The 72,089-nt window shown below is 34.8% G+C and overlaps 5 protein-coding genes across 5 annotated transcripts; 1 reads left to right on the top strand and 4 right to left on the bottom strand.

Annotated features, from left to right (window-relative positions):
- Nucleotides 1-17,981: 17,981 nt before the first annotated feature.
- Nucleotides 17,982-21,242, top strand: LOC122297708 (wall-associated receptor kinase 2-like). The gene is made up of 3 exons (XM_043107852.1): nucleotides 17,982-18,994; nucleotides 19,177-19,353; nucleotides 19,936-21,242. The coding sequence occupies exons 1-3, from the start codon at nucleotides 18,088-18,090 to the stop codon at nucleotides 21,150-21,152; spliced, it is 2,301 nt and encodes a 766-aa protein (XP_042963786.1). The 5' UTR covers nucleotides 17,982-18,087; the 3' UTR covers nucleotides 21,153-21,242.
- A 17,020-nt stretch (nucleotides 21,243-38,262) lies between these two features.
- On the bottom strand, nucleotides 38,263-40,020 carry LOC122296572. Its single transcript, XM_043106378.1, has one exon. The coding sequence runs from the start codon at nucleotides 40,018-40,020 to the stop codon at nucleotides 38,263-38,265; it is 1,758 nt and encodes a 585-aa protein (XP_042962312.1).
- Nucleotides 40,021-40,320: 300 nt separating this feature from the next.
- On the bottom strand, nucleotides 40,321-41,501 carry LOC122296571. The gene is made up of 2 exons (XM_043106377.1): nucleotides 41,054-41,501; nucleotides 40,321-40,841 (listed from the first exon to the last, which is right to left on the bottom strand). The coding sequence occupies exons 1-2, from the start codon at nucleotides 41,499-41,501 to the stop codon at nucleotides 40,321-40,323; spliced, it is 969 nt and encodes a 322-aa protein (XP_042962311.1).
- Nucleotides 41,502-59,869: 18,368 nt separating this feature from the next.
- On the bottom strand, nucleotides 59,870-71,736 carry LOC122297717. The gene is made up of 10 exons (XM_043107863.1): nucleotides 71,191-71,736; nucleotides 62,651-62,751; nucleotides 62,290-62,565; nucleotides 62,091-62,165; nucleotides 61,895-61,969; nucleotides 61,500-61,768; nucleotides 61,204-61,413; nucleotides 60,989-61,081; nucleotides 60,708-60,803; nucleotides 59,870-60,577 (listed from the first exon to the last, which is right to left on the bottom strand). Exons 2-10 carry the CDS (start codon nucleotides 62,679-62,681, stop codon nucleotides 60,212-60,214), a joined length of 1,491 nt encoding a protein of 496 aa, XP_042963797.1. The 5' UTR covers nucleotides 62,682-62,751; nucleotides 71,191-71,736; the 3' UTR covers nucleotides 59,870-60,211.
- LOC122296570 lies at nucleotides 63,066-66,714 on the bottom strand. The gene is made up of 4 exons (XM_043106376.1): nucleotides 64,805-66,714; nucleotides 64,206-64,712; nucleotides 63,965-64,052; nucleotides 63,066-63,863 (listed from the first exon to the last, which is right to left on the bottom strand). The coding sequence occupies exons 1-4, from the start codon at nucleotides 66,712-66,714 to the stop codon at nucleotides 63,066-63,068; spliced, it is 3,303 nt and encodes a 1,100-aa protein (XP_042962310.1).
- Nucleotides 71,737-72,089: the final 353 nt, after the last annotated feature.

Below are 72,089 nucleotides of genomic sequence, written 5' to 3'. Positions count from 1 at the left end.
ACAACTCCAGGGTGTTCCTCGCGTTGAGACAAATCCGTTGCCGCAAATGGAATCATAAACGGAGGTCGGAGGAGTCCACACGCGCCCCTAGAAGATCGAAGCTTGCATCCACGCGCTAGACGCGCATCTGGAGGTTGAAGACGACTGAAACTCACGCTCCACGCGCCCTACGCACCCGGAGGTTTACGACGCTTGACGTACACGCACCTCACACACCTCACGCGCCCTAAACGGAGAAAGACGCATGAACTACATGTCCTTACGTGCCCCCACGCGCCCTAGAAGGAATCCGTGCGTGTACTACACGCTCCCACTCGCACTGCTGCCGCGCATGCATCTCACGCGCCAGACGATCAGGACTGTCGTTTTTCAGATCCATTTTCGGCTTGATCTAAGCCATTTGGAGTCCGATTTCAACGATCAAATAGTGCTTTTCAACTATTTGGATCATTCCAGACTCATCCGTACGGTTAGAATTTTGAAATTTTGTGTCTAAATTTTTTAAATTCAAATGAAAAGATCTGGAAGAGATAGGAGGTCAGAAAATGCCAGTAGCTCTGGGCGTGGTCCACAGTGTCAAATGTCAAGTTTGAAGTTGAGAAATTCGATGGAACAAACAACTTCGGCATGTGGCAGTGTGAAGTGATGGACGTTTTGATCCAACAAGAGTTGGATATTGCGTTGGACGATAGACCAAATGATATGACTGATAAGGATTGGAGGAAACTTAATACCTAAGCTTGTAGTACAATCCAATTATGCCTTACCAAAGAGTAGAAGTATTTTTTCATGAGAGAGACAAATGATAAGAAACTTTGGCAGAAATTGGAGGATAAATTCATGAAGAAGAGCATTGAGAGCCCTTTGCACTTGAAGAAAAAGCTCTTCAGATTCCAATTTCGTGAAGGTATTTTTATGTCTGAATATCTGAATAGTTATAACCAAATTCTTGCTGATTTGTTAAACTTGGATGTTGAAATCCAAGATGGAGATAAAGCTTTACTTTTGTTAAATTCCTTGCCTGATACATATGAGCATTTAATTACTACTCTATTGTATGGGAAGGAAAAGATTAGTTTTGAAGATGTATCTAGTTCTTTAATTAGCAATGAGTACCGCAAAAAGGATAAGCAGGTACAACAAGCTACATCAAGTGAAGCGCTAACAGCAAGAGGGAGACCACAGTCAAGATATCCCGGAAAGAAGAAAGGTTTTCAATCGAAAACCCGGGCCACATCACGTGGTTCATCAGTTAGAAGAAAGCTCGCCAGAGACGAGTGTTCCTTTTGTCGCAACAAAGGACACTGGAAGAAGGATTGTCCCAAGATGAAGGGACAACAGCAGAATCAACCCACCACAGCCAATGTCGTGGACTTAGATGATGATTCAGATTTTGCCTTGACAAGTTTATCATCCATTTGTCATTCCGATGAATGGATTATGGATTCCGGATGTACCTATCACATGTGTCACAATTGGGACTGGTTTACTGACTTCACAAAGATTGAGGGTGCAGCAGTACTTATGGGCAATGACAGTGCCTATAAGACTCAGGGAATAGGTAGCATTCGGTTAAAGCTCCATGATGGTAGCGTCAAGACTCTGACAGAAGTTCGGTACATTCCGGACTTGCAGAAGAATCTCATCTTACTGGGATCTCTGGATTCAAAGGGATTCAGAATCACCATTGAAGACGGAACTCTCAAAGTACTAATGGGAGTTCAGGTGGCAATGAAGGCTTTAAGGCGAGGAAACTTGTACTTCTTGTAAGGAAGTACTGTTGATGGAAGAGCTTCCACATGCTGTGAGAAGCTAGAAGAGACTGATGCCGACACCACCAGTCTTTGGTATATGTGTATGGGACACGCTGGAAAAAAAGTTTTGCAAACACTGGTGAAGCAAGGCTTACTCAAAGGTGCCAAGACTGGTAAACTGTCTTTCTGTGAGCACTATGTATTGGGGAAGCAGAGGCGGATCAAGTTTGGAACTGCTGTACACAATACACAGGGAATATTTGACTATGTACACTCCGATGTTTGGGGACCTACCCAAAATGCATCTTTGGGAGGTAAGCATTGGTCTGTAACTTTTGTTGATGATTATTCTCGTCGTGTGTGGGTGTATACGATGAAGAATAAAGATGAACTGCTGAAAATCTTCCTTGATTGGAAGAAAATGGTTGAGAATCAGACCAACAAAAAGATCAAGCAGCTCAGATATGATAATGGAGGTGAGTACACTTCAGATCCCTTCATGGAAGTATGCCGGAGAGAGGGAATTGTCAGACACTTCACAGTACGAGGTACACCGCAGCAGAACGATGTTGCAGAATGGATGAATCATACTTTATTAGAGAAAGTGTGATGTATGTTACTGGATGCTGGATTCAGTAAACAATTTTGGGCTGAAGCTGTGACATATGCCTACCACCTCATCAACCAACTACCCGCAGCTGCCAATGACGGGAAGACACCCACTGAAATGTGGAGAGGTAAACATGCTACTGATTATGACTCTTTACACATTTTCGGATGTCCTACTTACTATCATGCTAAAAAAAGTAAGCTTTATCCTAGAGCCAAGAAAGTAAAATTCTTGGGTTTTAGTACTGGTGTAAAAGGGTATAGACTCTGATGCGTAGAGTCCAAAAAGGTGGTCATCAGTAGAGATGTAACATTCAATGAGTCTGAGATGCTTAAGTTACATAAGCATAAAGATTCCAATGAAGGCAGCAGTGATGGCGAAACATCAGATGATTCACAGAATGTGAGTTTATTAGTTCAAAGAAGTTAGGAAAGCATGGACAAGATGAAGTTGATAGTCCAATCACAGTACCTCCATGTCAACCCGAATCAATAGCAACCAACAGACCGAGACGAGAGAAACGTGTACTGATACGTTTTGCAGACTATGTGACATATGCATTGCCAGCCAAAGGATGTGAGATCTCAACCACTTATAGAGAAGCCATACAGTCTAATGAACAAGTTGAGTAGACAAAGGCGATGAATGAAGAGATGCAGTCTCTTCACCAGAACCAGACTTGGGAGCTTGTGCCGCTTCCAAAAGGAAATAAGACAATTGGCTGTAAGTGGATCTTCAATCAGAAAGATGATCAAGCTGCTAAAAATGGAGTGCAATACAAAGTTAGGTTGGTAGCCAAGGGCTACGCTCAGACAGAGGGAATTGACTACAGTGAAGTATTCTCTCCTATTGTGAAGCATTCATCCATTCGGATATTGCTAGCTTTGGTTGCACAATATGATCTTGAGTTAGCACAGTTTGATGTAAAGACAGCTTTCTTACATGGTGATCTGGAAGAGGAGATTTATCTGTCTCAACCAGAAGGTTTTAAAGAAGCTGGAAAAGAAAATTGGGTATGCAGTATGAAGAAGTCTCTCTATGGCTTGAAGCAGTCACCTCGGCAATGGTATAAACGGTTTGACCGCTTTATGATGGATCTGAAATATACTCGTTGCCAATACGATCACTGTGTGTATTTCAAAAAACTTGCAAATAGATCTTTCATTTATTTGCTTTTATATGTAGATGATATGTTAATTGCATGTAAAAGCAAGGGGGAGATAGATCGCTTAAAAACTCAGTTAAGTCATGAGTTTGAAATGAAAGATCTGGGAGAAGCACGAAGAATACTAGGATGGAGATCAGCAGAGATAGGGTGAAAGGTATAGTTCACTTTACTCAAATGCAGTAACTGAAGAAAATACTGCAACGCTTCAACATCGACTCGAAGACGAAACCGGTGAGTACTCCTATGCCCCCATATTTCAAGCTCAGTGCATTGCAGTCTCCTAAAACTGATGAAGAGCAGGACTATATGAGGAATGTCCCATATGCAAGTATTGTTGGAAGCTTAATGTATGCCATGGTTTGTACACGACCTGATATCTCCCAGGCCGTTAGCTTAGTTAGTCGCTATATGCATAATCCTGGAAAGGTTCATTGGCATGCGGCTAAGTGCATTCTACGGTATATTTCGGGGACCGTAGATGTTGGTTTGAAGTTCGAGAAGAGTGAAGATAGTCTAGTAACTGGATATGTTGACTCAGACTATGCAGGTGATCTTGACAAATGCCGATCAATAACTGGATATGTGTTCACTATGGCTGGACGACCAGTTAGTTGGCGATCAACTTTGCAGTCAACAATTGCACTATCATCAACTGAGGCTGAATACATGGCTGTAACAGAAGCCGTGAAAGAAGCCATTTGGTTACAGAGATTGGTAACAAATTTGGGCTTTAAGCAGCAAGAGGTTACCGTTTACTGTAACAGTCAAAGCGCAATTCATTTGGCTAAGAATCAAGTATATCACTCTCGAACAAAACACATAAATGTCCGATTTCACTTTGTACGTGAAATATTATAAGAAAATGACATCAAATTTCAGAAGATTGGCACTGAAGATAATCCAACAGATATGTTGATGAAAGTCGTCACAGGGATCAAGTTCCAACACTATTTGGACTTGATCAATATTGTGACGCCCCCAAATTCCGTTTGGGATCGGACGGACATTTGAAGCGTCGAGACATGCAACACAAGGTTACCTGCCCCCGTTCATGACATATAAGATGCAATATTCCTAACATGCATCTAACATTATGCAATATTCGCAGCCGATAATTTTTTTTTCTTTAGCAATACTATGCACCAAATTGAAAATATCCCAAATACTTAAAACATACTTCATATATAAAGATCCATTGAATAACTAAGATTACAGCACTAGTCCAAAATGGTTATGATCCAAAAGTACTGGAGATGCAACTCCATCGTACAAGTAGTAATTGAACTACTATGTTAACATTTAACGACGCACCGTCGTTCAGTCGACTGTGTCTAATTGGTCAGCTCATGATCCTCCTTCAGGTCCTGTAACAAGACCTACCATTCGGGGGGAATGGTAGTTGGGACTACCACAGTGAGATTTGATTACAAATCTCACCAAGTTAACAAAAACTTTCACACAGGCTAATGATGCATGGATGACAGTAAAAGCATGAATGCATAATCAAATTCATAAGTAATTAAAGCATAACTTGGCGTACAACATAGCATAATTGACATAACTTAAATTGAAACATGAACTGAACTTGACTTGACATGAACTTGATCTGAAACTTGACTTAGCATGAACTTGCTCTGAAACTTGAATTAACATGAAAAATACATACTGCACAGTTGTTGTGGCTCCATGTATTCTACACATTACAATGCAGTTAAATACATACTCCACAATTGTTGTGGCCCCATGTATTCTACATAAACTTGACTTAACATGAAAAATACATACTCCATAATTGTTGTGGCCCCATGTATTCTATGTGTAAATACATACTCCACAGTTGTTGTGGCCCCATGTATTTTACACATCACAATGCAGTTAAATACATACTCCACAGTTGTTGTGGCCCCATGTATTCTACATAAACTTGACTTAACATGAAAAATACATACTCCACAGTTGTTGTGGCCCCATGTATTCTACGTGTAAATACATACTCCACAGTTGTTGTGGCCCCATGTATTTTACACAAACTTGACTTAACATGAAAAATACATACTCCACAGTTGTTGTGGTCCCATGTATTTTACACAAACTTGACTTGAACATAATTTGAAATACATGACCAACTTGAGATAGAAACATTTCGTAACATGGCATAACATATAACAGACAACATATTTAACATGACATACTCGTAATGTACAGTAATACATGACATAATATATTATGTAACAGATAAAAATTGATGACAGAATAAATTTTGTATAATAGACAATTACGTGATAACTTGGTATGGCATGACATATTTGATAACATACATACATACACTGTAGTTCCTTTACTTAGCACACATACACAGTAGACTGCTAGTAAGTTAAAAGCTAACTTACCTCGATCTCCGCGTTTCTTATAAAACCTCAAGCACGATCACGAGGAACTGTAATTAGTGATTCTAAAAGTTAGCACTAAATCACTAATAACTTGAAATATAGAAAATACTAACTTAAAGAGTAAAATTTCCATTTTACTCTCTACATGTAGGAAAATGACCGTTTTACCCATAACTTAAGGATTTTGCATACTAACTCCAAAAGTCACCAAAATTTACATGCCTCATGTAAATTTTATCCTCAACTCAAATATCAATTTAGAGAAATTTAAAACTAATCACAACTATTAAAACTCCATAGGGCCGAAATTACCATATGCTATTTCCATTGATTTTTATTTCTAACTTGTTTTGATTAACCTTTTGATCTATGACTTATAAAGATGTGATCTTCAAACTAAACCATCACATGGTTTAAAAAGATGTCCTAAAAGAGATATAAGCTTCTAATTCAAGATCACATGGTTAAAAATTAACCAAAACATAAATTTAGCCAAGAACATCCACACTTTGGCTTATTTGAATATCTCTTTACATAAAATTTCATATTTTTGAAACTAACATCAAATATATTCAAAATAATAATATAACATGTATATAAGATGCTTAGGATCCTCCAATAAAATTATCAAAGTCATTGGAATAGGTTTAGACCACCAAAGAGTTAAACTTTCTCAAAACAGAAATTGTTTTTCCTTTTCCAGTTTCTAAGTTTCAAAATCTAAGAAAATCTTTCATCAAAACCTTTAATCTTGAAAAAATCTTCAACCAATAGTCATATATACATGTTAACAATACTCCATAAAAATTTCGGACCAATATCTATCCATTAGCTTGGTCAAAAACTCCAAACTATAATATATTCTCCAGTTTATCTCTCAGAATGACCTTTCTATAGTTTACATAATATTTGACTGACCAAATGATCTTCAAATGGGGCAAATAAGATATCCACGTAAACTAGACTCAAAAAACAACAACTTATATGAAGGAGACTTTATGATAAAACACTTATAAAAGCTTCGAAATGGGCGTACAAAAGAACTCCTAAAAGCTGTCCGAGAGAAAGTGTTTGATATTCTTTTAAAGGAACGTGTAAATGAAGATAAGTTCGTGGGTGATGGCTGGAGATGCTTATGGACGAGATAAGGGAGATGATAAGGCTGGAGTTGAGAGTTGAGTGTGGTTTTCTCCTACCCAAAATATCTATAAAAGATTATCTCAAAATATTATATCCAATAATATCTATAAAAATCAGCTTAATATATTTTCCAAATGTGGAGTAGACTTGGAAGAGTAAGGTGGCTAAAATATTTCCATGTGTATTTTAAATCTCTATTCTTAAGATATTTTCCAAATGTGTATTTTGCTTAGGTGTTATGATCTCACACCTTGATTTCCTTCACAATTCCATCTAATGGTTTCTCTTTGTGCCAAGTATCTAATACTATTCATTATGTGTGGTTAAGATCTTGCCAAGTGTCCAAATAAAATATCGCTAACCTAATTTGGACATTTCACATTGTGATTTTGAAAACACTGCGCTTAGTACATTTACCAAGGTTACTATTCACTCCAAAAATAAACGTAATAAACTTAGTACTGAAAAATCCTAAATATTCAATTAAGCCTTGTGCTGTAGACTATAATGTATTCTGACACTTTTAACTATCTCAAATAATTAAAATCGCATTTCTGGCACCATAGTGAGTGATAACACTAACTATGTTGACAGGCTAAAATTTATGTGATTAGTCGATTCGTGTAAACTTACAGAGTTTTCACGAGGTTCCTAAAGTCAATAGAAATTCCTTAATTGAATTTCTAGCGGGCTGTTACAATCTCCCCTCCTAAAAAAAAAGATTTCGTCCTCGAAATCGAATTAAATAAGAAATAGCAATTTAATGAGGAGGTGTTGCTTACCAACCTACTGTCTATCCCGTATATATTTGCCTTTGAGATTATGTCATTCTTTAACTCTCTTACTTTAATCAACAATTAGATTATACTTCTTTGCACAAGGTTGGCTAAGTTGTAACGACATACTCTCCAAACCTATAACTTCAAGTAAAAAAAAAAAAAAAATCTTCCGAAACTCTTCTTTAAAAAAATATAGGTGATATACTTTAAGTATTCTTGCAAAATACCAAAGTTAGTAGAGAATTCATCATAATTAAACCGTTAACCTCTCTCTCTCTCTCTCTCTCTCTCTCTCTCTCTTTTAAACAAAATCGGTGGCCCTCTGTTTTAGACCAGACAACTCTGATTCGTATGATTTTTATAGGTTTTCTGTATCTGTCAGGCGCCGCATAGCTATGACACTACTTTGCTCTTCTGTAGTTGTCAGGCGCTGCAGCTATGATCCTACATTGCTCATCTGTAATTTGTCAGGCGCCGCATAGCTATGACACTACTTTGTTCTTCTGTAGTTGTCAGGCACCGCAACTATGATACTACATTGCTCTTGTCTCTTGTAGAGAAATGCTTCACGAGAGATGATTCGTCATAATTTTCTCTATAAAAGAATTATTCAGTTCATCTTCTTTCGCATCTCATCTTCTTCACTTTTCTGAAATTAGTCTGCATTCTTACTCTGCAATCTCTTTCTACTTACTCACTCTGCAAAACATGAGGTATTCTGCACCTCGTTCACCAGTTGTTTATGCTTCTTCCGTAGGTGCTATTATGCAATCCAATAATGATCTGACTAATAAGTCAGATAATGAACTTATCTATGAGCTTGTGAGTCTCGGTACCCGATACTCATCAGCCATTGTCGCATATTCTCAGCGACTACAATCCAGGACTGGTGGGGTTGACAAACTCCACGAGAGTATATCTATCCTTCAGAGGCTTCTTATGGAATCCAACATGAAAATAGAAGCACTAAAGCGAGAGAACAGAGATTTAAAATCTTTGCTTAACTCTTCTTTTCGAGTGGCTACTTCTTTAGATAGGAAAGGCATGCAGATTTTTGAAGAGCAAGAGCGTTTAAAGATTGAGGCAAAGAGCCTTAAATTTCTGTAATTTTGCTTTATGATAATAAAATAATACTTCACAAATATTCATATTTGTGTTTCTATCTTCTGGTAAATGTTTTAAGTGCTCCATTTTATTTCTTTCAGGGATTTTCATATATATGACATGATCCAATAACTCATATAAATATGCATTTAATCATGCATATCCAAACTCTCAGTAATCTTCAAGTTAATAAAAACCTCAAGGAGTTCTACTGGTCTAGGACTAACTTACTTCTTTATAATCGCAACAATCAGTCCTCTTCCTAGGTGGTACTTCGATAACTGACCAGTTAATAACTTAAACTTGAGACTTTCTCTCTTATGATTGTCATAACTCTTCTATCCATCATGAGTTATCAATTATTCTAACTATAAATGATTTGTTCCTAATGTTCACATAAATCCTCAAGACCAAGATTTTACTCCCCATATAATAGTCTTCAAAAGAAGATCGATCTATGTATCCATAAAGGTAGTGCTTTGCCAAAAATCATTTACTGGCGGCGTGGTAATACTATTATCATAAATGAATCCTACCAAGGTTAAAGCTTCTCCTAATCAAATTACTCTACCAAACACAATTTCCATCGCATTTTCAGAATCAAAACAATTCTCCAAATATATGGAATACCATTCATCAATCTTAAATATTTTTTCTTATATTACTAAAAGGTATTCTATATCTACATTGGTATGAACAATAATACTTCTAATGAAAATTGTTACTCTTACCACTAGGGTAAAAATTCAGCTTCCAAGCTGAATTCTCAAGCACTACTACAATTAATAGAAACAATGACTCGTTTGAATCAAACAATGTACAATTTACCAATCCCAATAACTTGACCTACTCCAAAATACAATAATGCAATACTACCATCAATTGTAATCAGATCAACCTTAACTATATTTAACCACACATGGTCCTAGTAAAATACCAGTGATAATGCCAGCTCCTGCAGTTCCTGAGGCACCAGCATCTACGTCTCTCTGAGTGATAGCATATACTCTAATGAGTATGTGCACTTGCCGTAGTTGTGGATGTCTAAACACGTTAGTCAACAAACTTACCACCTCAGCTAATCCTCCATCCATCAGGGGATTCTCATTCTCTTAATTGTTATCTCCCTTAGGATTCCGAGGTATTCAACCACGAGTTATGTGTCCCTCCTTGAAACACACGAGTACACATATTAAAACCACATACTACCTTTCATACCTTTAAGAAATTCAAGCCTAATGACGACTAAAATTTCAAACCTAATATTTGGTGCATTTCCTAAGGACATGTGGATTTACTGCCCATAGACGTATTGCTCTGATACCACCCTGTGACGCCCCCAAATTCCGTTTGGGATTGGACGTACATTTGAAGCGTCGAGACATGCAACACAAGGTTACCTGCACACGTTCATGACATATAAGATGCAATATTCCTAACATGCATCTAACATTATGCAATATTCGCAGCCGATAATTTTTTTTTCTTTAGCAATACTATGCACCAAATTGAAAATATCCCAAATACTTAAAACATACTTCATATATAAAGATCCATTGAATAACTAAGATTACAGCACTAGTCCAAAATGGTTATGATCCAAAAGTACTGGAGATGCAACTCCATCGTACAAGTAGTAATTGAACTACTATGTTAACATTTAACGACGCACCGTCGTTCAGTCGACTGTGTCTAATTGGTCAGCTCCTGATCCTCCTTCAGGTCCTGTAACAAGACCTACCATTCGGGGGGAATGGTAGTTGGGACTACCACAGTGAGATTTGATTACAAATCTCACCAAGTTAACAAAAACTTTCACACAGGCTAATGATGCATGGATGACAGTAAAAGCATGAATGCATAATCAAATTCATAAGTAATTAAAGCATAACTTGGCGTACAACATAGCATAATTGACATAACTTAAATTGAAACATGAACTGAACTTGACTTGACATGAACTTGATCTGAAACTTGACTTAGCATGAACTTGCTCTGAAACTTGAATTAACATGAAAAATACATACTGCACAGTTGTTGTGGCTCCATGTATTCTACACATTACAATGCAGTTAAATACATACTCCACAGTTGTTGTGGCCCCATGTATTCTACATAAACTTGACTTAACATGAAAAATACATACTCCACAGTTGTTGTGGCCCCATGTATTCTATGTGTAAATACATACTCCACAGTTGTTGTGGCTCCATGTATTTTACACATCACAATGCAGTTAAATACATACTCCACAGTTGTTGTGGCCCCATGTATTTTACATAAACTTGACTTAACATGAAAAATACATACTCCACAGTTGTTGTGGCCCCATGTATTCTACGTGTAAATACATACTCCACAGTTGTTGTGGCCCCATGTATTTTACACAAACTTGACTTAACATGAAAAATACATACTCCACAGTTGTTGTGGCCCCATGTATTTTACATAAACTTGACTTGAACATAATTTGAAATACATGACCAACTTGAGATAGAAACATTTCGTAACATGGCATAACATATAACAGACAACATATTTAACATGACATACTCGTAATGTACAGTAATACATGACAGAATATATTATGTAACAGATAAAAATTGATGACAGAATAAATTTTGTATAATAGACAATTACGTGATAACTTGGCATGGCATGACATATTTGATAACATACATACATACACTGTAGTTCCTTTACTTAGCACACATACACAGTAGACTGCTAGTAAGTTAAAAGCTAACTTACCTCGATCTCCGCGTTTCTTATAAAACCTCAAGCACGATCACGAGGAACTGTAATTAGTGATTCTAAAAGTTAGCACTAAATCACTAATAACTTGAAATATAGAAAATACTAACTTAAAGAGTAAAATTTCCATTTTACTCTCTACATGTAGGAAAATGACCGTTTTACCCATAACTTAAGGATTTTGCATACTAACTCCAAAAGTCACCAAAATTTACATGCCTCATGTAAATTTTATCCTCAACTCAAATATCAATTTAGAGAAATTTAAAACTAATCACAACTATTAAAACTCCATAGGGCCGAAATTCCCATATGCTATTTCCATTGATTTTTGTTTCTAACTTGTTTTGATTAACTTTTTGATCTATGACTTATAAAGATGTGATCTTCAAACTAAACAATCACATGGTTTAAAAAGATGTCCTAAAACATATATAAGCTTCTAATTCAAGATCACATGGTTAAAAATTAACCAAAACATAAATTTAGCCAAGAACATCCACACTTTGGCTTATTTGAATATCTCTTTACATAAAATTTCATATTTTTGAAACTAACATCAAATATATTCAAAATAATAATATAACATGTATATAAGATGATTAGGATCCTCCAATAAAATTATCAAAGTCATTAGAATAGGTTTAGACCACCAAAGAGTTAAACTTTCTCAAAACAGAAACTGTTTTTCCTCTTCCAGTTTCTAAGTTTCTAAATCTAAGAAAATCTTTCATCAAAACCTTTAATCATGCAAAAATCCTCAACCAATAGTCATATATACATGTTAACAATACTCCATAAAAATTTCGGACCAATATCTATCCATTAGCTTGGTCAAAAATTCCAAACTATAACATATTCTCCAATTTATCTCCCAGAATGACCTTTCTATAGTTTACATAATATTTGACTGACCAAATGATCTTCAAATGGGACAAATAAGATATCCACGTAAACTAGACTCAAAAAGGAACAACTTATATGAAGGATACTTTATGATACAACACTTAAAAAAGCTTCGAAATGGGCGTGCAAAAGAACTCCTAAAAGCTGTCCGAGAGAAAGTGTTTGATATTCTTTTAAAGGAACGTGTAAATGAAGATAAGTTCGTGGGTGATGGCTGGACATGCTTATGGACGAGATAAGGGAGATGATAAGGCTGGAGTTGAGAGTTGAGTGTGGTTTTCTCCTACCCAAAATATCTATAAAAGATTATCTCAAAATATTCTATCCAATAATATCTATAAAACTCAGCTTAATATATTTTCCAAATGTGGAGTAGACTTGGAAGAGTAAGGTGGCTAAAATCTTTCCATGTGTATTTTAAATCTCTATTCTTAAGATATTTTCCAAATGTGAATTTTGCTTACGTGTTATGATCTCACACCTTGATTTCCTTCACAATTCCATCTAATGGTTTCTCTTTGTGCCAAGTATCTAATACTATTCATTATGTGTGGTTAAGATCTTGCCAAGTGTCCAAATAAAATATCGCTAACCTAATTTGGACATTTCACATTGTGATTTTGAAAACACTGCGCTTAGTACATTTACCAAGGTTACTATTCACTCCAAAAATAAACGTAATAAACTTAGTACTGAAAAATCCTAAATATTCAATTAAGCCTAGTGCTGTAGACTATAATGTATTCTGACACTTTTAACTATCTCAAATAATTAAAATCGCATTTCTGGCACTATAGTGAGTGATAACACTAACTATGTTGACAGGCTAAAATTTATATGATTAGTCGATTCGTGTAAACTTACAGAGTTTTCACGAGGTTCCTAAAGTCAATAGAAATTCCTTAATTGAATTTCTAGCGGGCTGTTACAAATATTGTACACTGCTGAGCACCCTCGGGTGCATTGGAGCGTATTCGATAGCAGAAATCTCTCATGTCAAAGAATGAGGTGCGTTCATTTGGAGAATGAATCAGTTTACAAGCAGCTTGGTATGACACACTTGGGTGGAGGGGTTGATTGTTGAACCACCCTAAGTGTGAAACCAAACTCATTCACCAAACCCCTTAAGCTCAGCACCGTTTTGTTCCTCGTTTGTATTAGGCGCACACCATCGTTCTCTCTTTTGTTGTATTAGGCACCAACACAAATCTCTGCAGCAAGGTCACAAATTGTTGCACCTAACGCAGAGATTGTAGGCTGCTCTCTCCTATAAATAGGAGAGCTCAGGTGGGCAAATAGGGGTGTGGGAAAAATTAGAGAGAAAGAGAGTACGTGAGAGAGAGAATTTGTAGAGTTTTCTAAATCTCGTACAAATTCAGTAAAAGAGGTTCCAGTGGACGTAAGTAATTTGCTGAACCACTTAAATATCGTCTTGTGTGATTTTGGACAGGCCAGAGGGCACAACAATAACGATCATATTTTTTGCAAGATTAGTTCATTACTGTGGACGTTTAGCTTTCACCATAATTCTTTGTGTTTGAAAGATTAGTCGACATTGATTTGGATGCATTGTTAAGGAGTCATGCATGATCTAGATCACCTGGACAATGGGAAATTAATTAATTCCACCCTCTGTAATCAAATACGTGGATTAGTGTATGGATTGATGCCTCCTAAACTTTCGAAACAGCAAATGGGAACTCACCTGGACAATGCAAATTACTTTGATCCGACAAAAAAGCAAGCAAAACAATATATAAACAAGAAAGCAAATGATCATCATCGATACACTACTTTAGCAGAAATGCAAATTTAAAGGCAGCACTACTAGGAATGATCAAATTCATATAACTTTAAATAATTAAGCAAAAGATTTCCCATCATATATAATGGACTATGATCATGACTTCCTTCATAGTTTATAGGTCTATGGACTTTGATCCGTACCTAATTTCACCCTTGAGCAAAGTCTTAGGAATATTAATTAGCCACTTCCTTCAACTTCTTGAATGATCTCTGGTTTATATTCTAAAGAATCAATCAATGTTGTGGTTTAAATTGCTTAAAATCATTATAAGACCCAAGAATTTCGTTCATTCGCCACCCTAGAATTCCTATAATAATAATCTATAATTGGTATTTTCTTAGATGCTGTCTGATATATGGAAGAGAGTTTATAATCATTGATAAAGATTTTTTCATTTTTTCCAATTGGATCATTGGCTTACTGATTACATCTATACAATCTCCTTATACTCTAATACTTAAATTTTGGATAAAAATGTGAGAAATCTTAAAGACCATACAAAGGACAGTCAACTGTAGACTTTGATGGATTGTTGAGGAGTCATGCATGATTTGTACGTATCTGGAAGTTAATTAATTCCACCCTCTGTAATAAAATACGAGGATTAGTGTTGGGATCGATGCCTTCTGAACTTTTGAAATAGCAAATGGGAACTCAAGTAGAAAATGCAAATTACTTTGATCCGACAAAAAGTATAGAAAACTCTATACATCCGAAGATTTAGATGTTGTTTATAAAGAAAAACATGGTAAAACTTAAATCTCAAATATTTTATATTTACATATATATCAAGTATTAAAACTAAAACCATTTATCCTTTAATTATAAAAATCTGACAAATTACGCTCATTTAATTGCAACCGCTAAGATTGATAAAAAAAAGGTTAGTTGTACAAAATTATTGACAATCAAATCAAAATATTTCGAATACGTTGTATCAGTTTTAGAGTACAAATTAAGTACAAAATCACTGGATCAAGCGCCAGCTAGCCGCTAATTGTTGGAGGCGACGGGAGCACAAAAACGATGTTTAAAAAAGTTAGAAGGATTTGGATACATCAGAAAGATAGAAAGAATTTGGTAAGAGAGAGATTTTTGGACGTCGGTGTTTTAATTATTATTGTACGTTTAATTATGATTTTTGGAGGCCACGTCGAGATCGAGCAATACAAAAAAAGACGATCTAGAAAAGCTGGAAGGATTTGGTAAGAGAAAGATTTGAAAGAAATAGAGATTTGAAAGAAGATGCTAGCTGCTAGCAGATGATTGGTGGTGAGAGCAACAAGACAGATGGTGGGGAGTGAGGAGCAGAAATAATGGGAGGAACTAGGAAGCATGGTCGATGCGATGAGTAGTATATAGCAATATCACAAAGAGCACAGCTACACAGCAGCCCCACACCCAACATATCAGTGTAAAATAGTAGAGGATAAAATAGTAAATTTACATTTTTTAATAGTATGAAAAAATGTGAGGCTGCTGTGTAGATTTTCTGTATCACAAAACTTTAAAGAAAAAGTCTACTTGCAAACAGTACGTGTCACAATATTTTTCGCATATATTTTCTTTCACGCATTGATTAACGGTACGTCGATTCCAGATAAACATCTGTTTTTTTATGGTCACTAAAAAGGGGGAAACAAAGAAGCAGACAAAAGGATAATTCTAGACAGAAGAAAATGGAATATATATAATTATTTTGAGTTCTCGAGAAACTTATGGCAAATAAAGGAAAAGTAGTGGGCAGCTTAATGTGGCTAATATTTTAAACTTGCAAAATAAATTAAAAAAGATAAAGCAAAGGGTCCAGCAAGATATGACATCATATCTTATTCAAAAGAAAAGTAGGAATGAATAAAACAATGTTTTGAACTTTAACAAATGAAATATATCCATTTAGCAAATAATAAAAAGATGGAACAAATTTAAGCAATTAATTTGTACTAAATTAGTAAACTTCATGAGATTTGCATCTGTTGTATATGATCCTCAGTACATCTCAAGTTTCTTGCACTTATTCAATTAGAAGAGTAATGTTAGAAGGTGTGTAAGTCTTGCATAATCAATTAATTTGAAAAGAAAAAAGTGTTTTCTGTTAAAAAATAATTATTTATTTTTTTTAAAAGAAATGTACAGAATTTACACATTCTAAAACTGTAAATATTATTCATAGTTTAGTTATATAGTTTAAATGAGATGAGATGAGATGTTTTGTTAAAAGTTAAATAAAATATTATTATAATATAATTTTTTAATATTAATTTTGTTTTGAAATTTGAACAACTAAATTGTTTATTATATTTTATATGAAATTTTAGCATAATTGTAATGATTATATGATATAAGATGACATAGTTTAGTTTTATGTAACCAAACCATCCTAAGTCATGTGTACTTATCCCTAAAAATTATTATTTCTTACTAGTATACTAACAATATTGCAAAGGTGGGAATTAATTTTTAAATAGGACAACACAACAATTTGTCCAAATCGAGTAGTTTCCAACAAGGAAAAATCCTCACCAATTTATTATTTTTATTAGAGGATATTGTGAAATTATTATTTATATTAAAAGTTTAAGCTGTTAAAAAAAATAGATTAATTACTTATATTAATATATTATTAACTTGTATAACATGTCAATTTGGATATCACAACTTGAAAATTTGAGGTTGTTAAGAAAGTGTGTTTTTCTATAGAAAGAAAATATTATATTGATAGCTTTGGAATGGTTGGCCCCTACGGCCAGTAAGGGGGAAAAATAAGAGTAAAGCCTTTTTTGGACAGTAAAAATATTTAATCTCATCTCATCTCATTCATAATTATCAATTTTTTAAATTTCAATACAATATATAATAAATAATATAATTTTTTTAAATTTTAAAATAATAATAATATTAAAAAAAATATTATAATAATATTTTTTTTAATTTTTAATTTTTTTTCCAACTCTCTCTAAACTAAATTAGCTGGAGGACACAAGACTAGCTAGTATGTATCTTCGTTCTTATTTAATGGATACTAGGTTGTTTAAATTTTCGAAAACACACGTAGAGCTAAAGAACAAGAGAAAGCAAGGAAGCTGAAGGAAGTGGCTAATATTTCATAGAGTTGCTCAAGAACGAGAGGTGAGGATCATCGACGAACCTGCCATGGAGAAAGCTATAGTCTGGTTCTCCTGCAATTAATTACTTTTTCCTTTCAGTGCTCAGAAAAAGAATCCGTTTTGCTTTCCTGAAAATGAGGAGTCAAATAATCTAAAGTTTTGTCAGGTCCTGTTCTCTGTGTTTAATGTGTCATAAGTTAGAACTGCTTGTACAAAAATTGGCATCCTTTTTGTTGTTCTTTTGCATGCCTTCCTAAATAAGATACTTTTTTGGAACCTGTACTAACTACTCACTAGTGTAAATATGATGATCATGAAAAGATGTATAGTTTATAATTTTTTTAATATTCTTTAAATTGGATGCAAACATCAAAACGAAATAAATTTTTTGATTTATGTATTTTTAATGCTTCTTATTATATATCTACCTTATTAAGTCCTTTCTAACCGTTCATCAGGCCAACTTGAAGTCTCTCTATGTTAGCTTGTTTTATAAGAGGGAACTGCAAAGAAAGACAAGTTATTTCGGAAGCACTGAAGCACAGATCAGACAAACAGAAGGTCAGCCATGGCTTTGCCTGGAAAGCTTTTGGAACAACTAGTAGTGCTGCTACATCTGATTACTGGGGTCCAGCTAGTTTTATCAGCACCTCAACCCAATGATCCGAGCTGCAACCGCACATGCGGAAATGTTAGCATCCCCTACCCATTTGGTACAAGCAAGGGCTGCTACCTTGATTCATCTTTTCTCATCATATGTAACTACTCTTTCCAGCCCCCAAAACCATTTCTGGGCGTTGATCATAATATAGATGTCCTCAACATCTCTCCTGATGGTGAACTTCGAGTCTCAAACTTGGTATTCCGTCGTTGCCAATGGTGGCCAGAGTTTGATAATCAGCCTAGTCTCAGCCGCATCTCTGCCTTGCTCAACTTGTCGAAATTTAGCATCTCACTTGAGAAGAACAGTATCTTTGCCGTCGGTTGTAACTTTTACGCCTATATTAGTGGCTCGCATGAACAAGATTATACGTTCATGTCTGGGTGCATATCATTCTGTGGCAACAGTTCCGGTTTGGTTAACGGCTCTTGCTCTGGCCTTGGCTGTTGCCATTCTGCAATCCCAGAAAACACAACGAATTATAATTTGAACGTTCAGAGCATGTACACTAATGGATCCGGCAGAACCTCGGGGCAATCATGTGGTTTAGGTTTTATAGGGGAAACACAGGCATACAACTTTTCCACCTTAGATTTTACAAATTTAACGAAAAGGGAGACTGTACCCCTGGTGCTTGATTGGGCAGTTGGAAATAAGACGTGCAAAGATGCTCAGAAAAGTATGACAAGCTATTTATGCAAAGCAGCAAATAGTAGTTGTTCGGAACCCCATGGTCGTGGGTATATTTGCAAGTGTCCCCCAGGTTATCAAGGGAACCCATACCTTCCTGATGAACACAAGGATAGTTGCCAAGGTAATTAATTATTAATGGTGTTCATTTGTTTTACTTTATAAGCCTTTTCTTTTCTTTTTTTTTAATGTCAGCTCATTTTTTATTAGCTAATTAATCATTTCATGTTGTACTTGTTAAATGAGCAAACTGTTATGGCTGTATTTCGATGACGACGGACTAACTGTAGTACTCACGTGTTTCAGATATTGATGAGTGCAAAGATCTTGATCGGAATCCCTGCAATGCTACTGCAACATGTACCAACACTATCGGGAACTACACATGTATATGTCCCAATGGATATGAAGGCGATGGGAGGAAGCCGCCTGGAACAGGTTGTAGTCGAAAAGGCCAATCCAAGATCATGATTATTGCCCTGGGTATGTATAACATATATAGGAATAGTGGTATTGCAGTACTACTCGTCTCTTTTATTTTCATTTTCTTGTTAATTTACTAACTACATTTATAATACATGCATGATGGATTTGGTTTCCCATGCAATTTCCTCACTCACTTCCCATGCAGTAATTATAATTTGGTCTAAAATGAACCATGCATTTTGATTAATGTAAAAGTCTTTTTAAGTTGAGAAAATTAATGTTTTGAGATGGGTAAGTTAATTCAAAGCTTAGTTCACTCTTTCTATTCCATATAATTAATTTGTAACCTTACCTTTCGTACGCATGGAACGTAGTTGAAATCTGCTAATGATAGATCTTTGCTTCTCCAAAGTCACTAGCTATAGCTAGCTAGGCTTTAAATCCTTCTTTTTAATGATGATCACTAGCCAAGTTAAAACTCGAAACTCAACTCCTTGTACGTCATTTTTATATATTACGTATATTACACATTGAAATCTCAGCTTTGTTGAAGTCATTGCATGTGCTATAATGTTAGTGACTGAAGAAGATATTGAAATACATTCTATATGGTCAAAATGCATGCTTGAACAATTACAGGTGTCTGCATAAGCCTTTTAATCCTGCTCGTGGGAAGTTCGTTGGTATATTGGGTAATGCAAAGAAGAAAGCTCAAAAAATTGAAACAGAAGTTCTTCAAACAAAATGGTGGCTTAATCTTAGAACGACAACTTCTGAATCACAAAGAGTCTGTTGAGCCAGCTAAAATCTTTAGTGCAGAAGAGCTTGAAAAGGCCACTAACAACTATCATAAAAGTAGAGTCATTGGCCAAGGAGGCTTTGGAACTGTTTATAAAGGAGTTTTACCAAATGATAGAGTGGTCGCCATTAAGAAGTCCAATGTTGTTGATCAGAGCCAAATTGAGCAGTTTATAAATGAGATGGTTGTGCTTACTAAAATTAAGCACAAGAATGTGGTGAAGTTATTAGGTTGTTGTCTTGAGACCGAAGTACCCTTACTAGTATATGAATTCATCACAAACGGGACACTTTTTGAGCATATTCATGATAAAAACCTGTCATCCTCGCTCTCATGGGAGAAACGTCTAAAGGTAGCATTAGAAACTGCAGAAGCGTTATCATACATCCATTTCGAGACTTCTATGTCTATTATACATAGAGATGTGAAAACTACAAATATACTTCTGGATGAAAACCATACAGCAAAAATGTCTGACTTTGGAGCTTCAAGATTAGTGCCTCTTGACCACACAAGATTAACAACCGTGGTGCAGGGAACTTTGGGATACTTGGACCCAGAATACTTCCATACTAGCCAACTAACTGGAAAAAGTGATGTGTATAGCTTTGGTGTTGTTATTGCAGAGCTACTAACAGGTGAAAAAGCACTTTCCATGGATAGGCCTGAAAGTGAAAGAAATCTAGCAATGTATTTTGTTACTGCAATAAAAGAGGATCGCCTCCTTCAGATTATTGATGATCGCATTCTCAAAGAAGGTAATACTGAGGAAATAAAGGAAGTTGCTAATATAGCAAAAAAGTGTTTAAATGTAAGAGGGGAGGATAGACCTAGTATGAAGCAAGTAACAAAGGAGTTGGAGGGATTAAGACTTTCAGAAAAACACTCGTTGAAAAAGGTTGATCCCAACACACAACAGACTAAACACTTGCCTAATGCACCTACACATTCTTTGGGAATTGATGTTGACATCGGCAGCTCTTCCATCAATACTGTTGTTGCGGATGACAGCATGAGAAATCAAGTAGTTAAACCAACAGATGATGATGCTAGATAATTTGTTCATCCTCATCGAAGGCTAGCATAGCCCATCTCTCGTAGTCGTCGACATTCATCATCACCACCCATTTTATTATTTGCCCCTCCCGCGCCCCCACCCCCCCCCCCCCCCCCCCCCCCCCAAAAAAAAAAAAATCTCTCCAATGAAAGGAAATTTGGTCTCCTTGTATGCAAGCTTTAATATTGAAAGAATGTGATTATAGCTTTATATACCATGTTCATGTACGTGGTAATTGAGAGCTGTGACATGTATATAAGTGATATTATCTTGAGTGATTGTAATGTAACGTGTTCTATGTGAGATGTGCAATATCATTGAAAGCTTTTGTGAGAATTTAGTGAAATGAATTGTTAGCCTATTTCCATGCACTACTTACTTCAGAATGAAAAGCTTTTAGCTAAATCCAGTATCGGTTATCCGAGGAGATAAGAGTTTTAAACACAGTAAAAGAAAAAGTCTAAATCAATCTACAGTATTAATTAGCTCAATTAGTAGGAAAATATAATAAACTTTTTGGTGATAAACAGCTAGGTACGTGAGTTGGCATCTAATAGCTAATTATGGTCATTAAAAACAAATTTATTCAGCTGTTTCAAGCGCAATGTGGCTAAGTCGACAAACCAGTCCCAATATAATGATATTCATGTGGAAAATAACATACCAGAATGGACGTACATAAAAAAGGAGACAATATCCATCATCAATATATATCACAAACTATTTACATTACAAGTGGAATACCTTCTAATCATGCGAAAAGCATCCAGCTTGCTTGCGGAAGACTTCTTTTGTATAGTCCTTCCCTTGCTTTAATAATTTCTTGCTCAAACAGGGGTCAAAAAAGAATGCTTCAATTATTGCTCGTGGAATCATTCTTACCAACTTTTGTCTTCGGATAAGAAATGTCTTTGTAGGTAATTAATTAGCTTTCTCTTGCTTTTTGCATCGAAGTGTTGCTTTAATGTCTTATCTATTCCGATCAGTTTATACTTTAGACTTCTTTAATGAAATTTTTATTTTGGTTTTGCATAGAAGTAGAATCTAATTAGGTAAGTAACTGCCTTTTTAAGGGTTCATTATTCATTAATATTGCTTAATTAATTTAGAGTGGGCCCCTAGTACTTGGTAATTAGGCACGATAAAAGTTACGTTTTATATTCCATGCATGCGACCATTGCAATTTGGTTTCAAATTAATACATTAAGGTCCGTCGGTAAAAGAATACATGAAGTTGCAATTTGGTTTCAAATTAATACATTAAGTTAGGAGTGCTACCCGCCCCCCCCCCCCCCCCCCCCAGGGGCGGGGCCACCCCGCCCCCGCATGGACGAGGGATGGGTAACCCGTCCGGTAATGGGGGTGCGGGGGTGGACCTGCCCCCGTCCGCCCCCCAGCTTTGTAATTGGGTCATTGGCCCATTGAGATTATTTGGGCCATTTTGAGCCCAAATAAGTTTTTTGGGCTCAGAATGATCTAGAAATACAATCCACACATATTTTTAGACTAAAAATTTAACTACAACTATATTTATATATTAAAAAAAATTGAAAAAAATTAGGAATACAAATACTAATTATTAAATTCCAAGTTCAAAAACTTCAACGGTCAACCTAATACTATTAGCCTATTAATTACTAAGTAACTAAGGCATGCACTAAGCTATTACAAAATTACAATGATAGAAATTACAAAATCGTGTCAACTAATAAACAATTACAAAATTATAAAGACATAAAAATAATAAATACTACAAATTGTACCATTAATGATTAACATTACAACTAATTATAAATTAACAAAATCATAACATTAGGAAGTTTGATCAATTTTGGGTGGTGTTGAGTTCACTGAGACGTTCCATTATGTTGAGATATGGGCAGACAAATTCAAGATCATAAATCCTGCAATAATAATAAGTTCAAAATAAAACGAATTAGAATTATCAATATAAAGTTTTAACTTATAAATTAAGGGATTAATTGTGCAAACCATGAGCAATAGTGGGTCTAGAGTCTAATATAAAAGAAGTCATACTGCAGCGGAGGTAGCTGTAGACGTCGTCCCAGGTATCACTACAACAATTAAATTTGAAATTAACACCAATTAATTTTAAATAAAAAATAAAAATAAGATAATTGAATTCAGGTGACATTACCAGATCCAGGTGCATCATCACCCTCCTCCTCGGCGTTGACATGATCATAATCAATAACATCCGGAACATAAATTGGACTCCCTGTGATTCAATTTGAGGTGCAAATCAAAGACTCAACAGTGGCAGGATCTAATGAGCTCCGGAATGGATCCAATACGCGCCCTCTGGTGCTAAAGGCCGACTTCGAGGCTATTGTGCTAATAGGGATGGCCAAAATACTGCGGGCTATTTGTGCAAGGACAGGATACTTGGGGGCATGTACCTTCCACCAAACTAAGATATCAAAGTCTCGTACATATGGTTCAAGATCTAGACCAAAGTATCTGTCTATCTCTGACTTAGCCTCTGTAGTACTCCTTTTTAATGGGTTCCCTTTCATCCTGTCACCCCAGTCCATTCTACGTTTTTTCTTAGTCCTGGCATCTAGAACTGGTGGGGGGATAGTACATATTACCACCCTGCAAGATGGTTAACTCATCAAATAATCTATCAAGGGTTTCCCTAACCCTGGATGCAATATGCTCCGCCCATGCTTGCCCGTAGGCAATACCCAATCCATATACCATGCCATCCACCTTAAACCGAGGGTCAATGGCAACAGCTATATATAACAACATATTAGCCCTATCGAAATCTCCACCTCAATATTTGTAGTACTTCGCCCTTATCAACAATGTCATCTCCCGCAATCTAGTGTGACTGCTCGCAATAATCTCATCTAATTCTTCTTTTACCTTACATATTTATTGACAAAAATGATGGGATGTAGGATACAAAGAACCAGATAAAATCGTGGTAATCTCATAGAAAAGCTTTAGAAAATCTACGAAAGTAGATACAACATCCCAGTCCTCAGTCATAGGCTTCCCCAATCTCGCTTCGTGTTCAAAATATTTTACATATTGGATGTCTTCCTCACCCATCTCACAGTAGTCCTGACCCGAGCAAATCAGTACAAAACCCCTTCTTTGATGTTATGCCCGCAGACCGCGCAACAACCTTAAATTTCTCCAATCTAGCAGGAGAAGATCTCACCCATCTCACAGTAGTCCTGACCCGAGCAATAGAGTCATGAAGATTTTTCATACCATCACTGACAATAAGATTAAGAATATGTGCTGCACACCTCACATGCAAATATTCACCACCCAAGATTGTCTTATTTGCCTCTCTAAGAAAGGTCTTAAGATATCCCAATGTGGTATCATTAGACGATGCATTATCAACTATGCATGTCACAACGCGTATCAACTCCCACTCCTTTATAGCGGCCTCTAAGGCCCTCCCAATCGTCTCACCCTTGTGATCGATAATTTGACAAAATTTGAGAATTTTCTTATGCAATGTCCAATTGTCATCAACAAAATGACAAGTCAAATACATATAATTAAAATTTTGGACCGAGGTCCAACAATCAGTAGTGAGGCAAACAAACTGACCCGCCAAGAAACCCCTCAACTTCTCTTTTTCAGATCGATAATATTTTTTTACATTATTTGCCACCGTGTGACGAGAAGGAAGTTGAAACCTTGGTTCTATGTAGTGACAAAATACTTGGAACCCTTCCACATCCACAATTTGAAAAGGTAGCTCACCCATGATGACCATACGGGCTAGGTGTATCCTATACTCCTCAGGATCCCACTTCGTGTACCCCTTCAACTCAATACCCTCACTACTCTCCCATCCTCTATTTTTTTAAGTCCAATTTCTAGCCTAGATTGACTCTTCTCTTGCAAAGATTTTAGAATTGGAATTTTTTTACATTGCTCTTCTAAGTGCACCTTTAATTGCGAGGTGCCATGTCTCATATAGTGGCATCCATAAATTTTACCGCAATGGTTACATTTGGCTTGAGGGCCCTCTAGTTTGGTGAAGTGAGACCAAACTATGGAAGCAGGTTTTTTGTTAGGCTTGGGGCGGAGCAAGGGGTGGAGTTAGGGGTAAGGGTAGGGGTAGAGGTAAGGGTACCCTCAATTGGGATAGGGGTAGAGGCAGAGGTACCCTCAATAGGGGAGCTCGCACTAGAATCTGTCAGCATTTCCATTAACTCAAGCAAACAATAAATCTGAAATTATAACAAACATGAAAAGTATTAGCATCCAACCAAAGAACCAATATTGTTTGATATATTGTTCAAATGCTTAAATTTTTCCCCCATAATAGCCAGCAAAAAGTAGAGCCCTTTTGTCAAAAGTAAAATTTTTAATTTTAACCAAACAACTCATATATTCGGCTCGGATGGGAATGTTCTAATATAAAAATAGAAATAAAATATAAATGATTGAATAAACGCAATAAGCTTTAAAATCTTTAGATTATAAAACTCATAAAACTAAACTAAATAGTAAAAATATTATAAAAAAAAAAGTAAAAGGAAAAGCTGTAAATAAACATAAAAAAATATAAAAACATAAAAAAACAAATAAGACTTCAAATAACACTTGAGAATCTGTTCTTGCAACCTCACCCACTCTATGACTATATTCGAGCCTAGCGAATCGGTGTTAGAGTTGCCGAGCTCGAGTGGTGTATTTTTAATTTTATGATTAATGTAACTAATAAATAAAACATTAGAGAAGTTACCAAAAAAAAAAAAAAAACGTAAGATAACAAACCTGAAGATTATCTCAAATAAACAAAACACATGTAAAGAGACTCTAAACTACACAATTCATAATATGAAATAATCCTGAATACATAGATTAAAAGAATTTTTTAGAATTAAGTAGTACGAATTAACTATTGTACAAATTATAAAATAGCTACTATATAATTTAATGATTTAAGTACTTAACTAAATAACATATAACTTTTTTTTTTTTTTGATAGGTAACTAAATAACATATAACTATATAGTATATGAGATATATAAGCATAGGTGACTAGGCATAAGTATTTAGATTACATACTATATATCTTCCTCACTCCCACCTCTCCACTAATTTTTATATGTAATAAACAAATAATACCAAGAATTAATTAATTTAAATATACAAACAACCGGCGTGAGGAATATATATATATAAATAATTATATATATAAATTCATAATCACTTGTGTTTGAAGTTTGTAAAATAACTTTCGCAACTTCATAGTTCATACATGCAAACACCAATATACCTTTTACAATAATTTTTGCCCTAAAAATGCAATTAATAGGGCAAAAAAAATTAGACAACCATCAAATAACAAAATGAACTCAATAATAAAATTTAATTTACAATAAAATCCAACCATAAAAATCAAACCAAAAGGATTTTATAAAAACAAATTTACACAAAATCAAAACATATTCAATCGGAAGTGATATCCATCACTGAATACTGATCACTCATCACACATGCACATTCAATCCTCCACAACACACAATTCACAATCCCATCCTCTAATTAATTCCATAAAAAATTAAATTTAAAAAAAAAAGGAAAGAGACAGACTTACTGGCCGGCGAGACTCAAGGAGGTAGCTGCGATGGCGACGGGGGGAACGGCGACGCGATGACGCACTGGGTGGCGCCGTAAAGATCTGATTGCCGGGGGGTGTTTTAGTTTTAGGTTAAAAGTAAACCCAAAACGGTGCCGTTTTGGGTTTACTTTCCTAAAAATAAAAAAATAAAAAAAATAAAAAACTCAAGTGCTAAAACGACGCCGTTTTGGTCACCTAAGGGTTTTTTTTAATATATATTATATTATATATATATATGGGGCGGGGCGGGGTATTTCTGGGGTGGGGGATCACCCCATACCGCCCCCGCCGCCGCCCACGACCCCATATATGGGCGCGGTAAACCCTGCCCCCGTGTGGCCGGACGGGGTAATCCGCCCCGGCACACGGGGGCAGGGCGGGGTAGCAGTTGGGGCGGGGCCCCGCTACCCACCCCTACATTAAGTCATGATCTTCCTCTCTGTAATTTCCTCTATTCATGATGGGGGAATCTTTTGCTTTTCCAAAGTTATAAACATGATTTGACGGATCATTTTTTTTTCTCATTTTTTGTTGTTAGCTCACTAGTTATGTTTATCTTTTAATAATTCATGTTACTAGTGATTTAGAAAGTGATGTGTTTAATCTATTTAAGTGGCTCCACCACCCCTGAATAATGAATACTTTATAAAGTATGAGCAAACCAAGTTCATTGTTCAACTTTTATATATGTTTGAAGAGTATCGACGATTGGAAATTCTTGACAACCACATTCACAATGGGAGTAATGCGGAGGAAATAAAAAAACTTACTAATGTTGCAATAAGAAGCCTTAGTGTTAAACGAGACGATAGGCCTACTATGAAGGAAGTGGCACTCGAACTGGATGGATTGAGAGTTAAGGAAAAGCATTTAAGGAAAAAAGATAATCACAACACAGAAGAGGGTGAGCACTTGGTTAGCATGTTCGTGCAATCTTTAATTATTGATGTTAGCAATAGCAATTGTTCGACAGGTACCATTGGTAGCATGGGAAATGAAACACTAAAACCAATGGATGATGGTAGATAATCCTTAATCCTTAGTGTTAAGACAGGCTCAATCTTTGGCTGTCAACATGATCCAATATTATTGCTACTAGCCATCACATTCACTTCCTCCCAATATTACTTTACCGCTCACTCCCCACCATATGTCTTTTTGCTCTCACCACCAATCAGCTGCTAGCTAGCATCTTCCTTCAAATCTCTGTTTCTTGCAATCTTTCTCTTTCCAAATCCTTACAGCATTTCTAAATGGCCTTTTTTGTGCTCTCGTCGCCTAGTCCAACAATTAGCAAGTGCTTCTATATATCTGGAGGGTATTGCCCACTTTCCATAAGCCTCTACTACTTGGCTTGGATTTGAAAAGAATTGAGTGCCGCCTAAATGGTTGGTCTCCTTGCATTCAACGTTCAAGTACTTAAAAGAGTGTGAAGAGATCTTTGTGTATGCTATAATGTTAGCTCGTGTGTGCTTTGTAATATTGAAAGCTTTAATTTTGTATAGGTAAGCAAGTTATGTATCTAATTAGGTGTTTGCTTTATGAGTATTTTCATGTACATGTATTTCTTAATTCTTAAATTGTTTTTATTCTTGAGTTATTTTTGGTAAAGTATTTTTATTTTAATGTTTGAATTTGAGATGTTTTCTACTTTCTAAAAGAAAAAATTATTTTTTGAGAAATTCTTTAGCCAAAAAGAAATTACACAAAAGTAAACCGACAAGCTGACATGACATGATATAGTCTATTAAATTATAAAGCTAGTTTTATAGTTACATATCATGTGACGCCCTGACTCCCACTTACTGAAACGCGAGAATCGTGATGTTAGAATGGTGACAACACGGGTCATGCATTTTAACGATAAGTGCCAAGTGTGTGTATATGCAGAAAGTGTACGACAAAAACGCAGCAGATAAATTAAATAAGTCAACTAAGTACTAAAATTTTAAATACAAGACTACCAAAATGAAAGTATTACAAAAACTTATACAGTTATCCATGAAAATGAAGTAAAAAGCCACATACATAGATAAAAGGGAAACAAATCCCATAATCCAAAAAGTGATCACATGTCACTCTTTCGATGGAGCCGATTTCTCAAACTCAACGTTTTTATCTGCATCAAAATCTACAGTTCCATAAATGAAATCACAGGGTATCGGATACCGTGTAATTGTGAATCGCAGTAAGTAATCACACAAATAAACCAAGAGATAAAAATACATTAATGCATCCAACATACATGTGTGCACATGATGAAACACGAATGTGATCCAAAACCCTCATTTTTCCCGAAAATGATTCTTTCCAACACATGCCAAAAATCTCATTTGACCGAAAACATGCCATGAATAATATTCAACATTTTTCCAGAAAATAGCCCAAACATAAATCCACCGTTCTCCTAGAAAATGGTCCTCATATCCATTAAACCACAAACCGCCATTTTTTCAGAAAATGACCTAACATATTTATTTATCAATCACTGTAGGCGGGAATCACAGGTGGGACTACCACCATCCCTGTTTACTATCATACCTACCTTGTGTACCGTAGGTGGGAATCACAGGCGAGACTAACACTATCCCTACTTATCATCATCTCTACCGCATGCACTATAGGCAAGAATCACATGCGGGACTACTATTATCTCTGCTTACTACAATCCCTACTACTAACACTATAGGCGGGAATCACAGATGAGACTCTACCACTATGCCTACTTACCACCATCCCTACCGCCATGCATCGTAGGCGAGAATCACAGGCGAGACTATCACCATCCTTACAACTTGCACTATAGGCAGGAATCACAGGAGGGACTCTACCACCATCCCTGCTTACCATCATCCCTACCGCGTGCACCGTAAGCAGAAATCACAGCTGGGACTCTACCACCGTGCCTGCTTACCACCATCCCTACAGTTCTTTTTCCTTTCTTTCATTCATTTCAAACATACCCAAAAATCATCTTTAACATGAAACCCAATTTTCATTCACAACAAATGAGCATGCATGAAATGATGCAATAAATGCCATGATCCCAAACACAATATAAATGAACGCAAGCATAATTCAATTAAATAAACAACTCATCCTCACATCCAACCGACCCCTATATTCCTTGGACTCAATGTCTGGCACAACTAACTAGACTGCAGAAAATTTGTTAGTGTAAAAATATATTTAAATGTCAAGAAATTTTTTGAAAAATTACTTACAGTGTTAAAAAGGAAACTAATCTGAAAGATCAACCACCCAAGCACCCGGTTAAAGCCAAAAGCTAGCCCAAAATGAAATTACAAAAAATCACAATTTTTAATTTTTTTGGACTGAAAATGGGTTTTGAAAACAAGGAAATTTAAAGGAGAATTTCTTGAAAAAATCAAGCAAAAACCCAAAGTGAAGCTCACGGGTTGGGCTAAAAAAGGACACGAGTTGGCTAAAAACAAGGCACCAAAATGGGAAGAAATACTATAAATGTTAGGGTTTAATCACAAGTTTGAATCATGGAAATACTAAGGGAAAATAAGGTGAATCATATATTCACCTGCAAAAAGGAGAAAAACAGATGAAAATAAATGCAAGAGAAATGAAAGGAAGGCACGGTTTTACAGCAAGTTAGAAACTGAAAATTAAAGAGATTGAAATGAGGAATAATACCGGATGAAAATGGAGGAAGAAGCTTTAGCACACAGCTTGAAGATGAGCAGAAATTTCCCAAGGAATAAGAAGAATAGTCGGTGCAGCAAGAGAAGAAGAAAAAAAGAGAAAACAAAAGAAATGAAGAGAAGTAGAAGCAAGGGGAAGCAACAGTGGCAGCCAAAATAGAGGGGAAAAGGAATGAAAATGATGAAGAAAGGTGGGAGGGCGTGCGGTAGAGGAAGAAGAAAAAAAGAAGAAGAAAAGCCCTTAGGGCTGGGCGCAAAACGATGCTATTTTGGGGGTAATAAAGGGCTAGGTTGATGAGCAACTGGCTGGGCCCAAAATCTGAGGGGTTTGGCTCAAAAGTAAAGGAAAACTCATTAAAAAAAGCTCAATCAGAAAATAGAAGTACAATAAGATAAAAAATGCATAATAAAAATAAATAAAAGTTAAATAAAAACACTACAATTAAATATTAATTAAATAAATTAATCAAAACCCAACAATAAAATAATTTAAACTATAGTTTAATTTAAATAAAAATAATAATTAATATCGAGAAAGAACATTAAATAAATTTCACAACTTAATGATTACAAAACAATACCACAAAAATTATGTTAAATTTTAAAATAAGAGAGCTACTAATTGTATTAAATAAAATAGTCTTTTAATAAAAAGACACGTAAATACAGAATATGACATATCATATAAACTCATGAGATCAGTTTATAGTTTTACTTTTATAAAATCTTTTTGTGATTATAACACTATTGATTTTTTTATTCAAACATGTTTAAGGACAAAAGATTAAAATAATAATTAAACGTACAATAATAATTAAAATTGCTAATAAACAAGAACATTAGTTAACTAATTAATATTAACAAATAATACTCGCCGCTAATATTCATATAATATATATTTATATGATTTTCCAGTTCGTAATCTAGCCTGCATCAGCTGAATGCAGATCAGGTCAAGGAATTACTTGAAAAAAGCAACGGAATGACGTGGATTGGTTTATATATATTGAATCTATATATTTCTGAATTATTAATAAGTAAAAACTCTCTGCTTCAAATTAGTTGTGCTCTAAGAGATCATGTAAGTAGATATATAAATATATATATATATATATATCTATTTGGATAAAGAATTTAGAGAGATTACGATCCATTTCATATATTTCTACTTTTTGTTATTATTTCCAAACAAATTAAGCGTCACTCCCATAATTGATCAGTGTTTAATTAATCATATATTCATGTTAGCGAATATTTTGCTTTGCCAGCATGCATGATCATAAACGTCATGATGACATTATTCTTTACTGTACTTTTAAATTGGGATAAGATAAAATATATTGTGGGATTAATTGCTTGAATTTTCGTCTGTGGTTTTGCCCAACACTTTTGCAGACGGCCTTTACGTGCGATCAATATTATATGCGTTTCCTGGGTACCCGTGATCCCTTTTTGTTGTTTTTGTATTTTTTTTTTCGTTTTAATTTTCCACAACGATTTCAGTACTCATCAGTTCGCTATGATATTAATTGTAAGTTACATTTGGCCGGGCTTATACTCTAAAATGATTTATTAATTATACAAATTAAATATTGATCAAGCCCCATTGCAAGTATTATAAAGAACAAAAACTTATTAATTTCAAGTAATGTAAGATCTCATACACTAATCGGATATTTCGCTCAATACTCCTTCTAAATCATGAAAGCAATGTGTAACGACCCAATGGAATGACTAGTTAGTGATACTATTAGAGCCGGATTATTGGAACATTCTAAAGAGCAACAACTTCTCCATTTCAAGTGATGTGGGATTTCATACACCACTTACGTATCCTTATTACTTATTAGAATGGAGTATCATAATCTACTCCCTTATATTCCCAACATCCTTGTCGGCCCAATTTGTTATAGGTAACAGGACTTAAGTCCTATACTTCTAGTTGTAATAGGCTCTGATAAACGTTCTAGATACAATTAAAGCCTCATTAGAATGTTATAAGGAATGAGAACTTCTCATTTCCAAGCAATGCATGTGGGGTCTCATATACTGCCTATCCTGATTACTTATCATAATGTAGTATCACAATCTACCCCCTTAGCTTTTCTACGTCCTCGTTGGACTAGTCTATCGTAAGTAGCATGACTCAAGTCTCACATTTTTTTACTGAAATAGACTTTAATATCATTTGTAACACTCCAATAAAAGGTCCAAGCTACATGATCTATACTCTAAAAAGATTAATCAATAATATAATTTGAGTCCCATTAAAATATTATAAAGAGTTAAAACATGTCCTTCTTTAGGAGAATGGGATCCCATACATGACCATTTACCCTTATTACTTATCATAGCAAGGCAGCCAGAAATCTTAGTTCAATGCCTGGTGGAGAAAAAATGTCAAATCATCATATATATTAATTGCATGCTAGAAGGTTTTTAGACGGCAAAAGTGTCCCCTAATCCAATTAAACAAAATTAGCCAAAATATTTAGAGCATTGGCAATAGATTCTTTATCTTTATATGTAAAATTACATGTTTTGAAGATTAATTTTGAATATGAAGAAAAATTCTTACATTGGATTATGTATTTTTTGATCAAATAATAATAAAATAATAAATAGAGAGAAGAGAAAAAAGAAAAGAGAGAAAAAGAGAGAAAAGAGAGAGTTGGGACGAGAGAGAAAAAACAATAAAATAATATTTGAAGAAGGAAAATGACATCTTCAAAGATGAATAATCACTGTTCATAGTTATTTAAAATTATAAAGATAGATAAGCCAATGTAGGTGATTTTAAGCCAAGTTTATTCAAATTTAAGAATAAAAATGAAGATGAATAAACCATTACTAGTGCTCTTAGGCCTTAGCTAGTTAGGTAGACACGGCCTGCATGCTAGTACACATGATGAACTCAATTAACAAAGTAGTTAATATATAGGGAAGATTTTGTTTTGTATCTTTTAAATACTAGTGAGTTAATTTACATGATGACTTTGTACTCTAATTAATTATAAAAAGTGATGCATGCATGCATTGTATTCAATTTATAAAAAAACTTACAATGTAAACATTTCGTTAAGATCTAACTGTCAATATTGTACGACTCACCTTTTGTTATCAATCTTGATGGTTGAAATTGAATGAGCGCTATTTGTCAAGTTTTTATAATATTTAAAGGGTAATTAAATGGTTTTAGTTTTAATACCTTATATGTAAATATAAACATTTGAGATTTCACCTGAAACAAATCATGCATATGGCATGATGAAAATGACCTGTCTCTTACATACATGCATGAGTGAGTGACTAGCAGGAAAACAAAAACAGATTGATCATATGTACTTCTATATTTATTTCTTCTAATTTAAATGGAAACGGATTAATATGTTTGAAATTCTTTAGAAACGCAGAGGGAATTAATTAATGGCGATGTAGCATAGAATGGCTTGGATAGTGAATTGAGATTATGAGTTGACTTGAGATAAAAATTGAAAGTTAAATAAAATATTGTTAGAATATTATTTTTTTGAGTTTTGAAAAAGTTAAATTATTTATTATATTTTGTGTGAAAATTTATAAAAATTGTAATAATTAGATAAAATTAGTTAAGATGAGTTTTGGGAGATTTCTTATTCCAAACCCGAAGTTGTTGCACAAAGATATTCATAATTTCATAATAGGAAGGAAGTCATGATAATTTCTTCTCATGAGTTTACCATTTTTGCATGCTTCTATGTTACTATTAGACTTAGAGCTTGTTTGGCAAGTGAAATGAGATGAAAAATTTGTGAATAGTAGCAAAATGATTTTAATTAACTTATAGGAAATGAGACAGAAAAATTTGAATAAAAATATTATAAATTTAAAATATTATTAGAATATAATTTTTTTTAAACTAGAAAAATTTCTATTGTTTTTTATGTTTTGTTTGGAAGTTTAAAAAAGTTGTAATACTAATATGAAAAAGTTAAATTTTTTTAACTAAAAAAGTTGAAGACTTGAAATTGAAAAATGATTGTGTTTTAATGATGTTTAGGATGCAAATGATGCGAAGTTTTGATATGAGATGAAATCTTCTCTTTCCAAACAAGTCCTTAATGACTCTAAGTTGCGTTCGGCTAGAGGTGGGATACATGTTGTGCAACACACCTACTTACATGTGTTGCACGACATTTCCAAATAACATAATTAACTCATTTTCTATATGTAATTTTGAATATGAGTAATACTAGGTATAAGGCTTAAATAGACAAGAGTCATACAAATTTTTTATTAAAAAAAAAAATGAATCTTATTAATAAAGAATATGTTTTTTACACTTTTTTTAGTTGGGGTCCAATTTTTAACAAAGATTTGTATGTAGCTTGTTTATTTGAGATTTGTACAAATCAATTTTCTTTGAATATATACTCATATTTATTTGTTTTTCGCGTGAATAATTAGTTATTTTTAATAAACACCATTCCTTAATAAATATTGTTAGTCCCACTTGAAGGACGTATAGTTATATATATATACTAGGTGAAAACAACGTGCAATGCATGTTTTCTTAGTTTATATGTAATTATTTTGGTTAAGAATTAATTTTTTATTAATAAAGATGTAATATTTTTGGTTAATTAAATAACTAATGATGTAATGTTTATATAATTGATAAATAATGAAACATTGTGATATATTAAAAAAAAAGAGCATTAATAGAATCTATAACATGATCCTATAAATAAACATCACTCATAGTTCTATGAAAGCTGTTTGAGGTCATTTTGATTTTAACATGACGATCCAGCATTTTCTTCATCTTCCACCGCTTCAATAGAGAGGACATTAAATTGCCTATATTTTTTGTCCTTAAGTTTCTCTGGATCTGCATAGACTTGAATCTTCCAAATTTTTTTTGATAATTTATCCGCAATGCATTTAACATACAGTCGATTTTCCTACAAAATAAATTTTGAATAGCTTTACATAATTAATAAAAAAAACCAAATTTTTTTTGTAATTAATTCATTATAACAAAACTCAACTTTTGAAGAAAAATTAAAAAGATACCTCTCCAGCATGTTCCATCAATTCAACTGATGAACAACGAAGTGTCTGTTCTGCTACTTCACCAAACATAGTAGCAGCTAGCTTTCCAGTATTATCGTCCAGTTCAACATATGCCCTAGCACTTTAAATGCGTTGAATATATTTATTTCAATTTGAATGGTGTTAAATTATAAATTAAATAAGACATAAATTTTAAATTAAAATTGTAAGATACATACCGTGGTTTGCAGACCCCTTAGCTTCTGCAATACATACAAACGAAGCTTTCATTGTATTTATATCCAGTTCCTTTATTACAGCCAACGCATGACATGTAATAAAATACTTAGGTAAAGTCAATAACATTTATCTTCGCCTTTATCCAGAATTTTGCTTTCTACATTAAATTATAATCAATTTTTAGAATGAATGTTTGTGTAAATATTTTAATTTATTACTAATAAAATAATATTTACTAATAAAATAATATTTACCGCCATGGGTTTTAAACCCTTAATCAACTCTGCAATATCACAATTCTTTACAATTTTCCGAATACCAACAGATGACAGTGGTGCAGATGGGTATGTTAAGGATCTTGCAATAATACTTTTAATTATCAAATCGTTATTCTCCGCCTTAAAATTCAGAAAAGAATAATAAAGTAAGGAAATGAAATATACATGTAAATTACATAAATCACATAAATAACTCTAATATAAATGCATTAATATGTAATTGTTAATTTCCAAGAATTACCATTGCTTCATTGCAGTTACCTTAGGAAGAAGATGATTGATTATAAAGGTACTTGATGGACGTGATGATAGAGACAATCTTTTGTTGAAATTGAGATAAATATTAGTGCTAGTATATACGATATGGGAAAATATCTAAGCTGTTTTATTATTATAAATACCGTTATATGATCCAACAGATATTTTTGTTCCAAGTATTATTGGCTTATCTTCAATAATATCTGATATTTTCTGACATTCGTCTTGGACAAATCGACTCCACATAGTCAAACATATGGGATTCAAGCTACAAAATTGAAATAATTAAAAGAATTAATAAAATATTCCTAAATTAATATTGGAATTCAATTTTAAAAGAAATGAGAAGTTATAAGAATTTTTTACCTTTCATCAATAATATATATCTCCTGGATCGTTGTTGGTCCAGATGCTGTCGTTACCTCTTTAGTTGGCTTAATTTTAATTGCGACAGCTAAAATATCTAAATATTTAAATATGAAGTGTTAATTTATTGATAATTAATTTATAATAAAATTTAAATTAAATTACCTATTTCTCCAATCGACCCTCTATAAGCCCCCAAGTCCTTGAATGGGACGATCTCATATTTCGGTGCATCTATTTGCTCTTCATTATGTGGAACATCTTCTATTATTGTTTTTGAGTTCAGGATCCATTGATATTGATATTCTCCAATTTTGTACTTTGGATCTACTGGTTTGACATATGCATCGATGATATAATAGGATTGCAAAATTTTTAAAGTGTTCTCCCAGGAGTCAATATCAGTTCCAAACATTGTTGCCTGCACTCGATTTCCCTGAACCAATAATAAAAATAATTGTGATTAGTAGTGTATTATATAAAATTATGAGGATTATTTTACTATACTAATTATTTTAAATAATTTATGTATTGTTTTAAACAAAATATGTCGTAAAAAGATAAATAAATAAATTTAATATAATTTATATTTTTTTATATAATAATATAGAATATAAGAACCTCTAATTTCAAAGGATATTGAAAATTGGAAACATAATATATGCTAACAAATATCATACCTCTTTATCAATTAATATCAAATTTTGGTATTTCACTGTTGTGCGTTGGCTTATTCGCTTAGGTGACTTTTTCGCAACGATCATCTTAATCTTCCAGTTTTTTTGTTTTCGGAGTAATATCCTTTATTGATGTATACACCGTCCACATTTTTTCCCTTTTCATATACAAAAATATCAGATGTATAAGTATAACAGATCTTAATTTAAATTCGTAAATTACTAAAATAAATGACGAAGACATTTAAATAAATGACTGAATATTAGACATATAGAGAAAAATATTATAATACACAATAAATCGAAACTATACAATTAAATCTAGTTACCTCTATAACATTAATTCAAACATGATAATGTAAGTAATTCTATAAACACAATATTTTTTGTACAGTTCTTTTCACGTTGTTCAGTAGATATTGGTCGTATTAGAATCCTCACTGCAGATGATGTCTTTGGCCTTGATAAAGCCACATATAATTGACCATGTGAAAAAACTGGCTGAGGTAAATAAATCCCAACACAAACCAATGTCTGCCCTTGTGACTTATTTATAGTCATTGCGAAACATAATCTTATAGGAAACTGAGTTCGTTTAAATGGAAAACTACTATTTTCATCAACATTTGATAAGAATGGTATCCTTGGAATGAACACTCTTTTTCCGATATGGTGTCCAACTGCAATTTCTACATCTATGACATTTCGATCAAAAGCCCGACAAATCAAACGGGTTCCATTGCATAGCCCTTCTGAAGGATTAATATTTCTAAGCAGCATGATGAGACAGTTTTTCTTGAGTAATAATTCATGAGGCGGAAGTCCGTTTGGGGTTAGAGTATTCAAGAAATCTTCCATAACTAATTGTTCAGATGCATCTATTGTCTCATCAAAGCTGTAATATCGCTGAATTTCACCTGGGAGCCTATGAATCAACAATGCGTTTATTTCGTCAACCTAATTGTTCTTCGGTGTTAATATTGCCCAATTCATCATAGTTGAAATATTTATTGAATATTCATGAATATTGTGGAAAACATCTTCTATCAAATGATCTAAAGAACTGCTGTCATCATAATAGGGAATAAGCATCCTATTCGGAATCTTTATGGTTTCATCAACTGTGTTTGGCGGCATTCCGTTTCCAACTTCTAACACATAATCTGAAAAAACTGGATCAAGTCTTGCTCGCATATTTTCAGTTAATCGGAACTTGGTCAATGTAGGCCACAAATAGGAATTAACCAAACTGGAATTAACCTGTTCTTGTCTTGTTCCTTTACGAACCACGGGTAAAACCTGTCGAAAATCTTCACCAAAAACAACAACCTTCGCACCGAATGTTACATCTGAACCATTGATGTCTCGTAGCATTTTATCCAATGCTTCTATGTGTTGTTTTCTCGTCATTGGAGTCTCATCCCAAATTATTAATTTTGCTGCACGTAGTAGGTTTGCCAATGCACTTTGTTTGCTGACACAGCACGTGTTTCTTTCGTCAGTATCAAGTGGAAGCTTAAAACGTGAGTGTGCTGTTCGCCCTCCTGGAAGAATAGATGCAGCAAAGCCTGATGAAGCAGTTGCAAGTGCTACTAATTTTCTTGATCGTACTGTTGCGAGAAGTGCTCTGTACAGGAATGTTTTCCCTGTCCCACCTGGGCCATCTACAAAGAATGCAGCATTTTGGTTTGCAAATACTTTTTCCAGTACTGCGTTATAGACATGTTGTTGTTCACTATTAAGAGATTGTGATGCCGCAATATCTTCTTCTAGAATTTCAACAGCCAATTTATCATCGATTTCTTTTGATTGAAATTCTTCTTCATCGAAGCAAATGTCGTCATCAAGAAGATGGTAGGAATTAATGTCTTTCCCCATTGATTCAATTGTAAAAGAGATTGACCTCAATACTTGGGTTCTTACATTTGATATAGAATCTTCTGTTGATTTGAAATCAACTGACATATCTTGCTCAAAACGTTCCCAAAGCTCCCTCGGATTGGTTGGATTACAATAAACCAATATTGTTGCAAATAACCGTCTCAAACTGGATGGCACTTGATATAAAGATGCTTCTTGTAAACAATCTTCTAAGCTACTGTCTCTCTGTAGCAACCCATGCATTGTTGCTGCCTCGCGAAAAGTTGGGGCCACAACACCATCAACTGTCCTGAGATCATCAAACGACAAAGGTCCTCTTACATGGTTTAGCAATATCCGCAGATAATACCTTTCACCTTCAAATGGATTTGCTGTAACAATACGACCTATAACAGTTTTCTTTTTCCGAGGAGTCCAATCTTTGTTTTGTTGACTCCAAACATAATATTCTGGAAATTCTTTATACAGTAATCTCTTTGCATTCTCGTCTACTCGATTTAATGCAAAAAATTCTGTTAACATCGATTTTCTAGAACGATCTAAGTTGACAACATTGATTAGATCATCATTTGCTCGGAAAGTCACTGGGTGTTGATCCTCCAGATGTAAATGTAAACTATATACTGCTGGGTACATCTCATTAATAATAAAGCCATATATCCTCCACATAGCTTCGGGGGGAGCAATCCATCGGGCTGATTGGAATTGTTGGATTTCATCAACTTGTTGATTGTTTTGTTCAGAAATCAAGTTGAAAGCAACACGATCATGTCCTTTATAAATGTATTTATAAAGATATTTGATTGCTTTTATCGTAAGAACAAATCTCGACATTAATGTGACAGTCAAATGTTGCAAGCAGATATGGATTATATATGGAACAACCCAACGATTATCTAAATTTTGGCCTCTGACTTTGACAGTTATTCCATTGTTTGAACACCTATATATTGGGAATCAATCATTTCCAACGGTTGTAGTAGATGCATAATTTTTTGGATAATTACTTTTGCAACAACCATTTTTCTTCATGCAAACATTTGATGGGTTCAACACTCCACATGGCCCATGCATCATATGCTTTACAACAGCGTTATGCAAGTGCAAGTTTGTATTTTTATCAGGTATCTCTGCTCATACGATCTCGTCAAAAGCTTCAGGCGCATAGACCTTCCAATCCTTCTGTAAGATAATTAAAAAATGTGCATGTGGAAGACCTCTCTTTTGATGCTCAATAACGTAGACATATGCTGAGACTTTACCAAATATTTTCCTCTTGAATAATTGATCCTTTAATTCTTCTAATTTTGCACGAAAGACTCGAGCAACCAAATCAGGTCGATTCTGACTCTCCTCATGCAGATTTAGTTCATTTGTAATTTCTTTCCAATTTGGATTGCACGTCATTGTTAAGAAAATGTCTGGTTTGCCATAACGCTGAACTAAAGCCATTGCTTCCATATATTTTTTTCTCATGTCTCTTGGACCTCCAATAAATGATGAAGGCAGTATAATCCGTTTTCCAACATTAGAAGCGTTTGTTTCTCCAAGCGTAATTGTATCAACAATACCTTGATATAACTCTGATCGAATATGTTGTTGCTTCTTCCTAAAATAATCTAATCTTGACGTCTCGATCTTAACATACATATCTACTACAAATTGTTGCAATAGTCGACCAGAAAGTAGTAAAATTGATCTGACATTTTCTCTGATTTGTAATTTGTAGCAATAATATTCACGACATGAAACAACTGGATCCTTCATTTTTTTGTTTGATGTTACAAAAGTTGAATGTGAATGAAAGGTTACTAAGTTGGACGTACATACTAAATGAAATTTTTGAATATTAATACTACAATCTAACCTCGTTGTTCTCTTGCAAGTAATTCTTCTGCAGTCACTGATTGTTGAGGATTTATTGATCCGTTTGTTTCGTTATATGTAGATCTCCTTCCTCTACTAACCCTTTCAATCCCTTGATACCAACCAACATCGCCAAATGGAAATAACAACGGATATTTTAATGGATCATAACACTCAAAATAGTACTGAACTATATGACTTCCACCAGAATAGTTAAAGACAAAAATGTCACGTCCTCTTAGTTGATCTTCATCATCATTTTCTACCCATATTGCTGCAACTTGTGAAGATGTGGGTGCATTGAATACACGTTGATCTAGTCCAGCATCTGATCTTATATGAATTATTTGATTTTCCAAATTTGGCAAATCACCAAGAGACCGGAAAAAAATAGAATACGGATTGATACGGAGAATATCAATGAGTTGAGTGACAATTGATGGATCCATTCTATTTGAATTAGAAACGCGATTTTCTAATTCATGTTTTGTATCATAGAAATACAACTGGAGATAAGAAGGACGACGATTTGAAGGAAGCAAATCGTTGATATAGTGATAGATCTGTCCTTGAGTTCTGAAAGTATAGATTCCTCTATTTCTCCTACAAAGATCTTTATCAAACTTCACTCCAAAGGATGTAAAAGCGAACTTGTTATTATAAGTTCAAATGTATGTCCTAAAATGTGTAGATTCATCTGTGTTGGAGGTAAACAACCTATAAAGCTGATCAGGAACATCATTTGTGGCTAAAGAAATTGTTCCATTAGCACAGCAAAAGCCAGTCGTTTCATGGTGGAATCTCTTTGCTTTACAATGTATGAACCTTCTTGACAGGTGTTTTGCTATTCTTGTGCCCTACAAACTTGCCTTCTGAAATCTCCAGTTACATTCTTAATTCTCCAATAACTCTCTTCGAAAATTTTAAATCTTCCCCCTAAACCTCCAATCCTTCCCGACCACCCGCCTCTGAATTCTAGCCGTATCTCACCTAGGGTTTAGATCCCTTTTTCCCTCCTAAATCTAGAGTTCTGTTGTTTACTTCCCCCATTTTTCCCTGTTTTCTGATGTAATCTGGTTTTTTTTTTTTTTTAAATATCGTTCTTACTACCATCAGTTATATGGTCTATTGTTGATTTATAGATATTAGTTCAATCTATGGTTTCGAATATTGATCCTGAAAGTTGTAATTTTGGCTTCGACGAGTTTTGGGGGAGGACTTCATTAACTGGAGTTATGAGTTTTGTCCCCAAAATCGTTGTTTTTGTAGAAAACTTGGCTTTGAAGGCTTTAGGGATAGGGTCATCGAAAACACTTTTGCCCAGTTCGGTCCTAGAAATAGAGAATAAAGTGCTTTTTCGCCAAAGTGGTGCTTAGATCTAAAGCTCATCCAGTGGTAATGGAAAATTTCTTGTATATCCAGTGTAATGTCCATCTATGAAGCCAAATTTGGATTTCCCGAGGGTAATATTCAAGGATTAATGGTGTTTCAGTCTTCTCCATTAAAGACTTGGTTAACCAATCCTCTTTATACTTGTTGTACATGCAATATGCAAGCTTTATTGGTTGAGCAGAGCTATGTGCCGTTGATGAACCGACGAGAAATTCAGTATCATTAGCAGTCACACCGGGAAAAGTTTTCAATGTCACGTTCGGAACCAAACAATGAGAATTTCAAAGATGCAGGTAGGATTTAGAATCATGATAATGTTCGTTACATTTATTTTGAATTGGTTTATCATTGCCAATGCCTATTGGTTCTTAAAGTCCTATGCAAGTTTTGTCCCTTATTTAGTATTTGGGTTGACGTGTTATTATTATTATCTTTATTACCATTTTAATTTTGGTTTGGATTTCTTAATTCTATTTTCCTTTTCTAAATGGAAAAGGTCAACGTACTGTTGGTGGAGGAGGGTGTGGTTTGAGCCTGCATTTGTTGTTATAAATGGGTGAATGCTCGTTGTGATGTAATGAGGAAAGGTTAGATTGCTGGGATGGTTTGTTGTATTCAGAAATGGGAATAGATGCAAGATGTTTGATAAAATGCTCAAATGAGTTGATTTGGTTAGATTGCTGCGTAAAAAACCACTTGACACCTGACCGGCTCTAAGTGCTCCTCTTGATGAAAAGAAGGGTGGGGATTTGTTTAATATTTATCGATGCTTACCAGCTGGAAACTAACTTTATTAACATCTTGCCAGCTAAGGAAACTGACACTTGCATTCTTCTATTAGTGTATTTGATATTTGAAAATCAAAAAGATTTCTTGTGTTTTTCGTTCGTCTGACTGTGGGTTGTGTGTTTTGTCTTTTATATCCTTCTGTTTTCAATTTTGTGTCCGTTTATGTGCAGATATTTTAGTCTTTACATCATGTGATTTGACCGTTGTATCAGTGATATTTTTCCCAAATAATTTTAGACCACACAATCTCTGATTCTCGCCTTCCTCTCCCTCTCAACTCAGACCCCTTCTTTTCTCTCTCCCTCTACCTTGTGACCCTAGATTTCTCCAGAAGCTGTGAGACCCAGCCCTAACGCCTCTCTCTCCCTCTGTTTCCATCATCTTGAACTTAACCTCTGCAATTTCCAACTAGATCTACTGCTTCTCATCTCGATCTCCTCCACTTCGCTTTAGAAATAGTAGTTTCGGTATATATATATATATATCTCTCTCTCTCCATGGCTAGAGAAGCCTAGCTCTGACTTAGTTTCTTTTTTCCCTTTTTTATGTGTTAATTTGTTCGAGTCAATCTTTGTTTGGTGCAAAGTTACATGCAGTTTCCCACTAAGAGCAGTTTAATAAATGGGTTTAGATTTTTTTCCCCTTGCATGTCATGGTTTTCTGCATCCTTGGTTTTATCTGTACACAAATATTTCTCTCTAAAACCCTCATTTTCTTAGTTTCTTATAATTTTATTTTTCAAGTTGTATACGAGAGGGACACGAAGAAAACACTCAGTCGATCTCGATTGCAGTAGATCTTCGTCACTGGTTGCTATGTAAGTATTACGAATATTATTGCTCCATCATTGATTGCTCTATAAATTTTACAATGCCCTAACCTCGATATTTCTTTCATATATTTTTTTTTTTTTGCATAGAGGGGCTAATGTTGCAAATCTGGTTGTGAATATATATGGTGTTGAATCTATTTTTTACTGCACTTATCTCATGATTTCTTGTTTCTTTTTATCTCTTGTTTTTTATGGATTATGTTTTTAAGAATTTCTTGCTTTTTCTTGCGTAGAACATTAATTTGAAGTTGAAATAATAATATTTTTCATCAGAAAATGAAAGCTTCCTAATGATAAATTAATTATCAAGTGGTACCACCTACATACTAATCATCTCCAGATCCAGTACGACTTAATATTTCTCAAACTATCTAGACTTAATTTGTTATAAATACATGCTTCCCTAGTTGTTGTTTTGTACTCTGTTTTTTGTTATAGGTTTTTTGACATAAATATGTTAAGATGTTTCATATCATAATTTTTGTATGAAATGAAGCATCTATACAACTTTTTATGCTCAAGTCAGATTGCAGTTTGTGTTTATTAAAAATTTATGGGTCTTATTTTTTTGGTTTGCATGTCATTATTTTTATTTCTTTTTTCATTGGTAGGCAAAGTTTTCTTACTGAAACTATTCAGTTGATATTTATTTTGATGTAGCTAAGTTCTTGATCAGTCCTAGACCTTGAGTATACTAAACCAAACCAACCTATTTGCAAGACTTAAAAAAAGAGACTATCTAAAAAACTTTTGACGGTTTTTTCTCCAGTTGAATGCATTTGTATTTGCATTGTTTGAATCTATGCCTAATTATAATATACCAATTAGAATGTAAAAGCAAAAAAATAGGTGGATTTGGTAAATAATATTGTTGATAATAGTACTGTGTTTGTTTTATATTGATTTCAATTCTAATTACCCATGAGTTGCTTTATGCCTCAATTCTGAAAAACAACATCAATGCTGTTGTTTTGTACTCTGTTTTTTGTTATAGGTTTTTCTAATAAGTTTTATGAATTTCTACATAAATATGTTTAGATGTTTCATATCATAATTTTTGTATGAACTGAAGGATCTATACAACTTTTTACTGCCCATTGGAATTGATGTTTTAGTGGTCTGCCCATTGGAATTGATGTTGGAATTGATGTTTTAGTGGTTAGTTTCATTACATCATAAAACTTAGAGATTATTAAAAGGCAGTAATCTAGTAGCATAAAACTTAGAGATTGATGTAATGCATAGATAGATTATATATAATATAAAAACAGAAAAGGCAGTAAAACTGACCTTTTTAATGTACCTTCAAACCTTTGCACCACTGCACTGCTTCACCACACCTGATTTGATAGAGAGAGAGCATGGATAAGTTTTCTGAATTCAGTTTTGTGATAGGTTTTTTAATAAGTTTTATGAATTCCATGATTTCATGGTATCAGTTAGTTCATTTCTTAGAAATATGAAAAAATATATGTAATGCATGGATAAACTTATACTATAAACACACAAAAGAAAGTTACTCACTTTTCAATCTTCTTTCAAACCAAGGAAACCGTAGCACCAATGCACTGAAAGTAATAGAAGGTATCAGTTACTTTTCAAATGTTAGCACCATTGCACTGAAAGTAATAGAAGGGTTTTCTTAAACCCCTTTCAATGGCTGTTGGGTTCCTACGTAATGTCTCTTGGTATTCAAACTTTGAATTTGACTGCTGCACTGCTTGGCCATTCGGCTACCTCATCAAGTGATTGAAAATTACTAATTTCTCCCTGCCTACACACATGGACATAAAAGATAACTTATTACAAATTATAAGTTATACTGTATATTATAAAAACTTATTATAAATTTCTATTACATTTGATTAAAATCTGCCTCCAAAGATTTTTAACTTATATTTTCTCTCTGGTTGCAGCTTCCATTCCAATGCAATAGCTGGCACACATACAGAAGGGGAAAAATAAGAAGAAATGGGACTGTAGTCTTTCAAAATTGTAACTTATTATAATGTTTTGTCATTATAATTTATAGGAAAAGACAATAGTATCCCTGCCTAATTAATTTGGCACTATTTTTCTTCAAAAATTTGAGTTATTATATTAATGGAATTCAAACAGACAACATATTTGGCCACTAACAAGATATAATTATAATTTGCACTGTTTTCCTTCAAGATTCTAAATTATTATATAATGTATTTGAAATGGACACAACATAAATGGCCATAAAAATGGTGGCTTAACTGCTATTTAACGGGAACAACAAAACTAACGGGAAAACACGATTTTCCGTCTAAAACAACAAATTCCGTTTTATACACACTTTTTATATATAGAAGATATATATGTATATCTGATCTTCCTACTTAACATGGGCCATGCACGAAGAGAGATTTTTAGTCATTGATAAAAGATTTTATCATTTTAATTTCTAGTCGGATCATTGGCTCATGACTAATTACATCTACATTTTTGAACTCTTAAATTTTCGATAAATATTTTAGAAATCTTAAAAACCATACTAGCTCTAGTGGGAGACTAATTATATGCAGATGAAAAAAGAGAAGAAAAGAAAGAGTACGAGTGGTCATTCCATGATTGAGCTATTAATTTACTTAAATTACTGTTGCAAGAGTCTTAATTTTACTTTGTCAGTCATAAATTATATTCTAATGTAAATATTGTGACGCCCCGACTTCCATGTACGGAAATGCAGGAATCGTGAAATCGGGATGATAACAACACGGGTTCTCAATGATAAGTGCCAAGTGTGTACATGCAGAAATTGTACAACAAAAATGCAGCGGATAAATTAAATAAATCAACTAAGTACCAGAATTTTAAATACAAGTTTATCAAAATAAAAATAGTATAGAAAAGAGTTATACAGTTATCCCAAAAATTATAATACAAAGGGCAAAATACATAAACGAGCGGGAAAATAAATCTCAACACACAGAGCAACCCCAGGTCACTCCTATGGTGGAGCCAAAGTCTCAGGCTCAACGTCCTTATCTGCATCGAATACCGTAAGACTGTAAATCTCAATAAGTAATCACCCAAACAAACTAAGAGATTAAAACACATTAATGCATCTAACAATCATGCGTGCACATGAGGAAACATATATGTAATCCAAAATCCTCATTTTTTTCCAAAAATAATTATTTTCCAACGTACGTCAAAATCTCTTTTAACCCAAAACAAGCCATGAATAATATCTGTCATTTTTCTAGAAATGGCCTAAACATAAACCAACCATTTTTCCAGAAAATGGTGCTAGTATCTATTAAATCACAAACCGTCATTTTCTCAGAAAATAATCTAACATAATCATTTATTGAAGACTATAGGTGAAAATTACAGGCGAGACTCTACCACCATACCTATGTTGTAATACCTCGTATTTACTTTTATTTTTAATAAAAGATTATATTATAATTAATGGCTCTCTTGTATTAAATTTAATGTGTTAATCGTTGGATTTATTTTATATTTTTAAAATGTGAAATTTATTTTATATGCTTACTTGCTATTAATTATTGTTTTGCATTTAAATTACTCTCTAACTTAAATTATTTCATTGTTAGGCTTTAAATATTTTATTTTATTAATATAGAGTTGTAGTGGTTTTTAATTGCCTTATTATTTATTTTTATTGTGTCTTTTTATTCCTTAGATCGGATAGATCCTTATATCTCGGTTTGGGCTTATTGCTGTTGGATTTCCTTCATTTTTGGGCCCAAGCCCACTCGGATTCCAGCCCAACCCGTTGCCCATGAACCCAGCCCTCTCTTCCCCTCTAAACGGCGTCCTTTTGGGCGGCTTAGAGCTTCATCTTTTTTCTTTCCCTTCCGCCGACTACCCTTTTCCTCCTTGCTTTTCGTTCTCCTCTCTGCTTCATCTCCATTCTCCTTCTTCAATCTGTCGAATTTTGCTTCTTTTCTTCTTCTCCACTGTGATGGGGAAGGAGGGGCTGCAGTGGCTGGTGATAGTTGGCCGCGCTGTAAACCCTAAGAGAGAGAGAGAGAGAGAGAGAGAGAGAGAGAGATCTAGTTTCGATTATAGGGTGAGATCTAAGAGGGGGAGAGGCTGAGTGGTAGCGGAGCCCGCCGCGGGGGGGGGGGGGGGGGGGGTGGTCAGACAACCTGTTGACCTGAGGGCGGCGAGCCACGACGGTATGCGGCGGGACCCTAGGTGAAAATTTTCTAAATTGCACTGGAAGGAAACAGAGAGAGGGAATGTGAGATCTGGGGAGGTAGAGAACGAGATTGAGATGGAGAGGAGGGCTTGGGATGGGTTTCAAACGGGTAGAGGCTCGACCTATTTATAGGTCGTGGAACTCCTCCACAACAGCACAACCCACGGCTTTCTTGGTGGAGTTGGACGGTGGGCAGGACGGAAAAGATGGGCAAGCTTCACAATGCATGGTGCGCGACGGCTGGTTTGCGTCAGCTGAAAAGCTCACGGGGAGGCAGAGAGAGAAAGGCACGGATTGGGGGAGAAGGGGGCGGTGGCCAGACAGGGACAGTGGACTGTGCATTTCAGACGTGTGGTGCCTGCGCGGTGGCAGCATGGGCTGCGAAAAGGTCATGGTTGGGGTGGTACGGTGCTCGGGGAGAGAAGGGAGGGGAAAGAAAAAGAGGAGAGACAAAAGTAGGGTTTTCTCACCCTCCAAACCAAAATGGCGCCGTTCAAAAGATGAGAGGCTGGGCTCCTCACCTTGAGCTGGGCTTTCGCACGGGCTGAGACCACTGCCTTCACACAAACTCACACTAAATTTGAAAGAAAACCCACTTCCAAATCAATCTTGGGCTTCACAATATTTTAGAAAAACACAAAAAAAATTTCAGACTTGGGCTCCACGGAGATTTAACTCCATTAATTTTATTTTGCAAAGCTAGGTTTGAGTACTCATTTTTTTCCAGCCATAATCAAGCATTAACTGGAAATTAACAATCAAACTAAAAACCCCTAGTTTTTTTTGTTTTTCGTTCCTAAAGCTAACTCATGTTAGACTTTTGTGAATAGTGGTAAATAATTTGTAAATTGTGGTGAGATAGTTTGAGTTGAGTATTTTTTGAGTTTTGAGAAATGAGAGAGGAAAAGTTGAATAAAAAATATTATAAAATTAAAATATTGTTAAAATATGATTTTTTTAATATTATTTTTGTTTGGAGATTTGAAAATGATGATTTTTTTTTTCAAAGTTTGAAACAGTTGTATTGATTAGTTTAAATGTATTTGTATTTGAGTAATATTTGGGAAAGTTTAAAAGTATTTGTATTTGAGTAATATTTAGGAAAGAGATGGGATGTAATGAGATGAAATGAGATGACAATTTTGGAAATAAAACTTTTTTCCAAACAAGCCCTTAATTATGACTCTAAGCGTGTGCCACAAGAGGTGCCATTGGGTACCTATATATTAATTCAAGTAATACTAAAATGTGCAAGTGCCACATAGTACTCCTTTTGAAAAAGTGAGTAATTATATGACTCATATAAAAAATTAATATTTTCAATTGTGAACTTCATTTTTTTTCAAAATGAATGCATTATGCCATTTGCACAACTCATAACTGTATTTAACATTATTAACGTTATACGTTGCATTAATGTCACGACATCTCCAAATATCATTGCCTTTAACGTAATAATTTTGAATACTCATATTCATTTTTTCGTTTGAATAATTTATTTTTAAAAGACACCCTTCCTTAATCAAATTGTTAGTCCAACAACGACATGATGAGCTATATCTCTTCATCCTATTTAGAATGGGATAGGAAGAGAGATTCTATTTGAAAGTTGAGATGAGATAGGATGTCCCATTTGATTACACAGATAATATGAAATAAAATGTGAAAGTTAAATACAATATTATTATATTATATTTTTTTAAAAATTATTTTTATTTTAAAATTTGAAAAATTTGAATTATTTATTATATTTTATATAAAAATTAGAAAAAATTATAATGATGAGATGAGATAAGAAATCAAAAGAGAACAATTGATAGAGATTTTATCATTTTTTCCAATTGGATCAGTGATTACATGTATCTCTCGGCCTACTTGAACTCTTTAAAATCCATAAAAGTAGTGCTAGTGTGAGACTTCATAGAAAAGAAAAGAAAGACTTCTTTTTAGGTCCTTCCATGATTGAGATAACTCTTAAATTATTGTTGTGTGTGGGAATCTTTAATTTGCTTTGTCAGGCATAAATTAACATGATGGCTTAATTCTTTTTTTTTTTTTTTGACTACTTTAACTTTGGATAAGATATCTTTTGTCTGATCAATTGCTTGAATGTTTTTTGTTTTGCTACATTTGCAGACCTGTGGGAATGAAGGCGAGGCAGCTGAGGATCTAAGTGGCTGGCTAATAGTCTAATATTTTAAATAGGTGCTCAAGAGAGGGATCGTGTGATCAGGATCATATAATATATAAAGTGGACGCTCGATCTCATGCATGAAGTTTCCCAACTTAGTACAAATTAATTGTTTAAATTAATTGGTTCCATCTTTTTTGGTATTTGTTCATGCATGGATAGCTACTTTGTAGTAATCCACAATGATGGGATTGGAAAATCTTTTGCTTATCCCAAGTTAAAATCATTGCTTTCGTCATTCCTACTTTTCTTTTAAGAAAGAGATCACGTTCGTGGCATTAGCTTTCTCTTTTTCAGCTTATTTTGTTAGCTTTTCATGCAAACGTGTGGGGTCAAAATAATTTACCTTTTCTGTGTTTCTATTTTCTGCTTTTTCTTTTTTCCTCTTTCCAGATGGTTTCGCTCAAATTTCTTCTTCTTTCTATCTTTCTGATCATCTTTCCAAATCCTTCCAACTTTTCTAAATTACCGCTTTTTTGCTCTCCCGTCACCTCCAACATGAATGGTTTAGCAGCTGGTGCTTCTAGTGATTTTACACTTCAATTTGTACTCTAAGTTATTAAAGTGATACATTGTATCAAACTCATTATAAGAAAAATGACTTTTTGTATCGTTTAAATTAGATACGGAAAACATAAAATGGTTGTAAAAAAAATTTTGATAACCATTTTATATTTTTTACATCCAATTTAAACGACGTAAAAAGTCATTTTTCTTGTAGTGACTATAAAAAACTTGCAATGTAAATATTTTGTGAGGATCATCTGGTTGTCAATATTGTACATGATGGATGTACAATGACTCACTTTTTTTTTCCCCATCAATCTTAACAGTTGAAACTGAATGAGCACAATTTGTTAGATTTTCTTCATAAATGACATGTAAATTAATTAATATTCAGATGAATAGGGTTTTCCTCCACCAAAAGTAGATTAGAAGTAAACCAAATTTTCTTTTAAAGAAAAAAAAAAGAAGTAATTTTTTATTTCATTACCTTGACTAATTATTTAAATTGGTTCCACGTCCTTTGGCTTTTGTAGCATGCAGATCCCTTATTTTCTAGTCAATGACAATATTGGGATTGGGGATTCATCTTTTGGGTCTAGAACCTAAAATATTATGTATACATGGATTATATTAAACATTTTGGGTTCTATTAATTGATTAGGTTGATGTGACTTGGGAAAATGTAGGCTTCCCTCTTGTACTCCCTACTCAAACATTGATGTATCTCCGTGCATGGGTTGATGTATTTTAATATTAAAATGTTATTTTTCAAAGTGTTATATATATACATAGGTGCAACCAGAGAATTTGGATCCAAGTACTTGGCATTAGTTATGTTATATATATGTGTGTGTGTGTGTGATTGCAGATTTAATAATAGCCTATATATATAGCATCTTGATATTGTGAGAAAAGACCATTTTAGAAGAGTTAGAAATGGTAAAAACAATTAACATTTTCCTGTAGTATTTCCCACAAAGAAACAGGTGACAAAAATTGTATTCCGACTAAGCCATATACTGAATAACTATATTCTAAGTAAGCTACCGAAAGGAAGGGTGGCAAAATATTAATTTCAATAAAATGTTCAAAGTGGGCAAAAAGTTTTTCTATCAAACAAATATCATGAACAATACACTTTACTGACAAAATCAAATAGTCCGAAAAATTATATTTATAACTTTTACTCATGATTGGCAATGATGTGGAAAGTATGTATTGCCACGAAACAATGTCATGCAAAATATTTACTTCCCATGTGTTCATTAGGTCTGAAATAGTTTATTTTCGTCCATCATTGATGAGTGGTTTTGGTTAGGAAATATGTATTCCTATGAAATGCGTTCATAAAACATATAAATTCCATCAGCACATTTCGTGTTAAAACTAATATTTCCCACCAACATAAACTGATTTGAGTAATCATTTGCCGTAAAATTCATTGGTTTTCTCCACGATATAGTTGGTGGGAAAAAGGTCATCATTTGCCATGTGTTCATGAATTGGTGGAGAAAAATACTTTGTGTACGTCACCAACTTTAAGTTATTAGTCTCCTACGGATATATTTAGTAGGAAAAAAATGTTTCCCACTACAAGTATAGTTTTTCCGAATACATAGCCTCACGGTAAAAATCAACAAATGTTGTAGTGACAATAGCTGACATACATATAATATATATATATATATACTTATATATTTTTATGTAAATGGGAGAACGAATTTAAAATATCTAGATTTGATACTTTAAATTATTATTATATTATGCTTGTTTTAGATATGAAAATTAATATAATTTATCATTTATGACGAAAATTAAAGTGAATTGATCAAAACACTAAATAATGGGCCACGTACAAATTAAACTTTGTTTTTTTATTCATAATTATCGATCGTTCTATTATTTTTGTATAATGCTGATCATAACTCTATTTTTCTCCCTTTAATTAATTTCTTACATAAACTAATAATGACGAATGACTCAGATGTCAGACAAGGATGATCAGACATCATGTAGGACCAATCACGTGGGGCACGAAAAGTTAATTGGAAAGCAAGATGATCATTAACTTTTCCTACGTAATGGCGCATAATAAATTGTGAAAGATATTGACATTTCTAACTTTTTTCGCTTGCAAGGTATAGACATTAAGTACATCCTCAATCATGTACATCATGTGAAGCTACTAATCGCATTTAATTCTGGAATTAGAAGGATTTCAAAAACCAAAGAAAAATAAAAGTTAATTGAGAAAAATGTGAGTTCTACAATATATATATATATATATATATATATATATATATTGACGGTCAAATTTAAGTGAGATATTTACATTATACATTTATTTACAGTTTGAAATATAATGTATATCAGTATTAATAATTTCAGTTTTTCTATGTATAAATGCTTTTATTTACAGTTTCAAGTATAATGTATATCAGTATTAATAATATCCCTATGCAATCGGATGATGCGGCGTGGAGCCACTTCGGCTCATATATAAAAAAAAGATATTTTAAATAATACTAGAAGTTTTACCCTCTGTGCTCTAAATTATTTAAAATACACAAAACAAATATTTCCCGAAGTGAAAGAATGATGAAAAAAAGAAAACACAAAAAGGGTAAAAGGAAACACATCACGAGGCGTAATAAAACGCAAATAATTATTTACAGTTTCAAAAGTCCAAGTGAGTTAGTAGAACAGCAAACAAAAGTTCAAACGAGTCAGTTACTGATCAGACAGGAGATATCTTGTCCAAAGAAAAAAAGTAGAAAAAAACAAAAAAAAATAAATACAATGTTTATGACCGGCAAACTTAAAAGTTTCGACGTACAACAATAATTTAAATGCTCAATAATGACAATAAAAGAAGTTTTTGTAGAAGTCTTTCTTCCCTTTCCTATGAAGTCTCCCGCTAGCAGTACTAGCTATGGCTTTTTAAACAGTTCAAGTAGGATATTGCATCTTGATCAGACATCATGTAGGACCAATCACGTGGGGCACGAAAAGTAAATCGGAAAGCAAGATGATCATTAACTTTTCTTACCTGATGGGTGAATAATAAATTGTGAAAGATATTGACATTTCTAATTCTTTTCGCTTGCAAGGTATAGACATTAAGTACATGATTATATCCTCAATCACGTACATCATGTGAACCTACTAAATATTGCTTTTCATTCTGGAATTAAAAGGATTTCAAAAACCAAAGAAAAATAAAAAGTTAATTGGGAAATTAATTAGGGTTTATAAATTGGGTTATTAATTAAGATTTATACTTTAGAAATTGATCGCACCCAACGTGCACGGTTTAGCAGTTGCGTGCTAGTGGGAGACTTCTAAAAGAAAAGAAAGACTTCTTTTAGGAGTCATTCCATGATTGAGATAACTTTTAAATTATTGTTCTACACAAGAATCTTTAATTTGCTTTGTCGGTCACAAATTAACATGATGACTTAATTCATTTTTTGACTGCTTTTATCTTATCAATTGCTTGAATTTTTGTTTTTTTGTGGGAATGAATGGGGAATGAAGGGCAACTCAGCTGAGGATCTAATTAGTGGCTGGCTAATACTCTATTTAAATAGGCGCACAAGAGAGAGATCGTGTGATCAGGATCATATATATAATTTAATTTTCCCAACTTAGCACAAATTAATTAATTGTTTAAATTAATTGGTTCCATCATTTTTGGTATTTGCTGCTTTGTAGGAGTCCACAATGATGGCATTGGAGAATCTTTTGCTTATCCAAACTTAAAAGCATTGCTTTAATATCGTCATTCCTACTTTTCTTTAGAAAAAGAGATCATATTTTGTGGACATTAGCTTTGATCTCTTTTTTAGCTTATTTTGTGGGGTCAAAATAATTTACGTTTACTGTGTTTCCATTTTCTGTTTTTTCTTTTTTCCTCTTTCCAAATGGTTTCGCTCAAATTTCTTCTTCTTTCTATCTTTCTTATCTTTCCAAATCCTTCCAATTAACTTTCCCAAACCTCTTTTTTGTTCTAGTGATTTTACATTTGTTTGGATATATTCTTATATATTATACTGATGTCGAAATGACATACATACATACATACATATATATATATATATATGGGAGAACGTCTTTAAAATATCTGGATTTGATACTTTAAATTATTATATATATTATGCTTGTTTTAGATATGAAAATTAATATAATTTATCATTTATGACGAAAATTAAAATGAATTCATCAAAACACTAAAAAATGGGCCACGTACAAATTAAAATCTGTATTAGTATATATATATTTTTTTAAAAAGATTTAAATATATTAAAAAAATGTGAAAGAAAAAATGAAAAAAAAAAAATTAAAAGTGACTAGTGGCCAAATAAAAGAGTGCTACTCAAGTGAAAGAGTTCCTTTTGTTTTACTTATGTTTGAAAGTAAAATATCTGAAAATAACTTCTTACACAAACAAGTCAGTCTACCAAAGGGTTCTAAAAATTATGGGTTTTTTTTCCTTAGCTTGGCTTTGCAAATAAATTCTTTCTTATGTTGGACAAGATCAACTTATTCACCATAATCTTTCTCGTCAATTCAGTTATTTTCCAGACAAAAGTTTAATTTCGAACTTTAATGTTTGAAGAAGATCTAGATTACCTGATCATCTAATAATTTGTTTTTATCATTATATAGATACGCTCTTGTTAGGGCTATCATAATGGCTCGAATAAGTTTCCTTGAGGGCATTGCGACTAGCACTCTCACTAGTGCCTAGTGGGACGTCATTCGATGCTTGACCCACGAAAATGGGCCGATTGATGGTGGGATGGAGGACAATGAATATTGAAAAATGATAATATGATTTTTAAATATGTCTATTAAATATATTTAATTATATATATTTAATTTTTTAATTTTTTAATAATTAAGGAAGTGATTATTAGTGAATTTATAGATATTTTTTTTAATGATTAAAAATATTTTATATTTAAGTAATATTTTATGGGAAGGAAATTGTGAGAAATTTTTAGAATTTCTCATTTTATCTCAATTACCAAACACATCATTAATTATTTATATTATATTCCTAACTAGAATATATAACACTCAATTTGGATAGTTTACAAGTTTTGCAATACTTAAAAATTTGGATAGTTCATCCTACGTACTCAACATCGGCCGGGGTGGGAAGAGAGATTCTTAGTAATTGATAGAGATTTTATCATTTTTTTTCCCAGTTGAATCTGTGATTACATGTATCTAATTTAGGCCTACTTGAACTTTTAAAAACTATAAAAGTGCTAGTGGGAGACTTCTAAAATAAAAGAAAGACTTCTTTTAGAGTCATTCTATAATCGAGATAACTCTTAAATTATTGTTATACATTAGAATCTTTAATTTGCTTTGTCAGTTATAAATTAACATGATGGCGTAATTTTTTTTTTTTTTTTACTACTTTTATCTTTGGATAAGATATCTTTTGTCTGATCAATTGCTTGAATTTTTTTTTTTATTTTTTTTTTGTTTCCCAACATAGTACAAATTAATTTAAACTCGTTTTTGGTATTTGCTGCATGGATAGCTACTTTAATTGTAATAGTCCACAATGATGGGATTGTGGAATCACTACAAGAAAATACGCTTTTTTCAGCGCCATAAATAGTCGGAAAAGAGGCTGAAAATCGCTCGAAATAATTATAATCAGCGATTTTCTAACCGCTGGAGCTTAGTCGCATTTGTATACTCACTTATAAATTACTCTAGCGATAGCCGAAAATCGCTATAAATAATCCACTATTTCCAGCGTTTTTTACCGCTGGGAAAAAAATTATTTTCGCCGCTGTTATGCCTCTGATTTGAGAATTAATCGCTGAGAATAAATTTTCCAGCGTAATATTATAGTCGAGAATAATCAAAAACTCGCTGAAACTAATCGCCAATAATGTTAGCGTATTTGCAGAACGCTGGAAATATTCCAGTATTATTCTCAGCGCTTCGAAATTGCGCTGATAATACTTATAGTTCCAGCGGTACTAAACGCCGATAATAAGGTATATCTTCAGCGTTTAAACACTGCGCTGAGAATATTATTTTTTCCAGCAGTTGCGAACGCTGGAAATAAACTTCCTGCATTGTGTATTGCAGCAGTCTGATTTCAATTTTGCCAGCAGTAAGGTATCGCTGGAAATAAATTTTCTGGTTATTCTTTTATTCCCAGCGAATGGTGTAGCGCTGAGAATAGTCCTGTTTTACACCCACACAATTCGTAAATTGGAATTACTTTTGGATACCTAATTGACATCCAACTCAGATAGATACTTATTTTTCCGAAAAATATGTACAAATACCATACCATTTAACAACTTCCACCATTTTCTATTAATATAAATTCATTCTTCTAATACAATATTGTGCTGATTCTTTTAGTTATAAGTAATACATTGGCTTGGTGCATTAATGGAAGGGAATTTTAAGTACTATAAACCTGAGCAACTAATCTGTTACACAAAATACATATGAAACCAGTTTTACAAATGTTCTTCTCTCAATAAAGACACAGCTGCACCCATGCGAGTAATGGTAATGGTTAATCGTGAAGCTTTAACACCTTGTTGGCTGGAACATGTACAGCACAGATGCACCCATGCGACTATACAAATAGGTTACGTACCCCTTTGATCAATCGCTGGTCCAAACAAATGCAAGAGCTGGTAGGAACAAAAACATTTATATTGCACTTTGATCAACATTATGAATCACAGCCTCTACATATTATATATATGCACTTGAAAATGTACTGGAATACCCAAATCAGCATTACACCAAAATGCTTTCTACGTGGGTTACACAGTTGTCTACTTAGCTGCATATAATAATAATAGATATATATATATATATATATATAAAACATCATACGAAGTTTAGAAAACCCATAAAAACACTTACTGCAAACGATAAAGACCAAATTCTATATCTGCTGGTAAAATTTTGGACTTTCATGGCGTTGTGGTAGCTGGATTTAAGGAATTGTATGGGAAGGATAAAGCCCAGTTTTCAGTCTCCTGCAATATGGCCCATAGATGCAGCTCAAACTGAATATACTAGAGCTAAAATGTTTTAGTATAAAGCCCAAGACTCAAACTTAGTCGAGCCAAATAAAGTGAGAGAAATGTATGCCAAGGTTGAGATAGGAAATCTTCAAAAATGAATTGCAGAGTTCTAAGATGCTATGACTGGAAAAACTGAGAAAGTATACAAGCTCCAGTGCACTGCATTCATATCAAAGTTTAAGGCAAGTACAAAAACTCACATAAGATGATAAAAGTGCTATGATGAGCACTTTGCTGCATGTAGCAAAGAACAAACAGATGTTACTTGGAAATAGGCTGAGCATTTCTGTGTGCACTTCCAAGGAAAAGCATGGCCGTCTTTATCTGGTCATGATAGTCAAATGGAGTATGGTAGGCTACTGGATTTTATAATTCTTAACTTTGTGCATGCTAGTTAGGGAAAACATGTTTTGTGTGTGGACTTGTGTGGTGTGCTTGCTATATTTTGCATTAATTTGTATGGTTGAAAATATGGCTTGTGACGTATTTTAGATCAAAAATGCAAGGTGTCTTGCAGTTTGTGAAAATACCTTGTACCAATTCCAATAGTTGCCCAGTTTTTGGCTTATTCATAACAAAGGTTGTGTATTGCCTGCATTAGTTGCTTTATTATAGAAATGGGCAACTATCCATGAGCAGGAAATAAATAATAGGGCAAGATGTTTATGTTAAGATGGTAAAAGTAGCAGCATATAATAAATTCTGCTACTTGAAAAATTATGAAAGATGGAGAAAATTTGTTATTTGGGTTGAGAACAACTTATAAATAGAGTGAATCTGGTTAGGAGGGTTATTACAGTTGTTTTAGCTCTAACAAAGGAATATATTTAACTTCAAAGACTAGACATATGATGCCAATATATCATGTTAAAGTTATATGGCTCCAATTCCTTTAATTTTTGTTAATGAAATAACTTACATGACCATAATATATGGATTAATGCTGTGCCTACCCTTTACATTGGATTTGTTGGACCAGTTTGTGAAACTAGTCTGCCTCCAAACTTTTTTGATCATACCAACAGAAGTATACAGTTAATGCAATCTGAAATTGGATTTCAAGAACCTATTACATGTAGCAACAAGTGTTTTAACTTCCTAGTGCGCTTGGGGTGGCATGATAATAGTCAGAATCAAAGTTCATGCGGATAAAAGGCCTCCAACATTCCCAAACAGCAACATGTATATAAAGTTTTTGAGTTTTTTGAGTGTTTTTCTTATGCCTCCACACTATTCTCCCGCATACCAATGTTAACATTTAACATTTAAGACAGACTATAAATTTGTTTAAATGGCTATGTCTAGTTCGGATATTTACCAGCGTAATCATCGTCATGATACAGCAGCTGCCCCAGCAAAGAGAGCCATTCTTTTCATGTCGACCGTGGGCTCTACGTTCCTATAAGCAAAATAGTCGCAAGATTACATTTTGCTCAATTGTAGCATGTGGTATTCCCCAAATAGGATCATAAAACCCCATTGCTCTAGCTAGATACCACAAATTTTGTATAAGATATTGAAATCAAGATGAGTATGATACAAGACCACACCATATATATCACCCTATAATTCACTGAAACTACCTATTCTAATATGGAATGAAACAAGTTCACCTCTTTCATGCTTGCTCCAGGTCAAGAAAAAAGAAGTGATGATGACATCACCTGTGAGTGAAAGTCACAGGTCTGAATTTCTGCACCATCACTATACAAGCATCCTTGGATATTATCCCAAACAGTTCAGCCAAGGTGACCCGCTGCCTTTCATACCATGTACATACATTGTATTACTTATCCTGTACAATAAGTACACAGGTCCGTAAGTTTACCATTAGTAGGATGAGAATACAACAAGTAGTCAAGTCCTCAATCATATATAATCAAAGATGCTTTAGATAATAAGATAGTGGTTGGCAAAGATATTTACCTGTTTTGATATTACCACATAGCTTAATATCGGCCCAAACTTCCACCATATATAATTAAGGATATCTCAAAGGGCCCAAAAATTAAGCGTTACCCAACCCCATCACGAATGCTCCCACAAAACATATACATATAGCCTTCCATTGGTTAAACTATAGTCTATCCACCATTGGAACAACAAAATATGCACCCAAAATGCCACAAAAAACAGATTCATATTTTCTCACAAAAACCTGCTCACTGAGTCTCTGGAACAGACTCAGTCTCTCTAACAGACTCACTAAGGGATGGGTTAGCAACAAAGAAAGCCCTCAAAAGGCGGTCGGTCTGCTCTTGTCTTTCCAATAGCTTCTGCATGTTTGCCTTCATTGCCTCCATCTCACTCTTGGAAGATTCAGCCTCTTTCTTATGTTTTTCAATCAAGGCTATGTACTCTCTCTCTCGTTCCAATGAGCGTTGTCTCGTAGACTCTGGGATTACCATCTCCCCTAATCCTCTTGCATAACCAGGTCTCGAACCGAGTACCTCTTTGAAGACACCAGCTGCTGCTTCTGAAGTTCGTTGCTCTGGTTCTAGAGTATCCAGCTTTCCAACCATATCCTTCTGAAATACGACATTATGAATCGAGTAACTATAAAGCTGGAGGGGTAATGCAAACATTTTTAATTAATTAGATAAATGTACACTAGCATTGCGATTCCCAAATAATCACAGTTGAGTAGAATATACTCACATATTTGTCTTCGGTCGCAGCTGTTATAAATTTTGAATTCTTCTTGGACCAGTGGGTTTCCTTGAAGAAGTCTACCAAATTTGCCGATTCAGCCCTCTACATGTGTGTGGAATGTGTATATATAACACATAGTCAGGAATGTAGCACAACATAAAAAATGTACATGCATACATAGCTTAATCCCGGTATTTAATATTTGCAACCAATTATAATCATTAGTTATGAAAATGAAAATGTGATGTATAAGCTATATTGCACAAAATAATGCATAAAACTCTAACCTTTTCTTCAAGAATCCGCACAAACGATTTGCGACCTGCTGTGTGGTTAATAAGTAGCTTCTTCCTATTCTCCCGATTTTTGTTAGATATTTTCTGTCATGTCCAACCCAAATAATGTTTAAGAAACATATACAAAAATTGAAGGATGTTCCTTGTAGGCCGTGACTTATTAACCACCGGAATCTTAGTTTGTATGAATTGAAAATATCAATTACCTTGAAGGCCTCGCTACCCCATCTTGTACATAGCTTAACCCAAACAAGGGGGCTGACCCGCTCAGTCCCACTAGCTAATGCTTCCTCGTGGCTCCCATAGGATAAATATATGCTATGTAATTCATGGTGGAATGCATTAAATCTCTTCCGAAGCTGTTTAGTTACTGTTAAGCGATGGTTCTCCAACTCCCAATCAAGTTCAAAATCACCCTACAAATATAATCAAAATACTCGATGTCATCAATACGTACTACGTAACCTATCTAACCCACAAACATTAAAGTGGAAAGTCTTACCCGAACACGATCAATCAGCTCATCCTTATGCGCTTGGGGTACATCACTCCATCTTGCATAACTCATGTCACAATGATGTTTGACTATCCACGTAACTCGTGTTGTGAACATGTTGGCGTTTGAACAGCATGGTGCGGTTTTCCCGGTATTTATCTTCAAAAGCACCTTTCCATGCTTCCGCCATTTTTCAAATTCAGTGCATTTGGCTGGCCCACGTCCCCGTCTCTTTTGTGCCTGGTTTTGTACAGTCCCCGTGGGGGTGTCCTCACCTGTATGACATAACATTAATAATGTCTAGTGATTTGGTCTAATCGTCATTAGTAAGAGCAAATGATTTCACCATCATTAAACAACTCATTTTGTTTTAATAACTCCCGTAGATATGATTGCTATACCGATTTGGACTCCAGTAGGCTCTAGCTCTATATGAAATGAGATCACGATGTTAGGCTCCGTGGGGGCATCCACACCTGTATGACATAGTAACAATAACTCAAAATCAGCCTCATGAATATTATCATACAAATATATTTTAACAGCATGATATGTAAATTTTGAGAATGATACTACTTCCACAGATGTGAACTATACCAACACGGTCTACAGGACATTCTGGTGGCATTGTATGACCGGTCACTCTGTTAGGCTCCGTGTGGGCATCCACTACTGTATGACATAATAATAATTGCTAATTATCAGAGTCTGATCGAACTATCTTACAACCAATGTCAGAACACCAATCTATTTGTAAGGAAATAATATGAAACCCATCCCTTGAAGGTATACATACTGATTTGATCTCTATGAAGCTCTGGTAATGGACTGGGTGAGGTGACTCCGCGTGGCTCGGGCTCCAGTGGTGTGGTCGCACATGGTGGCTCCCATGGATGGCTTGGGGGCTGGGTAGAGTCATCTGAGCTAGCCTCGTCCACATCCCCTGGACTATGGTATGAACTAATCCGAACACCGCGTGGCCGGCGAGCTCGGCATGAATAAGGGACAAGTCTTCTACCACGGAATCCTCGGCCTCTGGCCCTACCTCGGACACTGGCTCCCATTGCGTCACCTACATTTCAACCACATTTCATTTATGTTAGGATCATATCTAACAACCAGTTCATGAGGCGAGGAAAGTTAGCTAGAATATCTACCTTGGCCGTTCATGCTCCTCGTGCTCAGCATACCATTAGATAGGATTGCAATGGATTTTTTAAGAACACGACATCAAGCTTTTTCTTCCTTCGAACCCAACCTGAGATGGATTAATATTGTGTCATCAATGCAGTATCAAGAGACGTGGAATACCATCTAGATTATTCACCTTCGAATAAGATAATGCATTAAATTAATAAGACTGGTCGAGTATTAATTATTTATATGCAGTACCCAAATATTTGGCTTATCAGTATTCTAGTATAGTTATATCGGCTAATCAAGTCATTGGCAAGTTGGTATATTCCACAATTTATGTTGCAAATTATTCAAACGTTAGCGTTTAAACCACATAGATTTAAATATTCTTTGGGTATGAGAATTAAGTCTTACCGATAAATTGTCAAAAGTTGCCTATTCTGAGGAGGACTCAGAGTCGGTTGACTTGTCCTCATCATCTGAATACTCCCAATCACCATATGCATCTCCAGAACCAGATGGAACCATGCTATCATCAATAAAATCTAGTGAATTTCTGTGTGCACCACCCGACTCCATGTGGTCTCGTGCATCAATATGGGTAGGTTCTATATCAGTCCTACTAAGTGGAGTTGACACAGGACATGCATCACAATGCAAAAGTGGATAATCATATAATGACTCAATCTCTTGATAGGCATCATCGTCACTTGATTCGCTATCATTACCGTCTAAAACCCTGTGCACTGGTGGTATGTCATACACATTCCTATTATTGTACTTCTGCACAACAAACCAGTTCCCTTTCGCCCTTATATCCCTAATGTAAAAACACTGGGAAGCCTGACATGCCAGCACATATGGTTCGTCCTTATACCAAGTCCTATTCATATTGACACTAGTTAAATGATCGTCTACCCGTACCCCTCGCCTTTTATCACCAACATCAAACCAATCACAACTGAACAAGATGACTCTCCGACCTCCCATGTAGTGTAACTCTACAACATCATTTATAACACCATAAAAATCTACATTATCAGTTTCTTGATCACCAGTTACCAACACTCCGGAATTTTGGCTTCGCCGGCGAAGTTCACGGCTCTTCGTATGGAATCGTTTACCATTTATAATGCAGGCAGCATATGTTGCGACCCAACGGTCAGGACCGCAAGCTAACGCATACAAATCTGGGGACACATCAAGTGGGTTGTTGTTACGCTGGTCCACCACCTACATGAATATCGGGGTAAATGGTGAACTTAAATAGTCGATATACATTGTCATATGCTGGTCGGGTATATTCTAAGTATGTAACTAGCAAGCTAACTTACACGTTGCTTGAACCAATTTGGAAACTCAGTTTGTTGCGTGCGATCAATAGAATTTGGGTTTGACACCTTGCATTTGTCGTAGTGTTCCCTGCATTTGTAGCAAAGAAATGGGGGAAACAAATTTAGTTTGTGTCCCAAATTAAATGGTGAGGTAGTTTGTTGAAACATTGAAAGTACGAGTTAGGTAATGATTGCTTACTCTAAATAGGGTCCAATCTCAATGCAGTTGTTAAGCACGTACCAAATGGCTGCTGTATGGAGTTTATCGTGTAATTGCACACTATTAGCTATACCCAAGGGACGAAGTTTCTGGTTGAAAATTGTGAACCCATCTAGAGTCTCATCTTCTACACCATCAATGTTACGGTCTGGTCGATTAAACTTCGTCTCAACATCTTTGAGATACATTGAGCAAAATGTCAAACACTCAATGTGAACCCAGGCTTCCGCTATTGAACCTTCTGGATGTGCTTTGTTCTTAACATACCGCTTGAACTTGCCGAGATACCTCTCAAACGGGTACATCCACCGATATTGAACTGGACCGCCAAGAATAGCCTCACGGGGTAAATGGACAGCTAGGTGGACCATAACATCAAAAAAAGATGGAGGGAAAATCATCTCCAGTTTGCATAGGATGGTGACGATATCAAGCTGGAGCTTTGATAGGCGATTCACATCTACTGTTCGGGCGCACAACTCTTTAAAGAAACTACTAAGTTCAGTCAAAGCCAATGCAATATCCCTCCTTAAGAACCCCCCCACAGCAATAGGAAGTAGTGTTTGCAAGAAAACATGATGGTCATGGCTTTTGAGCCCAGAGATCTTGGAATCATGTACAGATACACAGTGATATTAGAAGCAAACCCATCAGGAAATTTCACCTCAGCAAGCCACTCACAGAATTTATTCCTTTCATCTCCATGTAATGTGTATGATGCATGTGGCATAATAGTTCGTTCACCTTCACGTTTCAGATGTAATTCCTTTCTAAACCCCAGGATCTCTAGGTCACGCCGTGAATTAGTGTTATCTTTTGTCTTGCCGGGGATGTTCATTAAAGTGCCCAAAATGTTCTCGGAAATATTCTTCTCAATATGCATAACATCTAGATTATGTCTAAGCCGCATTGTTGACCAATAAGGTAGTTTGAAGAATATGCTTTTCTTTGTCCAGTTCAACTCTTCTGTTGTGCGTTTTCTCTTCCTACAAGATTTTCCAAATTGAATATCTCCAAGCATTTGTAACTGAGTTATTAGATCTGCTCCTTCAACCAATGCTGGTGGCATGCGAAGATCTTCTTTACCGTTGAACAACCCTTTTCTCGTTCGCCAGATGTGATCGCTGAGTAAGAGACGTCGATGTCCCATATAACAATGTTTTCTACCATACTTCAACCAGTTGGAATCTGTACTGGCATTGCAAGATGGACATGCCAATTTCCCTTTTGTTGACCACCCAGACAGATTTCCATAGGCGGGAAAGTCATTAATTGTCCACAACAATGCAGCATGTAACATGAACATTTCTTTAGTGGATGCATCATATGTAGGTACCCCATGTGCCCAAAGTTCAAGTAACTCATCAATTAATGGTTGCAAATAAACATCAATGTCATTCCCTGGTGATTTTGGGCCAGGGATAATGAGGGATGTCATAAAGAATGAATCTTTCATGCATAACCATGGTGGTAAGTTATATGGGACAAGAATCACTGGCCAAATACTATAAGGTTTTGCTAGATTGTTGAAGGGATTGAACCCGTCACTTGCCAAACCAAGCCTGACATTGCGAGCATCCCTTGCAAACCAACTATGAGCTTGATCAAATGTCTTCCAAGACTCAGAGTCAGCAGGATGTCTCATACTACTCTCATCGATGACCCGCTGCTCCTTATGCCATCTCATGTCACCCGCTATCTTGCTTGACACAAAGAGACGCTGCAATCTTGGCTTCAAGGGAAAATGACGAAGCACTTTTTGAGGGATCACTCGTGACCCGTGTGTATTTGGCTTCCATCGCGACGCCTTACAGATAGGACACTCAGACAGATTAGCATTTTCCTTCCAGAATAAGATGCAGTCATTAGGGCATGCATGTATTTTGTGGTACGTGAAACCCAAACCACGCTCCAATGTCCTTGCCTCCTCATATGATTGTGGCAATTCAGCATTAGGAAAAGCTGACCGCAAAAGGCTTAGCAGCATATCAAAAGACTTGATTGACCACCCACCAAGTGTTTTAATATGTAACAACTTCACTACGAAAGAGAGCTTTGAGAAATTTGTGCAACCCTCGAAAAGAGGCCGTCGGGCATCCTCTAATAGTTGGTCAAAAGTTGAGTTTGGGGAGGATTGAGGTATTGCTGAGTGAGTTGGTGATGTAGTGTTGTCTTGAGGAGCATCTCGGAATGTGGCTGCCCGTATGTCATCTAGCATACCATCTATGTCATCAATGTACACATCTCCACGTTCAACCCCGGGATCGACATCATCGTCAATGGTGGGGAGTGTTTCCTCCTCCCCATGAAATATCCAGTGCGTGTAATTTGGATCTATCCCTTTTATAAATAAGTGAGACTCCACCTCAAGTATAGGCAAGAAGAGATTATTACAGCATATACGGCATGGACACCGAATGCGATCACTTCCCATGGCATGATTTTGTGCCATTGTAAGGAAATTGCGTACCCCATCAGCGTAAGCAGGTGATAATAGTCTATCACCCAAAGTCATCCAGCTTTTGTCCATCTAATAAAAAGAATAATGAATGAGTGTGTATGATATTGAAGTTATAATTATCATAAGGTAGGGTGGAGAAGTAACTAGCATGTGGAGAATAACTGGTTAGGGGGATAATAAGACAGTAGCACAAACTCTGGGAAAAACTCATGTCACAGAACTACATGTGTAACTCTTAGCATGAGCAGAATATATACTTGCTCAAAGAGCATCAGTTATAAGGTAACTACAGAAGTTATAAATTAATAGGATCATGATGCAGAATGGGTGAAGTAACGAATTTGTGAATGACCAATAACAGATAGATAAAATGCTTATACCACACATTGTGAGCTTCTATCAATGACCATTGTATGTGTAGAAGGGGTAAGGGATTGAGTGATAGGCTGAGTTGTGTTGGAATGTTTCTAAGGAAAGTAAGAGCAAAGATGACACACTTGTCTATCCCAAACTAATTAGCTCAGCATACCAAAATTACTCCAATTTTCTACTTTACTTATAAACAAATACTTTGTCAGAATATGCTAGTAAAAATATAATTATATGTGATTGGTTAGACTAAGCTGAACCAAAATACTACAAGTTTGGTTTTCCATAACAAAGATTGTGCAGCGTTTTGAGAACTTTGGACACAGGAAAATGAAGGGGAGGGAGGTTTCCTAGGATGATAGTCTATATTTAACCCACACATCTGGCCGTTGTTTGACGATAATTAAATGAGTGAGATTAGGAGCAATGGAGATTTTTAAAGCAAAATATACGACATTATATTGTATTTGTTGATGTGTTTTCGTAAAAGCTGGGTATGACCGGTCACTATTCTTGAAACTATCCATAAGCAGACAGTAATGGAAGAACATAAAAAAGCAACTACTTTTCTGGAATGATCAGCGTTATTAGTGTTTTCTACAAACATTACAATGATTATTACCATCATTGTAATGTTTGTTGTCTAAAATATATTTCAGCTGTTATATATTTAGACTTTTGTTGCAGAAAGCAGTGTTTGTGTTAAAATTACACACTGCCTAAGACCAAACAGAAGGCCCTATAATCTGTTTCCAGATTATAGGTATAGACATATTAACAGATTTCCAAGTCCTGTGATTTGTTAATGAAAAAGACAATGAAACATATTGGGACCGTGGCATCTCTAAATCAAGCTTTCAGCGAAAATTGCATCTTTAGCAACACTTTGTGACATTCCATTTGTTAACTATGAGTACTTACTTATGCAAACATTCTGCGACCAATTGACAGGCTGGTAATCCATGAAGATGTTGCGTTTTTTAAAATAGGAGATTAAGGTTATTAAAAATTATAACCTATCAAGACTACGTAACTACCTGGTGCACTTTGAATATATTCTGTAAATGTAAAAATTGCTAAGCATAACACAAATAAAGCTGCGAATCTATTTGCAGCAATTATAAAGACGCTGAGAAAAGCAAATTTTGGACCAGTGAGTTAGAAATGTCATCCAATTCCTTAAAGAGAGGTATTAGAACAAAGGCTATCGGTTACCTATGAGAATTAGATACCCAATGAGGAGAGTAAAGAATAAGTTTCATATTATTTTTCCAGATTTGGTAAAAAAGCTATAAATCTATGAATACACATTGTGCCAACCAGGATAAATTAAGTGAATTGCGGATAAACTGTTAAAGAAGAGCTTGTTGACACATTTGAGGATAATAATGAAATCTATGGTGAGGGCCTAGCTTAATATACTAGAAACGATGTTAAAATCTTCACATCTAGGAAGGGTAAGAATCTATTAGATTATAATTGGTTTCTAATAATATCAAAGAAAACTCTAGAGCTTATATAGTCTCAAAGAGCTAATTTAAGAAATACACTAGGGTCTCGAAGCACAAGATACCTTAGGATATACAATGTCGTGAGTGTCATGGTTTTAAAAAAAATCACATTGAGTGCCCTAATTAGAAGAGAACCGAAGGAAAGTGGGTCAGCTCATCCTTGAGTATACTCAGTTTGAGTAAACTGAGGTTACTGTGGAGCTGGATGGAAAAACTCTAATTCCATGACCTTTGCTTCGTCTATTGGAGATAACTGTGATTCTAGTTGTAAGACCATGAAAGTCTGATTTGAAGCTCGCATATGAAAGTCTCTATGAGGGACGGGTCACGCAAGAAAAATATCAATATTGCAAAATAAGAAGCTAGAGTAATGTAAGGGGAAAAAAAAAATACATCATGCGGATCTATTTATATGTTGCTTGTGAAAACAGAAAATCTAATATATCTATGTTCATTGGAACAAAGATAAATCGGTTGACAAGAAAGTAATTGTGCAGGCACTCCTCAAATTCGGCGTAGCAGATTTTCTAGTAATACTCTTATGGAAATATTGTTCTCGGAAATCACCATTCTGAAGATTCAATCTGGTTTTGAAACATTTGACTGATTCCATGTCAAATGTTTTGGTGCATTTTGCATGGATTTTACTATCTATGGATAACACCAAGAAAGTTAATATTTCCAAGCCATATGTACCACATCCTCCCAAGATACCTAGCTAATAAACTGACTGTGTAACTAGTTGCCATCTTTATTATAAGATTGGGTATATTTGAGCTAATTTAAAGGTTGAACCCCCAAGGACACATGAAAACAACTTTTTATTAAATAATGAGTTGAGGTTAGTCAAGAATATGAGTGACACATTTAATAGATTTCATGACTCTGAAAAATTTATAGGAGAACCTCCTAATTGACTCCACGTGATATTGCAAATTATGTACTAGTTAGGAAGCAACGGGTCGGTAGAACCTTTTGAAATCCTAACGTTGATATTTTGAGGAAAAAATATTTCCATTACATGTCGCATTAATCGATATGCCGTAGAGGCAATCAACCGAGAAAATCATGAAGGTTTTTTCTTTCAAACTTCAAAGTTTACAAGTCCCGCAATTTATAAACTAGCTAGCTAGCTAACGAGTCACCACAGAACTGACAGAAGTACTGTAAATATTTCAAATTGCTGGCCACTACTATGATTTTCTCTATCTGCATGTTTTCTTCTTCTCTAGATCGACATATGATCTCCTATATATCAAGTGTCATTCTGATGTCAATACTTCACATCACCATGCTTAGTGCTAGCTAGGTGATATTGCGGCCTTTTAACAACACCTGATCATGGTTGGTAGCGTCCCGTATTATAATAATATCTAATTTTTAGTACGTGGCACTGCGTATATATAATATGCCACGTACAAATTAACTGCTATCTATGTCGAATCAAGAAATCGCTTAAAAAACTTTTCAACTGGATCCGGCTCGACGGCCTGATTTGAGGAGTGAGGACTACCACACTTTATATTACTACATGCAGTACGTACCATTTTAACCAGAAGAAAATTCATTTGGTTCAGAATACCAGGAAGATAAGGTCTGGCATGGTCAGGGAAAAAGGTCTGCAACTCCAAGACTACGCGGGTGGAAATGATGATAATAATAATAGCAATACTTTCTTCTTTCTTTCTGTCACTAGCTTATCTAGCTAGATATGCACACTAAATTATACTCATTTTACATGTACAGACTGAAATGTTTGGCAAGCAATTGTGGTCCAAAACTCCAAACATTCAATATATAGAGGTGTAGAAGTAAGGGTAGCCACTCTAGCTAGGACCACCAATTGATAAACGTGTGAAATTAAACGATTAAAAATTATTGTCACAATGACATTAGCAACAGAAACTGATAGGTCTATTCCATCCCAAACTTCAAAGTGAGTCCAAACAAGAACGAACTGTGAGTTGAAAGCTGGCACTTAGCGAAATAATATTAATTCATGTGTGAAAGATGAAGATCGCAGCTAGCAAATGGCAGGTTCACCCAAGGTCCTTGTGCACCACTGGATGGGTTACAAGGCATCAGACAGTATCAGCCAGCCACAAATTACCCCACTATGCATTATGTGCTAGAGAGTAAATACATATGGTGGTGGGGTCTATGCGCACCAGAGAAAAAGAATGCACTGTGCTTGTGGTCCATCTGTGCTTCACTAGTGTGGACAAGATCTAGCACCACCCATCACGATCTGATTTCAAGAAACCAGTGATGACCTTGGTTATCAATGGCTGAGATGACTTGTTAGCTAGGAAGTAATGGTGATGCTAAGCACTAGATTGAATTTTCTCCTAATTTCAAGTACTATTGGTACTTTATACACAAATCAAGTAACTACATATAACAGCATTAACGGAAAAGGGCCATGCTTGTTTAGAAAATGCTCTGTTTTTTCAAACATAGGTCACACAAATGGGTTAGTGTTATGATACTACCTCCAAACTTAGAACAACCCGTACAGGAAAAAAATATAAATTCGTGCGAAAGGAAGAAGATGGGGGAGCATGGAAAAAATGTAGTGTGCAAACAAACATGCAAGCTGTGAAAAACAACAATTAAGGCATGAAGGGGGAGCGACTATTAAAATTAAAGGGAGAAGAAACCATACTTCAACCAGCTCAAACAAAGCCTGCCGCTGAAAATAATCGGTCGATTCCCCAAAATGAACCCAACACAGTGAGTACACAGGCCGAATATAGACGCAATTTCTCTTCCAAACTCGCCGATGGGTCTGAACTACTTGAAGGCAAACTGAGAAAGCCGCCGAGAAACACTAACCAGGGGGAGAAGGGGGTGGAATAAGATACTCCGGAAAGGAAAATCGCTTCGTGTACGTGTGTGCGACAAGAAATCTTCAAGCTGAGTTGATAAACCACAGAAAATGCAGGGGATTTGCAGAAGCTAATTACCGAAGAACTTGCAGATGATGGGTAGGGAGTATGGTTTCGCCGAAGAGGAGTCGGGGGAATGATTTGGGAACTCTGGTACTGTTTGGGGTAAAAGTGTTGGGGGGAAATTAATAAAACTGAGCTCATTTTGGCCCCCTGACTTTATTTCGACGTATCATGTAGCGCTGTATTAAGGTTTTTTAATTTGCAGCGCTATTAGTTGCCGAGACTATAGCATAAATCGCTGCAATAAAAGTTCTCAGCTCTGCGCGTGCCGAACGATTTAATTAGCGTTGAATATCTGGAGCGATGACAAAATCGCTGTAAATAATAATAAGAAGCAGCGAATTTATTCCCAGCACTTAAAAAAACGCTGAGAAAAGCACATTTTCTTGTAGTGAATCTTTTGCTTATCCAAAGTTAAAAGCATTGCTTTAATTCCTTCATTCCTACTTTTCTTTTGAAAAAGATATAATATTTTGTGGACATTAGCTTTCTCTTTTTTAGCTTATTTTGTTAGCTTTCGAAGACCTGTGGGTCAAAATAACTTACGTTTTATGTGTTTCCATTTTCTGGTTTTTCTTTTTTCCTCTTTCCAAATGGTTTCCCTCAAATGTCT

This window comes from Carya illinoinensis, chromosome 15 (genome assembly GCF_018687715.1).
Source record: "Carya illinoinensis cultivar Pawnee chromosome 15, C.illinoinensisPawnee_v1, whole genome shotgun sequence".
In the NCBI taxonomy this organism is placed as follows: Eukaryota; Viridiplantae; Streptophyta; class Magnoliopsida; order Fagales; family Juglandaceae; genus Carya; species Carya illinoinensis.
This window is presented reverse-complemented; position numbering and strand designations above follow the sequence as displayed.

What these genes read in the sequence shown, in the direction of transcription:
- LOC122296571 (XM_043106377.1), bottom strand. Translation starts at nt 41,501, where the DNA reads ATGGATCCATCAATTGTCACTCAACTCATTGATATTCTCCGTATCAAT. An exon ending in ACTTGCAAGAGAACAACGAG is followed by an intron (nt 40,842 to 41,053) that starts GTTAGATTGTAG and finishes AACAATTTGTAG; the next exon opens with TAGATATGTATGTTAAGATC.
- LOC122296570 (XM_043106376.1), bottom strand. Translation starts at nt 66,714, where the DNA reads ATGGACAAAAGCTGGATGACTTTGGGTGATAGACTATTATCACCTGCT. An exon ending in TCTAATATCACTGTGTATCT is followed by an intron (nt 64,713 to 64,804) that starts GTACATGATTCC and finishes GGGGTTCTTAAG; the next exon opens with GAGGGATATTGCATTGGCTT. An exon ending in CTCCATACAGCAGCCATTTG is followed by an intron (nt 64,053 to 64,205) that starts GTACGTGCTTAA and finishes CTACAAATGCAG; the next exon opens with GGAACACTACGACAAATGCA.
- LOC122297717 (XM_043107863.1), bottom strand. Translation starts at nt 62,681, where the DNA reads ATGCTGAGCACGAGGAGCATGAACGGCCAAG. An exon ending in GCTTCATAGAGATCAAATCA is followed by an intron (nt 62,166 to 62,289) that starts GTATGTATACCT and finishes TATGTCATACAG; the next exon opens with TAGTGGATGCCCACACGGAG. An exon ending in ATGTCCTGTAGACCGTGTTG is followed by an intron (nt 61,970 to 62,090) that starts GTATAGTTCACA and finishes TATGTCATACAG; the next exon opens with GTGTGGATGCCCCCACGGAG.
- LOC122297708 (XM_043107852.1), top strand. Translation starts at nt 18,088, where the DNA reads ATGGCTTTGCCTGGAAAGCTTTTGGAACAACTAGTAGTGCTGCTACAT. An exon ending in ACACAAGGATAGTTGCCAAG is followed by an intron (nt 18,995 to 19,176) that starts GTAATTAATTAT and finishes CACGTGTTTCAG; the next exon opens with ATATTGATGAGTGCAAAGAT. An exon ending in GATCATGATTATTGCCCTGG is followed by an intron (nt 19,354 to 19,935) that starts GTATGTATAACA and finishes GAACAATTACAG; the next exon opens with GTGTCTGCATAAGCCTTTTA.
- LOC122296572 (XM_043106378.1), bottom strand. Translation starts at nt 40,020, where the DNA reads ATGTCGAGATTTGTTCTTACGATAAAAGCAATCAAATATCTTTATAAA.